Here is a 72,089-nt window from a genome sequence, read left to right as displayed (position 1 = left end):
TGCTGACCACTTTCCTTTGTAAGTAACCATAAAGTAACTGTTTAATATCTTATGCTGGCATTTTCCCAAAAGCCTCTGTGTTCATGGATATGAATTTTCTGGGAGCTGCTTTTCCCTCTTTTTGTTTGGAACCTCAAGGACCACAACTTGTTCATCTCTAGTTTCCTGTCATGTCTCCTACCCGCCACAATTTTTTAGAAATTATTGACAATAATTCCTAGAGCGCTGCTGGGAGTGATTTCAGTTCCATGGGTTACAATCTTTCTGTGCCTGAGAATGCAAGTGTCCTTAAAGCAACAAGGAAATGTCTTACTATATCCTCACTTAGTGTATAAGTCAGGGCCCTGGCGGGACACAGAATTCCCTCCTCAGCCCCAGAGGGATAACATGAGGAAGCATTAATAAACTGACTACTTACAAGAATATGGGCAGAGTTAAAGAAACAAACAAGGGTGATGAAACACCAGAGATGATGGGAGACTGCTAGGACCCTGAATCAACTAGGGCACCAGCAAAACAGAGATGGCAGACTGAAACTGGGTGATGGAGGGAAGGGACCTCTTACAAAGCTGTGGGCAGTGCTTAGGATAAGCAAGGAGTGATAGTAGCCTGGAACTAGTAAGAGCAGGGGAGGCAAATATCGCCTAAGCCTGAATGAGTAGGCGGAGGGAGCTGTTGCTAGGGTCCACAGAGGTGATAGTGTATAGGATAGCCCTAACAGAAGCTGTGTGTGGCCTTTGATAGAGGCCTACTGCCCACAGCCCACAGCCAACCCAACAAGGGTTGCTTATTATTATTACTATTATTATTTTAATTTTCAGCTTCAAACTGGTTAAGACAGGTGTTAGCAACCTTCTGTAGAGGCCAAGGGTAGAACCAAGAAGCATCCTAGACCAACATCACAAAATGTGGTACAGAACACTAGTTCCATGTGTTATTAATAGATACTGTGTACTTTTAAAAAATTGAAAGATAAAAATTACTTGAGAAACATTTGTTTAAAAGGTAAATTATTTTTTATCACAGGACTTCTCACAACCATTAATAAGCTAATATACTCTGTGACTCTATGGAAGGGATATCATCCGTGGTATCCCCCAATTTTTTGACCCCCATTTGTCTTCTTTTTACAAAATACAACTTTATCTTTTGCCCACTCCCTTTTATTTCTGCACTCCTATTTTTTGTTACCTAATTTTTATAGCACCCTCTCTAATTTTTGTTATATTGGATCTCTGTTAACAGGTAGAGAATAACACATTTTCCAAAACAATATTTTACTAGAGAAAAACAACACATGGCTAAGTCCACTCTATATAACAAAATATAGTATATAGGAACTCAAGGGAACAAAATATTAACAGGAATCCAAAACCACAAATTCTACTGCAGCAAAACTTATCCTTTCCTGACCTACAAGGTAGATTTTCATAAAGGTAGTTAATTATTCATCAGAATTTATATTTAATTATTCTTTATTATGAAATAATACTGTGATATGAAGTCTTAATCACAGATACCTTAACTATAGATTTCCAAGACCCAACACCTCAGTTTTCTGACTTACATGGAAGTTTCAAATCACATGGTAGTTTTGGATGCCTGTACTCTGACATGGGTTCAACAGGCATAGGTATGCATGCTATGATAGAACAGAATGCAAAGGAAGCTTTTCACTTAGCACATTTTAGGCCTTAGCATCACCTGGTGGCACTCATTTCCTCATTGGGACTATGAAAAAGTTCCAGCACACTCTCAAAATCACAAATTTGATGTCTTATTTATGTGCACTCATATCTGCCTAAAGTAACACCTTTTCCCCCTTCTCTCAAATGTTTTCATGACTCTATGAGTCAGATCATAAGATCTAAGACCAAACCCAACTCCCCCTGCCCCTCTTTTTTTCCTTTTGTATTATATTTAGTACTTATAATTCTTCCCAAACACTCAGGCCACACAGGTATAAGATATGGCTGGCTGTGGTAGTTGTCTCTCTAAACCTCCCCTACACCTTCCCCAGCAGGGCCCCCACACTCCCACAGACCTCCACAGCTCATTCTCTCCACTCTAGTTGGCACAGCCAGGCACAAGCTTCACCTAATTTATAAATGACTAGATTCTGCAAAGGCCCATCTGGAGTCAGAAAACAACCTCAGGTTTGATTTGAGTGTGAAAACCACTGTACTCACTTGTTTTCTCGAAGTGTTACGAAGATGTGTTAATCATTTCAATTTCTTCCTGCTTCTAAAAAATGAGGAAGAAAAAACAAGTGAGAAGGAAACTACATACAGTATGATTTCATCTCCTTTTGCTACTAAACCTTGAAACAAAAGTTCATAAGCTTGTAGAATCTCTCACTTAGAAGGGATCTTAAGGTCAAGATGGTTTAAGCACCTAGACCAGAATGAAATTGGCATGCAAATGAGTGAACAGAGAGTGGGGCTTTGAAGTTAGACAAAATGTTTGGCTTTACTACTTCCAAGTCACATGGCCTTAAACAATTTACTTAACCTGAGTCTCAATTCCCTGAACTGAAAAAATGAAGAAAAATGGACAATGTGCAGGGTTATTAAAAAAATATGAGGTTATGTATTTGAGATGCTTAAGATTGTGCCTAGTGCCAAAAGATGGTAGCTGTGATCTTAATTATTTACTTACTCAATTCCTACATACTTAACAGGTGATCATCAAGCTAACTCCTCTTCAGAGATGAGAAACTCATTGTTTCTCTTGTCAGGCTATTTTGTCTTTGAAAAGTCCTCTGAGAGTTACCAAGTGTGTCCTTATTGTTGGAATTGCCAACTGCCCACGGAGGAAGAAGCCAGAAGTAGATGGTAGCAAGGGCTATATTAATGATTAACAGAGGAGGCTGTGGAATCAGATAGAAAGGAAGAGAAAAATAAAAGTTCAGGCTCAACCGAGTCACCATGTGCTCACTAGCCCTCGTACACACACACACACACACCCTACCCTCAAGCCCCCTAAGCTTATTTAAAGAAAGTTGAAAGAATTTGACCATCTAGTTGCTAGCAAAAGTGTGACAAGGTTAAGTGTGGTGAGCACTTTGGAACTTCAAATCCCTCATAGTTCATTCCTATCCATCAGTGCATAGTGCAGTAAAAAGTTCAGGAGTAGATGATCAAAATAGCCTTTCCCCACACCCTACAAATAAGAGGTGCTCAGTTCACTCTGCACACATGTGTATGTGTGAGAAGGAGTCCAGCATCCCTCTCCAAACCAAGATTCCCTGCTCCCCCCAACCCTGGATCCCCCTCCTCAACCCTCCATTCTCTCACCTTCCCCAACCCTACCACTCCATCTCATTGCTCAAGGATCTTTCACTGTCAGTTATTTCCTCTTATTCCTTCAGCTTTCACTTCTCCCTTCCTGCTAGATGTCCTCTTTCCTTAAACAGCTTAAATCTTTGTCTTCTAAGAACAACAAAACTTTCCTCTGCCTGACTGTCTTCCTCTTGCTCTCTAGTCAACAGACATTTGAGAGGCTACCATGGCTCAGTTGCTTCATAGTTTGCTAGACTTTGGAGATGCTATCAAGGAACTCCGGTCCAAAAGAGGAACATCTGCCAAGAAGCTCCTCTTCACAAGGAAACTTCTTGCCCCAAAGTTCTACTTTCTTGACCTCCTGTTCTTCACTCTGATCACCATTTTCCCTGCTATGACCTCACTTCCAGCCCCACCATTCCACTGCAACTAGTCTTGCCAAGGCCCTAGTTGCTAAATCCAAGAGCTGATCTCATCCCTCATCTTACATACCTAATGAAACACTGTTGACCACACTCGCAGACTCAGACTTTTCTTCTCCTTTAAAGTAAATGTAATCCTTTCTCTTCTTTGCATTGAACCACATGAATGAAGTAGCAGTTTTTATAAATTATATAATAAAATAGCCGGAATTTGGATGAGGAAGGATGAGTAGGTAGAACATAAGGAATTCTTAGGGCACTAAAACTTCTGTATGATATTATAATGATGCACACATGTCACTATGCATTTGTCAAAACCCATGGAATGTACACCAACAGTGAACCACAGTGTGAACTGTGGATTTGGCTTACAATGATGGTCAATGGAGGATCATTGATTGTATAAATATACTACTCTGGTAGGATGTCTTGATATAATGGGGAGGCTATTTGAGGCAGGGGGAAGTGGGAGAGTATATGGGAATCCTCTGTACTTTCCACTCAGTTTTGCAATGAACCTAAAACTGCCATCTAAAAATTATCCATTAATCTTTGTTTTTTAAAGGTCAAATCTCAGCAATTGCACATAGTTCAACATAACGGTTCTCCTACTCTCTTCCTCCCTGGCAGCTCCTTCTAGGCCTCCCCACATTTACCGCCCTCAGTTCCTTTCTTAACTGTGGTGTGCTCCAGGGTCCTGTGCTTTCTTATGACTCTTAAACCCCAGAGGGAAAAGGCTGCTGTCCTGAGGATCCTGCATATCAGGCTTCAGGAAATACTCTTCCACGTCTCTTGTCCTATGACCTCGAAACCCTGGGCAACTGTCTCCACATGCCGTAGAGGTTGTAGGTTGCACCACCTCCAATCTCAGCTGCAGAGCTGCTTCCAAGTTTGGGGAGGACTGAGTGCCAGGAACTTTTCATCAAATGAAAGAAAAAATTAACCTTTTAAATCCTTCCTTTCAGATAGCATGAATGCTTTAGATTCTTATGCAACAAGATATCATTTCCCACAACTGCTAAACATCCTGTTCCTTGCTTCTATTTGAGTTCCAATTTGTGTTTCCAGAAGTGCTCACAAATTAGCACAGTATTTACAAGAGTTCCACATATTTTGGAACATTTTACAATATTAAACAATTTAAACGACTCCAACATGTATCTATAAGCCTAGACAACAAGCATGAGGATTGATGCTGGTTCTTTACTATCATAGGTTAGGTTTCATAAGACCAACCTCTGAGACTCTAAATTTATTTGAGTTTTTACAAGAAAAAAAAAATCATTCAGTGGGGAGGGGCAGTGAGAGAAGCAGAACTGGGCACAGGAAGAAATTGAATCGTGATGCAGCTACTGTTAAAATAGAAACTTCAGACAATACCACTAGACGCTCTAGAGCAGAGATTTGACCCTTCAGAATTGTCCCAATGGTGGTACCTCTAGATTGATCCACCCACCATTGAACAAAGGCTCTTCGGAGAAGGCTTAACTATGGGTCAGCAGACAGCAATTCCTGGAGAGGGGGCCCTCAGAAGCAAACACTCCAGCAGCTGTGGAAATGAGGACTTGGACCTGCCGGGGATCAGGATAGCACACCTTAGTGTTCATCACATTTACATGGGCAAATAAGTGACAGTGCATGGTAGAATGCAATCAGGAAGGCAGGCAGGCGAGCAGTTGGGAGCCAGCAGTCCTGGATTGTGAGAGGAATGTCCAACTGCCCGTTTAGGCCCAATCCCAGGATCGGGCCTAAACAGGCCGTCGGACATCCCTCGAGGGGTCCCAGATTGGAGAGGGTGCAGGCTGGGCTGAGGGACACCCCACCTCCATGCACGAATTTCGTGCACCGGGCCTCTAGTTAATAAATATTTAAGTCTTCAAAAAGTAAAGGAAACCATTTTAGTTTTATTTTAATGTGGCTTTTTTTTTCAATTGTCAAAGGGAAGTCTATGAGAATGACACTAACATGACTGGAAAGACAAATGCAGACAAGCCAGAAGTTGGTCAAAAATACAGAAGTCACATATGACTCAGTATTTGTATTTGGCACCAGGAGACTATGACTTCACGTAGTGCTGTGAGTGATGACATTCTTTGGAAAATTCAAAGATTATACACAATATTTTACAGACTTGCCAAGAGATAAAAATCTTAATGAAACACATACATAGCAAATTTGACCTTATAACAGCTTTTGGATACATTATAGGGAAGCCAACTAAATATTATTGAAGCAATTGGACTTGACATAGACAAGATTGAGAACACATTAGAAGAATTAAGTGAAACAACAGAAGATTCTGGGGGAAAAAAGAGCAAATTATAGTCTTCGTTAGAAAATTAAATTTCTTCTGTATTTGTTCTGGCTACAATTATTTGGTGTGAGCTATTACTTGTTATCTATTACAAAAAAAAAAGATCTAAATGTAGATGTTTAGTTTTTAAAAGAAATTTAAAGTATTTTTTATTTTATTTATTTATTTATTTTTAATCCTTACCGGAAGATATTTTTCCATTGATTTTTAGAGAGAGGGGGAAAGACAGAGAAAAATATCAATGTGAGAGAAACACATCTATGGGTTGCCTCCTGCACGTGCCCCCGGCCAGGGCCTGGGCAGGCGGGGAGGAGCCTGCAACTGAGGCACATGTCCTTGACTGGAATCGAACCCAGGACCCTTCCATCTGCAGACCAATGCTCTATCCACTGAGCCAAACCGGCTAGGGCAAAGTACCTTTTATTTTAGAGTAAATTACTTTTCCAAATGAAACTACAAGCAAAAATGCAACAAAAGTAAAATTTTAATAAACTACAAAGCAATTAGAACAAAAAAAATTTGTTGGCATGGATGTGAAGAACATTTTTCTATAAGTAATATTAAAACCAATTTCTCTAAAGACTATTTTCTGGCCATTTGAGATGAAGGAACAATCTCAATCTCTAATATTACAGTCAACAATACACAAATTATGTAAAAAATCTTGATAATAACAGAATTTGTGCTGAAATAAAAGGAAGAAAAACATTTTTATGGCATAAGTATATGGTAAATTTTTTTATCTCTTTGCTAAAGTATAACAATACAGGAAAGGGCACAAATCATACTTGTCCAGCTCAGTGAATTTTCAGAGTGATTAATAACCAGCACCCAGTTCAAGAAACATAACATTATATCCGTCTTAATTTTATTGTTCATCCAATCATCTCAGCTCATTAACAGAGGACCTTTGAGCTCCAACAAGCCCCTAGGCATAGCTCTATAATAGACCCCCCCCCCCAAAAAAAAAAAAGAAACCATGGGAAAAGTACCATATCTCCCATAGCCTGGGAGGGTCCTGAGGACAGGGGTTATATCTAACACTGATGCCAAGTTCAGTGTCTGGTACGGAATGGGTACTTACTAAATGCTGATGCATAAACAATGAAGCAATAAGCTTACATCTACTCATCTCTAAAATGAAATTGTTGAAATCAAAAGGCTAGTTTCCTTAAAGAGGTCCTACGATAAAAAGCCAACAGTACAACTGAAAAAAGAAATGGTCAAAAAATATGAATAGACAGTTCACAATAAAAGAGATACAAATGGCTAGTCACCATATAAAAAGATAGTGAGTATCATTCATTAAAAATGAAATGCAAATTAACTCAAGGATGAGGTACCATCTTAAATGATCAAATTGTCAAAGATCAAGTGTTGATAACACTGTGTTATTGAGACTAAATAGGGTAACAGGCTGTCTTGTACATGACTGATGGGAGTATACATCAGCATAACCTCTCTGAAAAGCAAATTTACAATATTGGTTAAAATTTAAAATGCAAATACTGCTCCCTAGGGCAGTTCTACTTTATACAGTTTTTAAGAGGTATATATGCAATATCTTTCAGAACTGGAATTCCAGTCCACAATAATCTTTCACCGCTGAACTTGAATTGTATACCACTTAAATTGGAACTCAGTATGTACTGCCTTTCTACCAGTTTTTTTCCCAACCAGATTGTAAATTTTTGAGGTCAGGACTATATTTTAAATCTTTTTCTGTCTTTCTAAGCATCCATAGCTATATTGAATTAACCCCAAATCCAGTATTCTCCAGGTCACAAAAACTTACTTGTTTTTCCTCTGAGATCCAAACCAGGATGTTTCTTCTCACATTACTCCTAAAAGACAAACCCTCCAGATGTATGCCAGGAAAAGCTGACAAACTGAATTAAAGTTTAAAGAACTGTGGGGGGAGAGAAGAAGAATTGAGGGAAAGAAATGGCTAAAGAAGGAACCCAGGAAAGACATTTTATGATAATAAGAACCATTCCATTTTTTTAAACTTTTGTTCTTCCTAGATAATTCCTGTTTTGAGAATTGTGACCCAATCCTATATAATAAAAGGCTACTATGCAAATTGTTTCATCGGGAGTTCAACCAAACTGGGAGCGATTAGAAGTTCAACCACTCGCTATGATGTGTGCTGACCACCAGGGGGCAGCGCGGAATGAAGGAAGACCCCGGCTGGCAGCTGGCAGCCAGAGAAGGAAGGCCCCGATAGGCCCTGATCGCTGGTCAGGCCTAGGGACCCTACCCATGCACGAATTTTGTGTACTGGGCCTCTAGTTTATTCTATAAAGAGTTCAGTAACCAAGTGGCAAAAAGGCAAGCATTCTGCCAGGGCCTCACTAGCCGACATATGGGCCATTAAGGAAAGGTGCCCTCTTCAGGTGGGCATCATTCTTGCAGGTGCATAGCTTAGTAAGGGGATCCTGACTGGATTTCGGCCCCTTCTATCTCTTTGCCTAGGAGTCCGTGTGCAGGGCATAGCATGCATTACTGTACATAGTGAGCGTGCACGCTGAGAAAGGAAAATCTCAGAATTTCTGAGGCTGTTCGCCCAGACCCAGAATTTGAATGCCATATACAAAATCAGGATAAATCCACCCTGCCAGAATCTTTTTTTCATCGCTGACACCCGAGACGCTGGCACAATAATATTAATCATCTGACCTTTCAGAGGCAATTTCCTGATCTTAGCTGAGCAGCTCAGGCTAAATGCTACACCCAGCCCTATTTTTATATTGCCCAGATGGTGTGAATGGGTGTGTAGCTCAGGGTGCCCAACACACTGGGCTGCTTCCAGGAACTATTTGTACCTTGGGTGTGACCAGCAGCTGTGGACAGGAGTGGAGAGTGGAGGTGAAAGAATGGCAAGTGCCGAGTCAGTGCCTTTCTTAACTGAATAAAACCGATTTCACCAGTCACCGGTGAAATGCTGAGCCTTAGTTTAAATTGGGGGTTAGAGGAGTTCACGCTGGGTCACCCATAAAACAGCAGTCAAGTGCAGACTGAAAGGGTGTGACAGACAGAAAAAGGGAGGCCAGTTCTGAGAGCACTCCTGGTCCTGCTGCACCAGCCCCAAGGTGGATTTGAGCGTGCCGTGTGGGGGAGTCTTTACAGGGAAAGACAGGCCATTTTTAGTCCTCTGCCTGCTATGACTTGAAGTTTATTTTGTTTCCTTAGAGATGAAAAGCATTTGCCCTGGCTGGTGTGGCTTAGTTGGTTGGGTGTCGTCCCGTGCACCAAATGATTGCCAGCTTGATTCCCAGTCAGGGCACATGCTCCAGCTGAGGATTCTTTCCCCAGTGGGGGATGTGCAGGATCGATTGATGTTTTGCTGTCACATTGATGTTTCTTTCTCTCTCTCTCCTTCTCCCTTCCTCTCTAAAAAAAAAAAAAATCATTAAAAACACACACACACATTTGATGCCTAGAAAAGAGGAGAAAGGACAAATGTGACTTAAGAGAAGAGTAACCATAATTCCCAAGATTTGTAGGCTTTCCGCACAATGTACACTGGACTCTATCACCTTGAATCAGCTTCTCCTCTTATGATTTCCTGTTTCTCCTGCCTAAAATGACTTTCCCTCAGATGAAGTTTCTTCTTCCTTCCTCTTCATTGGTCCATGTCTTTCTTTCAAACAGTTAGTTAACATTTACCACCACCCCCTACCCCCAAAAGCCTCTACACACATCTGAACTGATTCCTTCTAGCTTACAAATGTAGATGGTGGCTAGAACTCAAAGACAAGCTTGTAGCTACAACTGTGGCCTTGGGTCGAAGTTAGGAGTCAGCACTCTGCAGCCTGCAGGCCAAACCCAGCCCATCACCTGCCTCTGAACAGCTCCCGAGCTAAGAATGTTGTGTGATGTGAAAATTGTATGAAATTAAAATATCAATGCCCACTGGTTGAGGTTTATTGTAACACACACAAGCTCATTTGTTTGATTATCATCTCTGGCTCCTTTTACAGTACAATGGCAGAGTTGCGTAGCTGCGAGAGTGTATGGTCAGAAAGCCTAAAATATTTCTATCTGGCCCTTTCCAGAAAAACAAACAAACAAACAAACAAACAACTTGTCAGTTCCTAACCTAAGGTATTAAGCAAGTTAGAGATGTTAAATAAGAACATATCAATGAAATACATTTCCGGCAAACCAAGGCAAAGGCTATCAAATAGCCACATGAAGGTCTAAGCCCATAATTCAGACTAAGTGGTTACCCTGAGAAACAGGATATTACATAAAAGGGGGGATATACCAAGTCTACACTCTACACTTGGTAAGTGTGGAGATAATAGTGTCTCCAGGACCTAACCCACTTCTTAGAGCTGGACAGATGCTCATTAATTATTAAATAAATGACCAGGAAGGGAGGAGGAAGAAACATAAAACAACTGAAATAAAGGATGCACAGGGTTGGGAGTGAAAGAGGGTCCCCAGGTACTGCCTCAAGTTTGTCTACTCTTGTGTTAATGTCATGAATTCCCAAGTTAACAAAAATTCACACTTTGGAAGCTAACATGGTATATGCTAAGCGTGCACCCAAGAGACTAAAGAAATGACTAAATAACTATAGTAACTGCCATAATGCCCATTCAAGACCTTCCTTTCCACCCCCTTTCTCAGCCACCAAACACTGATATATTTAGTCCAGAGAGTAAATTCAGACTTGGAGATTAGCGAGAGGAAGGAAATCAAATATAGAGCTCATGAAATAAACAGCACCACTTGTCACTGTTGATCTTTGATTAACTGGCTCTTCTTTCTGAAACAGGGCCTCTTCTCTCTCTCTCTCTCTCTCTCTCTCTCTCTCTCTCTCTCTCTCTCTCTCTCTCTCTCTGCTTGCAGGTGACACCCACACATATCCTTCAGTGTTGGCGGAGATGCTCACGCAGATAACAATTGGAGTTCATGCTGCACATTTTCATCATCAACATGTAAAACCACAACTATAGGAAAACAGAGCTGTTTGCTGCTCTTCTGTCTCAACTGACATTTCCACCCCGCTCTCGCAATCTGTTCTTTGGAGCCAGAGGCGTGTTTAAGTCTGCCGTTGAGATAGCTCTGCCAGATGAAATATATATAGACTCCAATCCACCCCTATTCTAAAGTAAATTCACCTTGCTGTGACTTTTTGTCCCCTCAAATTCCCAGCACCCCAAAACCTTTCACAGAGTTGAAACAGGTGACTCTGGCAGGGAACCGGGCTCGAGAAGCACACATTCTAGCCTTAGAGTGGCCTCAATAATGAGATCAGTTTGGAAAAGGTGAAATATTCTTGGATCACTCATATTTCACCCCAAGAGTTTTTCAAGTGTAGAGCCCAGTGTCCACACCCTCAAATGAACAGAAGGCACACTGAGAAAGCGGGCCACATTCTGCTCTGGACCGTGGTAAGTGCTGAGAGCCCATGAATGTTTGAAGGGAAAACACCAACCAATTCCTTGGGGGTTACCAAATCAGAGAAAGTTGAGAGGTCCACCCCCACAGATTCACTCCTGAAGCACCAAACTTCCTCTGAGCACCACTCTTGAAAAGTCAGGAGTTACGCAGTGCCTCTCCGTTTTGGAGACACAAATAAGTTACCAAACAAGGTTTGGTATGGTTCCAAGATCATCTCATTTGCTGTTGCTTAATGTGGTGGTCAGGCCACCATAATGATGGATCCAGAAGTTCTTTGATTTTTCTCACTCATCCATCGTCTCTGTTCCACACTGGATGAGAGAGGAGAGAAGGTACTGCTTTAAAAGCAATCAGTCTGTTTTCTCAGACTGGAGGGAGAAACAAGTGGATTCAGGGCTGCAGGCAATTACATATTTAGTCATGGAGCTAGAACATAGTAGGAGGTCTGTTGGGTAAACTTATGAAGTTTGCATTTTATTTCATTTTGAACTTGAGTTTCAAAGTACTGGAAACTTTTTACCGAAGCAGTTTGTATTGTTTTTATTATTCCAATAAAGGGATGCTTATTGAATAGATTCGTTTAATAGCTGATTTTTACCAAGGTTGTCCCTTTTCAATTGATTAGATCTGCCCTATTGGACTCATGAGTGAGTAGCGGAGTTCAGTCTTTCTTGGATTAGGAAACATATAGGCTCACCTTTTTTTCAAGTTTTATTTATCTTTAAGTTTAATGAGCTCCATTTCAACAAATAAAAGAGCAAGTATGGAGATGAGCTCATCGTACATGTATTTGACTTCAGGCCGTCCTCAAAACACAATTTGTATGAAATAAATAGGAGCTGCTACATGAATTATCAGACCAACCCTTGTGTCTCTTGAGGGCCTTCCCCTACCCATAAGATTATAACTGTGTGTGTGTGTGTGTGTGTGTGTGTGTGTGTGTGTGTGTGTGTGATGATGATGATGATGATGATTAACATGTCTGATTTGAATGTTCAACTTGTTCCAAGTGCCACAATTTTGTTTGTTGTTTTTCTTTTATTTTTAAACTATTGCAAGCCATTAGAGTGTTCCGTTATGACATGAGCATGACAGATGAAGCAGCTGAAATTGTCTGTCCCCAGCTTTCCCATCTTTGAGCTCTTTTTGAATCACAGCCAGGCAATGCATTTATAGAATTTGTTGAGAGAAAAATCACTCCCTAGAAAAGAGCAGCAGTTCAGTAGTAGTACAGGATTTTAACTACAAAGGCAACGTTCTTAGAAGTCCTAGGCTAAAGGCATGTTTAAAATGTTGTCAATACTCCATGAAGAGGAAATTTGGGGACTTCAATGGGAAATCAACTTAACTCTTGACTGTGGCTTAGTTAGCGTGGCTTTTTAAGATTACTCTAACAGTCTTGTTTTTACTCACTGCACAAAAATTTCTGAAATATAAATTAACCTTGTATCCATCAAGTTTTCTTTTGCCAGGTTTAATTGTATATATTTTACCTCCTGTTCCACTAAAACAAATGCATTTTTGAACTTATTAATAGGGAAGTGGAAAACAGAACTGCTTCTCTCCATCTCAGAGTGTGATTGGTACATTCAGATTAACCACTAATTCATTAGGGTATGTGAGAGTCATTCAGCCAGTCAATACATGCTTATTACATGCCAGGCACTGTTCCAGGCACTGGGGACATGGCAACAAACAAAGCAAAGTTCTATCCCTCATGGAACTTGCATTCTAGTTTGGAGAAACAAACAATAAATAAATAGGTTAAAAATCTAGTGTAAGAGATGGTGGGGGTGAAAAAACAGGCAAGGAAAGCAGATAGAGTCTGGGGGAAATTAACTAGGAGTGACCTGAAGGAAATGGGGGAACAAGCCAGGTAGATAACTAGAGAAGGACATTCTAGAAGGAAAAAAATATAGGGGTAAAGGCTCTGAAGAGGGAACATGTCTGCTGTTGAGGAGCAATCTGTCAGAAAGTATTCATTTACCTGTAGGAGAGAGAGTCACATCACACAGAATGCGCAGGTAAGCCCAGCCTGACATCGCAGAGATATAAACTAATGTTTTGATGAGAAATTGTAACTGAAGCCAAGGTAGAAGTATACCTTGCTTGAAGTGAGAATATTTGAAAGTCTAGATTTTTTTAAAAGGCTAAAAACTAAAGATTTATTAAAAGGATTTATCCCACATTTAAAAAACATAGAAAGTTTCCTCTAGTTTTGTTGCCAAAGGTGAAGCATATCTGCTCTGAACGTCAACATTAAAGCACAAATTAAAAAGCAGGCACATGATAGTTCAGTAATTTTATTACTGAATACACAGAACATGATGTACACTTGGCCTCTTTAAATTGTCATGCTCAGCCCAAAATAAAGAAGCTCACAATAAAAAAACTTATAGAAATACCAAGTATAAAACTCTTAGAATAAAAGCAGCAAAGGACATTGTTTTCTTCATAAGTACCATATCTGAAACTGTAAATGCATGGCTCCAACCACTGTTTTTAAACCATTTCTTGGTTCACACTAATAGTGAAAAAGGACTTCCCTGTTAACACTTGTACTTTGGTTCTGTTCAAAGTGAGTAAGAAAAATCTAAAGTGTGATTCATCGTTAGTAAACCTGTTTTTCCCATCAGAAAATAAAACTGGGTATTGCCAAAGATCAAATCTTTCCATTTTTTTAAATTTATTTATGTTTTGCTATTGCCCTTTCTACAAATTCTACAGCTCTATCATTTTCAAATCCAGTCTGATAACTTAGATTACAGATCTCTATGTGCCAAGAGACTGGCAATGGGTTACAGTTGCCAACTTAAATTCAACTGTTCTTTGTCACTCAAATACTGCTGGGCTTGGCCTTCTTTACATCAATTAAATTAATGGAAAAGGAGCCCACTTAAAAATCAACCAAAGTACAATATTTTCTGTCTGGAATCATAATATTCTTATCTTTCCCCACAACACACAAAAAAAATTAAAGAAACCTCTTTATATACATAAAAGTGTGAGGTGGAAGTCTGTACATTTTTTATTACAAGCCAAAATAATCTGAAACATGATAATGGTGGGAGTTAAGAGGCTCTCAAATTTTATAGCACCTCATTCCTGGATAATGGGTTTAAATTTGTGTTATAATATTCTCTCCCTTCTTAGGTCATTGCCCAGTTTAATTGTTACACATAAGTTATATCTATGGCAATAATAATAATAATAATAATAGCTAAAATTATGTGCCAGACATAGTACTAAGTCCAGGAACAAGTAGAGAAAAAGACAAACTAGGGCCATGTCCTCAAGGAAATTACAGTGTAGGGACAGACATTTGTGATCATTATTTTCATTTTATAATTGAAGAACCAGAGTCTTAGAAAGACGGCAACATGCCTGAGGCCAACTAGCAATGGGACCTGAACCAGGTCTCTCTGCCTCTAAAACCTAGACTCCTCTAACATCTGAATAAATTGAAGCACTGAACAACCATAAAGGCAGCAGTAGAGCCATTCTCTAATGTCCCCAGGCATACCCCAGTTGACCCAAACTGGAGGTAGAAAAATGTCCATGGTCATTCCAGGGTCAGACCTTACAGGGTATCTTGAGAACTTTGATGCTGTCTCAAAAGACATATTCCAGAATACGTTTCCACGTCGATGGACCTCCAGGCACCTGAACTCACGCTGTTATGGAGCTCTGAGCCCTAAAGCACTGAAGATCCTGTAAAGAAGCTTTCATGAGGTCTCCTGCTGCCTGCCATCTTCTGGAAAATTGCCACCAGCCAGTCCCTCAGCACATGACAAGAATCAAGTCATTTCTTTCTATTCTCCTTCCTTCAGAAGAAGTTTCCTGGGGCTCATTCCCCACACCCCAATGAAGGCTAACATCCCCTTTTCACAGTATCATCACTTCCCTATGGATGTGCATCCAACATTCTACTTCAGATCTCCATGCAGACAATAAAGAGACCAGCTAGGCAAACCTGGAATATATGGAACAGAAAAGCCCCTATAGAAGTTGACTGGAATGTTCATAATATTTAAATAATTTTGACATCAAGTGGCCTTATTTCCAAACATATTCTTCCTTGGTGTGGGAAGACTACTTTATTTTTTTAATCATACTGTGAAAATTACATTGAATTTCCATCATAGGGAATAAGGAAAGCAAGTCAATTTAACTTGCATTGCTTTGAAGGTATTCCATTGGTCAAAATGACTAAATATGACCAGAAATCATCAAAGATAATGTCTACATATTTCTAAACTAAAAGGAAAACAACATTAAATAGGAGCTCAGTGGTTCATTTCATGAGTGAAAGACAGTGTTTTCATGTTTCAAAAAGGTTTAAGTCTCTCTACCCTCCCCTCCCACTCTAACCTATCCCTACCCTAAACCCCCATTTAACGAAAAAGGAATGATTTTCTAACCTTTCTTCTCCATCTAAAAAGTTTTAAGCCCAGCCAGTGTGGCTCAGTGATTGATCCTCGACCTATGAACCAGAGGTCACAGTTCAATTGCCAGTCAGGGCACATGCTCAGGTTGCAGGCTCCATCCCCAGTAGGGGGCATGCAGGAGGCAGCCAATCAATGATTCTCTCTCATCATTGATATTTCTATCTTTCTCTCCTTCTTCCTTCCTCTCTCTAAAATCAATAAAAACATATTGAAAAATAAAGTAAGAAGTCCTTCACTATCACACTTTACTTGACCACCACGTGCAGAGGGGTAAGAAAGGAGTAAAACTGTAAGCAGATTTTAAGGCTAACAGAATTCACTCACTTTTTATTTTCTACCCTAGCCTCTCAATCAAGTCAATAAATATATAGCAAGTTTGAAAGTTGGTCGTGGCACTACAAGACTTAGTCTGCCATAGTAATATTCTTTAACTTCATTTCAGCTTCTCAAAAATGATGTTATTTGGTCAAGTCAGTCAAGAAAAATTGTCATTTGTGGCCCAACAGGGGCCTGAGGTGGCCGGCTGAAGACGAGGCGGTCCTTTCCTATCCAGAGCAGTGGTGTTGAGCAGGTGAAGAGGTGTCAGCCGGCTGGCTTCTGGATAGGGGTCCATGTCAGGAGCGGTAGGCTGCAAAGTCTCTCGATGGAGCATAGGGATGGTAGTGCCTGCGGGTAGGCCCCAGCCTCCGGGGGGTCATGTTCAAGTAGTCACTCTGAAGGACCCTGTTCCTCTTACTCTTCATCTGCAGAAAAGAGAAGTGTCATTGTGAAGGGCCAGAGACGTGGAGAGAGATGTCAATTCTAAGACTTTGGAGGCAACTATTCAGACCATGGACTGTCACATGAAGCTGAACACCAGAATTCATTAAGCACTTGGGACTTGAATCTTGACTAATCAAACCTAACTACTTTGGACTCTTCTAAATTAACTTGAAAAATCTGAATCAGAGAAGGTATTTTAGAGAAATGCATCCCTGTTACTCTCAAAGAAGTCATTTAACCTGAATTTCAAAAGTATATCTCATTTACATATCTGCTGTTGATATATAAGTATTCTTGAAGGTCCTTCCTCTTTTGCAAAGGTTAAGCATCCCCCACTGCAATCTTCTTATATTAGTCATTTTCTTAACAATCTGTTTTTTTCATAATTAACCAGAGAGGACCTTCAGCCTTTCAGAGGTTGGAGTAATCATAAATTCATAGAATCATAAATTCATAGCAGTGGATTCCAAATGGGAAGATAGTTCTAGGCAACTAGTTATATTCCTATTTCTTTATATGTATTTACATTTCCTGGTCCTCAGGCTCAGCTCCCTCTGGAAGAATTTCTACAAGGGGTGAGAAAAGTAAGACAATACTTAATTAACCTGGAGCAAGAGATATTCTTCCATGAATTTTAGCAAAGTTTGGGTTAAGGAGCATCTTCTCTGGATCAATAGTATGGTAAAATTTATATAGTTGGAAAAAAAAGACCCTTAAAATTCTAAAACTAGAAAGTCATCTAGATTTCTGGATTTAGAATTCACTATTATGGAAAAAAAATGCCTATTTCCTGGCACATAGGCCTGATGCATGAGTAGAAATGTTGGACATGAATGATATGAACTCCTGCTTAAATAAGTAAGCAAACGACTTCAGCTCTGGCCTTATTTCCTTGCACTTCTACCTGGGCGTTTCACACCTTCCTTGGCAAAGAGGCATGAGTAAGTGTTAACGAAAGGCTGAAAAAAAAAACACTGACCTTCACATTACTAAATATGAGTAACATGTTTTCAGACCTCATTTTCTTGAACTCTCAGCAGCATTCTTTATTATTGATTATTCTCTCCTCTTTGAACCACTCTTCCACTTTGCCGTCTATGAGATGCTACCGTCCATGTTTTCATCCTGCCTCCCTGACCATGCTTTCTGGCCTCCTCTGCAAGCTCACCCTTTCTATCTAGCCATTCAGTATTAGAGTTTCACACAGCTTTGTTCTAGGGCCTAGGCCCTAGGCCTTCTCTTCTACTAACTCCATCCTCACCCTAGGCAATCTCATCAACATTCACAACTTCAATTATCATCTATTCACGCAAATGTAGACTAGACTAGACTTCAAAATCATTTTAAACTCAACACATCTAAAACAAAACTAAAGAGCCCTCGCCAGTTTGGCTCAGTGGATAAAGCATTGGCCTGCAGACTGAAGGGTCCCAGGTTTGATTCCAGTCAAGGGCATGTACTTCAGTTGCAGGTTCCCCAGCCCTGGTCAGGGTGCTTGCAGGAGGCAACCAATCAATGTGTTTCTCTCATGTCGATTGTTCTCTCTGTCTCTCTGTCTCCCTTACACTCTCTCTAAAAGTCAGTGGGAAAATAGCCTCAGCTGAGGATTAAACAAATAACAACAACAAAAAACCCTCAATATCTTCCCCTAAACTCAGGTGCTCTCCCAGGATATCTCATCTTAGTGAGTGACACTACATATATAGAGTTGCCCAAACCAATCCTTCTTGCCTTGCCACCTCCAGCTCCTTATCCCCTGTCCGAGAGGACATTTGACAATGTCTGAAGACATTTTGGGTTGTCACACCCAGGAGGAATGCTACTGGCATCTAGTGGGTAAAGGCCAAAGATGCTGCTAAATATTCTACATTGCACAGGGCAGCCCCCAGTAACAAAGAATCATTCAGCCCAAAATGTCAATAGCGCCAAGACTGAGACATTCTAATCTAGAATCTGGTCATGACATGAAAATGGAATGAAAAGGAAGCAATAGATATGACACATATCATCAAATTAGCATGAGTATTGTGAGACTGCTTGACTCCTTCTTGTTCATACCCAAGATGACAGATGACTTGAGCCTGGGTGACTAGAAGGATGGTGTTCCATCCATAGACATTAGGCAAGGCAGTAGGAAAAGTGTATCTGAAAGAGGTTATACATTCTGCTTTAGTCATTTGGGACTTGAGATGATGGATGAGTTATCTAGCTGGAACTAAGAAGAGGATAGTGTTAAACACACATAATTGGAGGATTCGTTCAGAGAGAGGTAGTCATGGAAACCAAGTGCATCAGGGAAGCTGCTCTTCAAACATCTTGATTCTATATCCTTTCTATAAAAGAAAGGCAGGAGTTTTCTTGAGCACGGGGTTACAGCAGGACAGGAATCAGGACCTGAAAATGTCTGCTCCCAAATCAATGTGGAAGGCTGCTGATAATACCCTGGGAAGCACTTTAGTGCTTATTCCAACCTTGAAAACTCCCTTTGCCTGATTCCCAAATGACAGTCTTTGTCTCCAGACACCCCCAAAAAAACTATAGCTGGTAGAGAAGGCCCAACAATGAAGATGTCTTGGTTCTGGGTTCTCCAGGTTGCACACAAAGTCTATGAAAGATCTGCTGCAATAACTCCCATGCATACTCTCACACTGTTATCAGATGGTGGGTTTAGTCATTATCACCCTAATTTTAAAAAACAGTAGGATGGAAATGACACATGCATGACTGGAAACACTATCCACTATCCAGAACCCACAGTGTCCGTGTGCATCTAGCATTTGCATATATGTTTGCAGAGTACTCACCTGATGTATCTGTGTGACTAGGTCACCTCTCTGACCCTCCACCATTAAATGTCTGCTAAAGATACCGTATATGATTTCAGGACCCACCTCCCTTGCCCTGCCCTTCCCTGCAGCCCTTACCCACTTGTTTCCTAGGAGCAGCAGCATGACACAAGGTAATTCAGTAAATGGAGAACTGAGTGAGAGTAACAGGTGCTGGTCTATGGCAGCCTGGCCAAGGGGAACTCTTTATTTATTCAAATGTCAGCAATAGGTCAAGAACTGAGATAGAATCTGCAGCTGCTCCCAAAAACCCACTCAGCCTAGAACTGCCTACAGTAGCACGTCACAAGCCCTCAGGAAGTTCCGGAAAACAGCAATTTATACCAAGGTACAGTGCAAACCAGCCAGAAATGGGATCCCAAAAAAGTACCCAGGAAATGGCTAAACTCTAAGGATCCCTAATGGCCTTGCTGCCTAGCTCAGCAAGGTGCTAGTTGCTTAAACAGTAACAGTTGCAAGAAAAGATGAGCCCAGGGTGAAAATGCTGTATTCTTCTATGAAATATAGATATATGTTATGGGGTAACCAAATTGACTATAAGAGGCCACAGATGGTAAGATATACAAAGCACTTTAATTTCCCACTTCATAGGGATCCTGTGAGACAGAATAAGTCAAAAATAAATTTTTTAAGACAAAGCAAGATGAATCCCACTGGGAATTAGTAGTTCTGCCAAAGAAAAACCATAGTGTCTATGTTGTTTCCAAGTTGAAAGTAAACTGTTAAAACTCCTTGAAAATGAGAAGCTAATTTGTCCCTTTGGTTGTTTTGAGTCACTTAGCAAGTTAGTGCCTGATTATAGTAACTGATATTCTAATGCATATTAACAATAAATTTTAAATGATAATCAGTACCCTTCTGGCCACGAAAAGTTAAAGCAGTTCCCAAAACTACTTCCTGCCAAGTTAGTGGATTACATTGCCCAAGGTCAGCACATTATAGGGGAGCACCTGTTCTGGAAAGGTACCCCAAAAGCCACTAAACCTGGCTTTTAAATTAAGACATTGAGATTCCCGATGGGATCAGGAAAAAAAAAAAAACACCACACACCAAGAATTAAGAGTCTAAATTCTAAAATCATTAGCAAAACCACAATGGTTCAAAGCTGGAAGGGACCAGGATCCAGACAGATAAGGGACTCAGCTAACATCAGAGGAAGAACTTAGGCGATATTTCACTGCATAAAAAGCCCCCATCAGGCTCAGGCAACTTGAAGAAGGCAAGACTGGCAGGCAAATTCTCAAGATATCTAGTATAAAGGATTTCCAGGAACAAGCAGCCATTTTATTCCCTCCCCTGAAGAAGGTAGAGATTGGGCAATAGGCAGCATGACCAATGTTCAGAATACCCCAAGGATCTTCTAAAATGGGAGAAGTATGTGGGGAACAATCGAGAGGTAAACTTTGGGAACAGGCCAACAAGAGAGTGTCAGCAGCCCAAGTTGTATCTATCATTGGTATGATTGTGAACCCATGGCTGCCCAACCCCACCCAGCACCAAGACTGTATGTAGCAAGTACGATGGCTACACATGGCATAGCTCCCTGAAATCTCTTACCTATGTCTGGTTTAGTTAAATGAATGGAGTATGCCTTGAAGATGGGTGTTATACTTCAGACCTGTTTATTTAAGTCTTTAGCTTGGCTTCCATGGAGGTTATGAGGTTAAGCATCACTAAGTATTAAATGTACTTAATCCTAGATAGATGGCAAATATAAAGAGAAATAGTCCCTTATCCTTGAGGTGCATACATTTCTTGTTGAAGGAGCGAACGACTCATACATGCATATAACTTTTAGAAAACATTTCAAAGACAAAATGAAATCAATACATGATTATTCTATGTAAGAATAATGTGTATATAAGAACAGAAAGTCCCCAAGTAAGGGAAAGATCCTTGATAAGGAGGTTCCCTTCTTAACAGTAGATATGATCATCATGATACTTAGTGATGCTTGATATCATGATATCCTCAAACCTCAGCAAAAAATTCAATGCTGAAGTAGGTTAAAAAAAATACACCAAATTTAGGCATGAAATTTGCAAATTTGTTAAACTCCAATTCAGTGATGAGAGCTCAGAAAAGTCTAATTCTCATTATAGTTTCATAATGACAGTACCATAGTTGGTCTCACAAAATTCAACTGCTTCTGAGGAGATAAAAATATGAGTCAGAAAAACAGACCTAGTTTCTTTGCTAGGTTTGAATGCATAATTTCAATAGCCAAATTTCTCATGATTTTTCACCCTGAGCCAAAGTACTTCATTGACTTCAATTGTCTAGATTCCAAAGTTGCTTAGATTTTTATACATATGTACACATTAAAACTATTTTATATGTCATAATGATACTGCAAATGGGGAGAGAAAAAAGTAACTGCCCTTAGTACCCCACCCTTATTTAACCATTTAGCTTTTTATTCTGTTTGGCCACCTAACCAGTGCCTTCTGGAAAATAGAATGCTTGTCAGATTTTTATCTCAGAATAAGTTGGACAGGCTAAAAGAGAACCTACTTCAATCTAGCAAGGGAAAGAAACTAATAAATATCACATGTTAAACAGAAAATACACTACATAGGCAAAATTCTTGAATCTGATCGGATCACATGTGGCAGAAAAGTTTGCATGAAAGCAGTGCTGCTTCTCTTACCCAGTAAGTAAAAAGAGCCACTGTTACTAGCAAGCTATACAAAGCCAAGACTCCAACAGCAACCACCAGTGCCCAAAATGGCTTAGAAGACTCAGGAGTTCGGTGAGCTGGACAATGATGATTCTCTGAAAAATAGAATAGAGTGCATTAAATGACATGGGAGCGGCACTTGAATACATTTTCTTCCTTCTGAACATTATGGAAGAACTAGAGGCCTGGTGTACGAAATTCATGCACCAGCGGTGGGGGGGGGGGGGGGGGGGTTCTCAGCCCAGCTTGCACCCTCTCCAATCTGGGACCCCTCGAGGGATGTCCAACTGCCTCTTTAGGCCCGATCCCAGTAGGCCCTGTACTTACTACATACAGTCTTGGTGCTGGGTGGGGTTGGGCAGCCATGGGTTCACAATCATACCTACTGGGATCGGGTCTAAACGGGCAGTCAGACATCCCTCTCACAATCCAGGACTGCTGGCTCCCAACCACTCACCTGCCTGCCTGCCTGCCTGCCTGCCTGCCTGATTGCCCCTAACTGCTTTTTCCTGCCTAACCACTCCCCTGCCAGCCTGATCGATGCCTAACTGCTCCCCTGCCGGCCTGATTGCCCCTAACTGTCCTCCCCTGCAGGCCTGGTTGCCCCTAACTACCCTCCCCTGCCAGCCTGATTGCCCCTAATTGCCCTCTCCTGCTGCCCATCTTGTGTCCACATGGGGGCAGCCATCTTTGACCACATGGGGGTGGCCATCTTATGTGTGTTGGAGTGATGGTCAATTTTCATATTACCTCTTTATTATATAGGATTATTACCATATTTTCTGGCGTATAAGACAACTGGGCGTATAAGATGACCCCCAACTTTTCCAGTTAAAATATAGAGTTTGGGATATACCCACCCTATAAGATGACACCCGGCATATAAGACGACCCCAACTTTTGAGAAGATTTTCCTAGGTTAAAAAGTCGTTTTATAAGCCAGAAAATACGGTATATAGGATGTGAGAGGGACCAAAATATGCAAAATATCACAAGCTTAGAATGTGTAGACTTCCTCTTTGGTCTATCCTCTTTGGGATTTATCTAATCCCACTACTCATCAGGACCTAGTTTTCAAGGCTACAGTTGAAAACCATTTCTTTAAAGTGGTACATTCGTAGAGTTGCATGTTACCTTTCACATGGATAATAGTTCCATTGCTCTTCTCATTGTCTATGTAAGGAGGAGGATACATGACTTCTATTTTGCAAAAGTAAATGTCTGTTTGGTTAACAAACAAGTTCCAGAGGTAGAATGTCACTGTTTCATTGCCCAATTTCCCATCACAGTGGAATCCTGTTTTTGAGCGAAACTGAAGCTGATGGGAGTAGTTGCCATTCACAACACAGACTTCCACAGCACTATCTGCTCCCTTGTAAAGAGATGCCCGGAATTCCTTTGAAAAGAGGTTGTAGGTATACTTGCAGCTAAGGTTGACAGCATTGTTGTACACCACAAGCATGGGTGATTGCTTCACCAAAATCTTGTTTTCTGGAGGAGAAAAAATCATTTGTTTAGAAAAGGGTATAAAGACTTTTTTTCTGAAATCAAAGTAAAGCAATTAACAAAATAAACAGTTCTCCTACATGCATCTTGGGAAGGTGTCACTCTCTGAGCTAGACAAAACATATTAAGCAAACTACTGGAGTATATACAGTAAATGCTATGGAGTACAGTAACATTGTTTTTCTTCCCTCCTTTCAATTCCTCCTTCTCTCTGTGGGTGCCAGGAGAAGAAATCAAAATGGGTAACCATCTAGGGTTTCTTTCCAGCCTTACTCAGTTTCCCCGACCAAGTCCTCCTTTTTAAAAATTTCTGCAAAGGAATCCTAGTCTCATCTTTTTTCTTATATCAGCTCTCAAAGTTAAATCAGGAAGAATTTGAATGCCCATTACAACAGAATCCAAATAATTAGTAACAGAAACACAATTCCTGGAGGGCTCAGTAAACAGAAATACAAATGCCTAACCCAAACTTCCCGTAAAAGAGGGAGATGCTGGCATTTCTTGCTGGCGTTGATTCTTCCCATCGGAACCTGCCCAATGATTTCTTCTAAGTACACAAAGAAAAAGGCCAAGCAAAACAAAGCCACAGAAAAAAACAAGTTGGGTTTTCCTATCGAGACAGCTTGAACTTTTTGTTTCTTTTTTTTTAATTTAATAAATCTTTATTGTTCAGATTATTACAATTGTTCCTCTTTTTTCCCCCATAGCTCCCCTCCACCCGGTTCCCACCCCTGCCTCTGCCCTTACCCGCCCCGCCACTGTCCTCATCCATAGGTGTATGATTTTTGTCCAGTCTCTTCCCGCACCCCCACACCCTTTCCCCCCGAGAATTGTCAGTCCATCCCTTTCTATGCCCCTGATTCTATTATATTCACCAGTTTATTCTGTTCATCAGATTTTTTTATTCACTTGATTTTTAGATTCACTTGTTGATAGAGATGTATTTGTTGTTCATAATTTTTATCTTTACCTTTTTCTTCTTCCTCTTCTTAAAGAACACCCTTCAGCATTTCATATAATACTGGTTTGGTGGTGGTGAACTCCTTTAGCTTTTTCTTTTTCTTTTTTTTTAAATATATTTTTATTGATTTTTTACAGAGAGGAAGGGAGAAAGATAAAGAGTTAGAAACATCGATGAGAGAGAAACATCGATCAGCTGCCTCCTGCACGCCCCCCACTGGGGATGTGTCTGCAACCAACGTACGTGCTCTTAACCGGAATCGAACCCAGGACCCTTCAGTCTGCAGGCTGACGCTCTATCCACTGAGCCAAACCGGTTTTGGCTCCTTTAGCTTTTTCTTATCTGTGAAGCTCTTTATCTGCCCTTCAATTCTGAATGATATTTTTGCTGGGTAGAGTAATCTTGGTTGTAGGTTCTTGCTATTCATCACTTTGAATATTTCTTGCCACTCCCATCTGACCTGCATAGTTTCTGTTGAGAAATCAGCTGACAGTCGTATGGGTGCTCCTTGTAGGTAACTAACTGTTTTTCTCTTGCTGCTTTTAATATTCTCCCTTTGTCTTTTGCTCTTGGCATTTTAATTATGATGTGTCTTGGTGTGGTCCTCTTTGGATTCCTTTTGTTTGGGGTTCTCTGCGTTTCCTGGACCTGTAAGTCTCTTTCTTTCACCAGGCGGGGGAAGTTTTCGGTCATTATTTCTTCAAATAGGTTTTCAGTATCTTGCTCTCTCTCTTCTTCTGGCACCCCCATAATTCGGATGTTGGTATGCTTGAGGTTTTCCCAGAGGCTCCTTACACTATCTTCAAATTTTTGGAATCTTTTTTCTTTTTGCGTTTCCAGTTGAGTGTGTTTTGCTTCTTTGTATTTCAAATCTTTGACTTGATTCTTGCAGTCCTCTAGTCTGCTGTTAGGTCTCTGTATAATATTTTTTACAGTCAATGTATGCTTAATTTCTAGTTGGTCCTTTTTTATATCCTCTAGGGTCTCGCTAAATTTATTGGCCTTTTCTAGGAAATTCTTGAAAAACCTTATAACCGTGGTTTTGAACTCTATATCTAGTCGTTTGCTTTCCTCCATTTCTTTCATTTGTGATCTGTTTCTTTGTCTCTGCATTTTGGCTGCTTCCCTGAGTTGATAGAGTGGCTTTATGTGCTAGGTGTCCTATAGGGCCCAGTGGCTCAGCCTCCCCAGTTACCTGAGGTGGACACTCTTGGTGCACCCCTTTGTGGGCTGTGTGCACAGTCTTGTTGTAGTTAAGCCTTGATTGTTGTTGGTATCACTGGGAGGAATTAACCTCCAGGCCAATTGGCTGTGTCTACGCTGGGAGAACTTCTGTGCTGGAGACACCTTTATGAGACAAGACTTGCAAAAGCCTCTGTGCTCAGCTTGAATGGGGCAGAGTCTCAGGGCGGAGCAGACAGCATTGGTTTCCTGTCAGCCCTGCCCTAATAGGCTCCTGTGTCTCAGTGTCCCATGGTAATCACTGCAAGCACCTCTGAGAGAAAGCCGCCCTCGAGTTCCGCCTGCTGCCAGACAGTCCAGTTTCTCCCAGAATGAGTCTGGGTCCTCAGAGTCTTGCCCGGAACTGGAGTTCAATGCAGTCAGGAGCTTTTGTCTCCCTCCCGCTTGAGAAAGCCAGCCGCGTACTCTGTTGCCCGCCCTCTCCACGTGCGCACCTCAGTACCTCTGCCTTCCGCAGCCCCTCTGAGTCTTAGTGTGCTTTTCTCTTTCCTGACAGTCCAGTTTCTCCCCGAATGAGTCTGGGTCCCCAGAGTCTCGCCCGGAACTGGAGTTCAGCGCAATTGGGAGCTTTTGTCTCCCTCCCACTTGAGAAAGCCAACCATGCACTCAGTTGCCAGTCCTCTCCGCGCATGCACATGCATCTCAGTACCTCTGCCTCCTACAGCTCCTGAGTCTCAGTGGCTTTTCTCTTTCCTTCTAGTTGTAGAATTTCCACTCAGCCAGCCTTCCTGTGGTTCTGGATGATGTCCGTTTTTTCTTTTAGTTGTAGTTTTGAAATTGTTGTGCGAGGCAGCAGTTTAGGTGTTTACCTATGCCGCCATCTTGGTTTCAGTCCTGATTCTTTACATGTTTACTTTTTAGTGCTCTTAGGGAGTATTTGTTGAATGAATAATAAATGAAGCTAAACTTATTGTTGAGACACACATTTTGAATAAGGATTTAATGAGATGGCTGTTAGGCTTAGCTACGGATAATGATACAGCCAGATCACCATCACTTATGGGTTATTTAATGAGATCCTATTATTTTCACAGAGTATACAAAGAAATGTAACATGTGATCCTTGCTCTCAAAAGGCTTGAAAACTAAGGGTCTCGAGGAAATACAAATCAAAAGCTGAATGAATTGAAGCATATAAAACGAGGTGTTCAAAATGTAGAACTGCTGTATTTTGAAAGTATAAAATAAACATAAATGAAAACTGATGGTTAATTGAGCACATTCATTTACCCTAAGAGATATCATTATCTTTAATTTAAAAACTAGCAAACACATAAGCTGGAATTAAATAATTTTGTGGCACTATCATGAATGAGTACTTAGAATTAAAGTGGTCTCATTGTCATTATATTAATGGTCATTATCTTAGCATAGCTTGTCGAAATATAGTTAATTTACAAAAAAAAAAATTTGAAAGCAATTAATTCCTGCAACTTTTCAGTTCAATTTTACAGACATGATACTTTCAACTAAGCAAGATTCTCAGAGAGTTGTAGTATAACTGATCTTGGTAATATATAAAGTGGAAAATAACATTCTAGTATTTTCAAAATGGTGTTTTAAAATATTCAGTTGACCCTGGAACAATATGGGTTTGAACTACGCAGGTCCACTTACATGCTGTTTATATGCTGAGTTTTTAGATAAATACTGTAAATGTATTTTCCCTTCCTTATGGAATCTTTAGGGTTCTCTATATACAATATCATGTCATCTGCAAATAATGATAGATTTACTTCTTCCTTTCCAATTTGGATACCTTTTATTCTTCTTGTCTGATTGTTGGCCTCATAACATAAGCTTGGGAGTTTTCCCTCCTCTTGAATTGTTTGGAATAGTCTGAGAAGATAGGTGTTAGTTCCTTGAATGTTTGGTAAAATTCATCTGTGAAACCATCCAGTCCAGGACTTATGTGTGTTGGGAGATTTTTGATGACTGCTTCAATTTCATTAGTTGTAATCTTTCTATTCAGATTTTCTGATTCCTTCTGATTCAGCTTTAGAAGATTGTTTTTTATGTGTGTGTGGTTTTTTGTGTGTGTTTGTGTGTGTGTGTGTGTGTGTGTGTGTGTGTGTGTGTGTGTGTGTTTGAGGAATTTACCCATTTCATCCAGATTGTCCAATTTGTTGACATATAGTTGTAATATTTTCTTAGAATTCTTTGTATTACTTTGATGTCAGTTGTTACTTCTTCTCTATCATTTCTTATTTTATTTATTTGGGTCCTCTGTCTTTTTTTCTTGATGAGTCATGTTAGAAGTTTGTCAATCTTTTTTAGCTTTTCAAAGAATCAGCTCTTGGTTCCATTGATCTTTTGTTTCTTTCTTTTCTTTCTTTTTTTCCCCTCTATTTCATTTATTTCTGCTCTGATCTTTATTATTCCCTTTCTTCTACTCACTTTGGGCTTTGTTTATTGCTCGTTTTTCTAGTTCTTTTAAATTAAAGTTAAATTGTTTATTTGAGATTTTTCTTGTTTCTTGAGGTAGGCCTGTAATGCTATGAATTTCCCTCTTAGGACTGCTTTTGCTGTGTCACAATGATTTTGGGATTCTTGTATTCTCATTTGTTTCAACGTATCTTTTGGTATCTTCTTTGATATCATTATTAATCCATTCATTGTTTAGTGACATGTTATTTAGCCTCCATTTTTTGCTCCTGTGATTGCGTATTTTCAGCTGGCTTGTTGTCCATATTACTGATTCGATCTCCTGCTTCATCCAACCTACTGTTTATTCTGTCTAGTGTGCTCTTCATTTCAGATCTTGCATTCTTCATTTCTGGCTGGTTCTCTTTTTATGGTTTCTCTGTCCTTTTTATGCTTTCTATCTCATTTTGAAAGTGCTCAGTAAGTTTCTTGAGCATCCTCATAGCCATTTTTTTGAACTCTATATCTGGTAAATTGCTTGTTCATTTCATTTAGCTCTTTTTCTGAACATTCCTACTATTCTTTCATTTGGGGCATGTTTCTTTGTCTCCCCATTTTGGTTTTCCCTCTTGTGAGTCTACTTAGGTCAGACCTACTAGGTTAAAAGAGAAACATTGTCAACCCATCTATTGTATTTGCTTATGGTATCAAAAAATTGCTTTGACTGACATTTCTGTAACTGAATTGACAAGTTGTTTTGATGACAAATTTAGTGCTTTGCTTTTCAAAGTCTTTCCTTCAGCTAAACCAGCTAAAGGTGTGGAGACAGGAAGCAATAACCTCAAACCTCTTTCCCTCACAACTCCTCCTTGACAACAGACAACATGAGAGTAGATTGGAGGTAAGAATGTACTTATCTGCTGCTTATGAGCAAGGCATTGAGAGCTAAAAGATTTCTCACAGATAATCTGTGAATCTTGTGCTATAATTGACTTCTGGAAAATTGAAAGTTGCTTGTGCTTCCATGAGAATGGAGTGGAAGAGAAAGCTTGATTACAACAAAAATCTTCCCCTTTATACCTATTGTAAATAGGTCAATTACTATGTTAATAACCAAATCAGCTCTCTGTATAGGTGGAGTGGATAACCATCTGTAAGGTGTTGCTCCAAGTACTAGAGAAAGAACCTTGACCCTGAAAGGATCTACATGTTGATTTAAGTTAGTAATTATAGCCCTAGGCAGTTTGGCTCAGTGGATAGAACATCGGCCCTCAGACTAAAGGGTCCTGGGATCAATTCCGGACAAGGGCATACACCTCGATTGCAGGTTCAATTTCTGGCCCTGGTCAGGGTGTGTGCAGGAGACAACCAATCGATGTGTCTCTCTCACATCAATGTTTCTCTCTCTCTCTCTCTGTTTCTCCCCTTCCCTTCCACTCTCTCTAAAAGTCAATGAGAAAATATCCTGGAGATTACAAAAAAAAAAATTAGTAATTAAATAGGGCTACAAAGCATTTTCTCCTATTTTGTCTCATATGAACTCCATATTAACATGTGAAGTAAATAGGCAAGGTATTCATCTTTATGACCATTTTATATGTGGAAAAACTGGGGTCAGTGAAGTCAATGACTTGCCCAATGTTATAGGACAAGTAAGTGACCCTTAAGACTTGGCTCATGCCTCATGCCTCCTAATCTATTGTTATTTTCTCTCTGCCAGGTTGCATCAAAACTTCAACACAATTTCAGTGATTGATTTTAGATCCTCTAAAAGTTGGGTTTGATATCATTGGATGGTACAGCATGTCTAAATTGAGAGCTAGGAAGAAGAATACCATTGAGTGGGGGAGTAAATGGAGTGGGGAAAAACACGACCAAGATAAATTCCACTTTCTCCACCATTTTGCTGGAGTCCCATCCTACAAAAAGTACTCAGCTGTAGGAAAGCTGGAGATAATCTATGCCAATCCCTTGTTTTCTAGGAAAGCCAACGGAAAACAAATTAAGTAAATAACTCTCTAAGCAAGGTCACACAAATGGTGGAAAGGCTAAGGTTTTATTTATTTGTTTGTTTATAAATGATTCTACAGGCAATGTTTTGAAACATGAGTGAATAGAAAGCAAACTTTGTGAATTCAGCAAAATTGACTTAATTTCATGATCATATTTAGAAAAAGTATGTCTCCAAACAGTCTGTGCCTCTAATGCACATACAGAAAACATTTTGCTTACCATTGCAAAGACTTCCTGAAGGGCATAGATGGATCCCAGATAAGGCCTACAGATAATATGGTCACATGAAATGCCTCATAAATTATTTCAGATCCACAAGCAATAATTATACCATGGCAGCTCTTCCATTTCAGCTTGCCCAAGTGTACAAAAGGGTTTGAACATGAACATTTGTCAATAATAAAGTCCCTTTTCAGTCTAAACCTCATTTAGGAAAATCCTTTTATTCAGTCTTTGTGAATTGCATTTATTTGTCATGTTTAATTTACCATATTTCATATTTCCTTTTCTTTATCATAGCACCATAGAGAAATAAAACACCACATGGAGGCTGATGAACCAGAGAGTAGGCAGCACTCAGTACCTAAATCTGTATTGGGAAGTTAAAGGCACAGTAGAAAATATATAGTAGATATTTAGTTAGCAATCTGACTTCCCTTCAGAACCTCTTAAGAACTTTTTTTGGGTTCCATTTCAGCACATCCCAATCAGAGTTTATTTTGCAGTTTAAAAATTAGGTTGGAAAATCCTAATCACTTTTATTCCATTTTTAAGTTCTGACTGTACAGAATTCAATATGTTAGGCAGGAACCAAAGAAAATGAAAGCTTTCTATTTTCAACCATTTTGCCCTATGATATTTGTGATTGTTTTGTAAAGGTGACACTGGTTTCCCTAGCACAGAAGGACACCTCCCTCCTGACCACAGAGCTGGTGAAGTTACCATAACTTCTCTCAGAGTATATTTCCTGCTCAGGCCCAGGATACCCTTCAACCTGTGACCATCTGACCCTTCTCCTTCTCAGTCCTATCTTAGCAATTAATTCTTAAGAGAGAAAAAATTATCAAAACGATCAATAAGTACTTTCTGAAAATAAATGTTGATGTGTCAGAAAATTGTTCTTTGGCATTCTAACTTCTACCGTGACAAAGTCATGCATTCATTCAGCAAATAAGTAATGGGGCCTAATGTACTAGGTTCTTGGGAGATGGGAAGATGTAAAACACACAGCCTTTTCCTTCTAGGAGAAATTCTAAGGCAGGTGCACGATTAGCTATACTCCAAAGCCATGTATGGTACATGAGCCCCATAGAGATTCACTGACAGTCACACGTCAGAGGCCTTGTTGCCAGATGACATGATTCTGGAGGCTTTTGAGTAGGCTGGGCTTTAGCTGGATATGAAATCTGGGGCAAATCTAGACAGGCTAAAGTGAAGGAGAGAACTTTTAGTGTAAGGGTTTACTGGAGACTTAGCAGAGCATCCCATTTACTTAACAAGGAAGTAAGTGAGGATGGACACGCCTTTAATGTCAATAAAAGGCATGTGTATTTTGCTAGAAAGGCAATAGGAGACTTTAAAGACATCTGAGTTCAGAACAGAGTGGTAAAAGCTCCTTTGGGATGTTAGCACATTAGTGCAGAATGTAATGATTTGGAGCAAGGCTCGAGTGGAGGCAGAGACTCATTGGAGGCGGTTGCAATAGTATTGATGTGAGCTCATGGGGTCTGAACTGGGGGTAGCAGCTGGGATAGAAAGGATGGACAAGTCATTGGTGCTCGGTTATGCTTGGTGATGGTGAACAGGAATAAAAAATGATTTTATAGCTTTCTACATAAATGTCATGATGGCAATTCAGCTAACAGATAAAAAGAAATCTCACAGGTATCAAAGGACTTCCTATATTAATATATTATTTTCTAAATGTATATTTTAAACCAGTAACCAAATTTGGGAAATATATTTTTCTCTTAAGTCACCATCATTCTGAGCCCTCACTTAAAATAACTCTAAAAAAGATGAGAATACATTGATCCTGCCTGTCTCATTCTCCTTAAATCTTCTATTTCCAAAAAAAACCCTGCTCCAGACCACCTTGGCACATACAGAATCTTCTAGAAGTTTGAAAATAATTGATGTGTTGAAACTCAACATTACATAACAAAATGGGGGGGGGGGGCGGGGAGAGAGCAAAGACAATATGTCCCTTAAACTCTTGCAGTCATTTCAAAGCATATTAGTATCTCAGATCCTGGTTTGCAATCTCTCCAGGAGATTTCAGAAATGGCTGGCTTGCAATTCTTCGTATTTCTCTATCAGATCGTAAGAGCATCTACAAAGTGGGAGGGTGGTTGAGTTGCCTTGATAGAGCTGATAAAAGCCAGAGTTTTTATTCCACTAAAGCAGCATTTTTAAGCCAGAAATATACCTGCGATGTCTTCAAGTCCAACCCCTTCATGTATCAGATGAGAAAACAAAGGCCTAGAAAAGCTGTGCCACAGTGTGACAGACTTAAAACTCCTAGTCACATCCTCCTACCTTGAAAGATCAGTAGCTTTGGCTTTTGAGCTTGAAAAAGAAAAGAAGAAGAAGAAGAAGGTGAAAAAAATAATAGACGTGGCCTTTCCAAAGCCAAGGGCAAGCAGCCACATCTTTGTTCCAATAAAACACATGGAGATGCTGAGAGTAACTTTCCTGACTAGAAAAGAGAGCCCTGCCCCTGATGGTGGGCAGGGTTGGACTGAACCTTGTGTGTTATCTCATTCATGAGCCAAGGCCACGCCAAGCTATAATGTGCATTTTTGAAGGCTCAAGCAAATTCAAGTACACATGGGCTTCAAAGTCAAGGTCTGTATTATCCCAGTGTCCTTTGTGGATATAAGTTTAACACAGAGACCTGTTCTGAGAGAATTATATATATCTAGTCTTTAACATTAGGTTTGCCAGTACAAATTGCTCATCTCCCCTAGCTTCATCCTCACACATCTCTGTCCTTATAAATCTCCTTTCTTCCTCCCCATTTTTCTTAGATATTGGTCCTCCTCTTGCTAATCTCCCATGCTCCAAATCATCCTCCTCTTCATCTTCTGGAGAAAACTGCCTCCATCCTTTTTTCCTTCTACCTCCTCCTCCTTTCTTCCCTAACAGCTCTCTTTCCCCTCTAACTTGCAACACACACATACACACACACTCACACTCAAGACCAGCATTTGGTTTCTTCCACATGTCAAACATAATAGTCACTTCGTTTGCAAACATTTATTACATACCCGCTATGTACAAAATACAGTGGTAAACATTATAGCTGATAAACGTTCCTAATTGTTTTCACTTTAGTAACTTCCTGCCCTTTTTCTTAACCCTTTAAAAGTCTTATCTCGCTTCCCCACCACTCTGCCTAAACTCAAAAGTCCCAACTCCCCTCCTTGGAGCCAAACCAGTGGCCTTCCCAAGTTATTATTCACTTCTCCTTCCTTTAACCTATTAATGCTACTTAACCACTGTGGATTTTTTTAAAACTCTTTCCTCCTTTGACTTTAATGATACTTCACTAGCCTTGTTCCCCTGGCCTCTTCAAACACATTCTTGGCCTCCTTCACTAGCCCACCATTCTCTTCAGCTGACTCGTAACCAGACTATTTTTTTTTTCTTACCCAGCTTCCATATCTTCAGCTTCGTACTGGACATTTTTCTGACACCTCAAGCCTTTACTTCAAACTGAACTTGTCTAAAGCTAAACACAATTTTTCTCCAAAACTCTGTTTCACAAACCCTTGGTTTCAGGTGGTGATACCACCATTCCTCTGTTAAGCCAAAAACCCTGGCATTATTCTTGACCCTTCCCTCTCTTTTGCCTTCATCCCAAACTAGGCTCTAAGTCCTGGAACTTCTACTTTCAGAACATCTCTCATTAATAATCACTTCTTTCTAGTCCCACCTTTGGCACCCAAATTCTAATCTACTACCCTCTTCTTGGTAAAATGACAGTGTTATGACATAATCTTCTAGACATTAGTCTCCACAACCATACCTATTCTAGACTGTCCTACTTCCAAAACCTTTCAGCTTCTTCACAATGCCTTGAAAATTAAGTGTGAACTTCTATTATCAATATTCAATTCTTTGTTTGACCTGATTCTACCCTACCTTTCCAAGTCTCCCAACATTCAGACTGGCCATTGGTTCCAAGAACATAAAACAATATTCCTTGTTTAATGTCTTTATTTGTATTGTGTCTCCTTCCTAAGGCAACAGAGCATTGGTGAGACATGAACCCTGAAGAAAGAGTGTCTAGATTTATTCACTAGCTGTGTGACCATAGGCAAGTTGCTGTAGCTGCTCTGTGCCTCAGTTTCCCCATCTATAAGAAAGAGATAATTATAGAAATTGCCTCATAGGATTTAGGGGAAAGTAAATGATTTTATACAGAAAAAGTCAGGTAGAACAGTACCTGGCACATTATGAGTGCAAAATATATGTTAACATCATCCATTTACATCCTATCTTTCTTTAAAATCCAGTTCAATTCCCAACCTTTCATAAAGGCTTACTATTCTATGTTAATCTTACTAAAGTTAATCTTACTAAAGTGTTTCGATTCCTGGTCAGGGCACATGCCCAGTTCGGGTGGCAGGCTCAATCCCCATTAGGGGGCTTACAGGAGGCAGCCGATCAATGATTCTCTCCCATTATTGATGTTTCTATTTCTCTCTCCCTCTCCCTTCCTCTCTCTGATATCAATTTTTTTTAAAAAATGAAAGAGAGAGAGAGAGAGAGAGAGAGAGAGAGAGAGAGAGAGAGAGAAGAAAGGAAGGAAGGAAGGAAGGAAGGAAGGAAGGAAGGAAGGAAGGAAGGAAGGAAGGAAGGAAGGAAGGAAGGAAGGAGATTGGATAAGTAAGATGGGTCCAGCATAAAATGCCAGGAAACACTGCAATGTCATCTTTCTATAAGCATCTTCTAGGAACTATCAGCACAACTTCCTTTTCTATACATTGAGAGATGTCAGAGTTCCCTCCCATCTCTAAATATCTGTGGTTAAATTCTAGCAATTCAATGGATTCTTCTGCTTATAACCATTTCCCACAAAATAAATAAATGTAAACAGAGTATCATGATGGTAGTCCTTAATGGGGAAAAATTTTTAGAAAGATTTCACAGTTCTCATTTTTACTTCCTTGAAGCTCAAAGTGGGTTTTTGTACCTGTCGCAGGACCTAGAATAGCCCATAGAAGATGTTAATAAATATCCGAATGAGCACATGACTAAAGGCCTGTGTTACCAAAGCATCAGAAGAAGCAAGCACTTTAGAAAACAGGAATCCAGTACTTTCAAGACATGCCATTTACTAACACCCTATTTAGTCCCCAAAGGAGCCTCGTAGTTGAAAGAAACGGTCTCCTCGTGTGCGCCCACTCTCAACCACACTTTATGGGATAGAGTCTGTGGCTCAGAAATGGAACCCTCCTGGATCCACATTCCTAAAGCTGATCTTAAACTATGTACCCTGGTTATTAGAAGTGCTCAAGGTCACATGGAAGTTGCAAACACAGCCACAGTGACATTCTGACACTTCACCGAGTGTCAAGTATCCCTCAGCAATGAAAAGCACAGCCTGTTATCTTCTCAGCAAGAAAAAAAAAGTCCAAGTCAAACACCCACCTAAGTTCTTAGCAAGGAAATCTATGTCATTGTTAAAGTGTAATACATTTCAATAATTCAGATTCTTATGTGAATGAGTGGGTGATGAATAGGAGTTACTGCAGTAATCAATACATTACACTGTGGATTGTGAGGCAACAAAGTGACCCTGACACTGTAGAAAGGGGCTCAGCATTAGATCAGAGGTCAGAGTGAACAGTGAGTGAGTAACTCTGATGACGCCATCAGGAACCATTAACCTGGTTGCCTTGGCAGCCAGAGTCCCCAAGATAACGAAGATGATGACGAATGAAAAGGATGAGAGTCATGATGATGCAGAGATAAAGTTGCAGCTTGGAGTTAAGTAAGAAATTCTCCACCATGGTACAGGCTCTCTTCTAGCAATGAAAACATAAACACAGCTAACCTACATGGTGACACACACAGACTAAATTAAAATGCCTATGAAATTAGGATTGAAATACTAAGGCCAAAGAAGTCTTGAGTCTCTTTTTCACATCCTGTAAAGGAGTGACTGAGTAGCAGTTGATCCCATACAGCACATCTCTCTTCTATAGTCATCAAAATGAGAGTAACAGGCAAGAATTTAGACACCTACTTTTCACTTCTCAGTTGGGCCTGGGCTACCTTCCCTCCAGCTTCAGAAACCAATGTTCATGCAATGATTCTCAGACTGAAACCTCTGGGTACCTTTTTTTATGACAATGCCATGTCATTGGCCAAAGGAATCAAAGAAATCAGAATAAAAGAGACATACACTCTCAGGTGGAAACTGGAATGCCATCTGGGTCAGGGCAGGCCAGGTGGTGGGGCCAACAGATGGCAATGATGGCCACAGCAGCAGGTGGCAGCAGGCCAGGGGACAGTGGTGGGCCTGGACATTTAACAATGGAAGCATGGGGACCCAGCTAGCAAGTTTTTGGGAGATCCTAGAGACAGTATGAATTGGTGTGCTGGGTGCAGGTCTGGCTGGGCAAGCACTACAAGAAAGTATGTTCATGCCAATGCACCTACCAATAAAATGCTGGCTAGGCTGTGGTGCAGCTTCTTCATTTCCAGAAAGATGCCTTTAGGAAGTATGTCACCAACCCGGCCTTCACCAAACTCCTGGCAAAATGTTTTATGGATTTCAAAGCTGAAGGCATCTTGTGTCACATTCTTGTGGCTGTTTACACATCTACACTAATAAAAGAGACATATGAAAATTGACCGTCACTTCGCAATGCCCACCAGCCAATCAGGAGTGAGTATGCAAATTAAACTGACAAAGATGGCGACGGCCCCGCCCCCCCAGTCGCTCCGGGCCTCTGGGCAGCACACAAGCAGGCGTAGAGCAGACAGGCGGGGCGGGACGCCTGCTATGAAGGGGAGGGCAGGGGGCGGAGGGAGCTACAGGAGCAGCGCTCCAGCTGGAGCAAAGACTGAAGGCGGTGGCCAGAGCAAAGGCCTGGGTCCTGGGTGCCGGAGGAAAACCGGTGCCAGCAGCCAGGGGAAGGAAGGCCTATTGCACAAATCTTCGTGCAATGGGCCTCTAGTATAAAAATGAACAGGGATAGTGTAGGTTTGATCTACAGAATCCATCCCAAATGGATCATAACCTTGAGATGTTTATGAACATTGAAAAGATATTGGTACAGCCCTTGGCTCAGTGGATATGCATCAGCCTGCAGACTAAAGGGTTCCAGGTTTGATTCCAGCCAAGGGCACATGCCTGGGTTGTGGGCTCGATTCCCCCCAGTAGGGGGCATGCAGGAGGCAGCCAATCAATGATTCTCTCTCATCATTGATGTTTCTATCTCTCTATCTCTCTCCCTTTCTCTCTGAAATCAATACAAATTATATTTTTTTAAAAAGACATTGGTGCAGAGCAATTGTCTGACTAGACCCAACATCTACATAATTCCAGACATTGATCTGAAGCTGGCTAACAAATTGAAAGATATCATCAAATGACATCAGGGGACATTTACTGATGAGAAGTCAAAAGCTTCCCACCACATTTATCCGTATCCTTCCTCACAAGAAGATGAAGAGTGATTGAGACCCATGAAGAGAAAAGACAGGCAGGTGTTAGTACATTAGGGGTTTTATCTGGACAGCTATGACACTTGGGTCCATAATAATGATGTTAATGTGGAAAGTCTACTAATTCCAGAAAATCCATGGGAGATTCATGCAAAATGGATTTGAGACACTAATGTTTTCAATGAATGGATGAATGAGGAGGATTATGAGGTGGACAGAACACAAAGCCCATGAGTTTTTGACAGCAAATTTCAATGAAGAGTGAAGATCCAGTCTGAAGTCCAGAGAGAAAAGATAGAAAGGCCTTAGATAGCCCTAGCTGATTTGGCTCGGTGGATAGAGCATCGGCCTGCGGATTGAAGGGTCCCAGGTTCGATTCTGGTCAAGGACACATGCCTGGGGTTGCAGGTTCAATCCCCAGTGGGGGGCGTGCAAGAGGCAGCCAATCAATGATTATCTCTCATCATTGATGTTTTTATCTCTCCCACTTCCTTCCTCTCTGAAATCAGTAAAATTAAAAAAATAAAAAGAAAGGCCTTAGCTAATGCTCTGAAGAGGCAACATTCACCTTCCTCTCCACCTCCCACACCCACAGACTCACAGAAGAAAAGTGGAAAGAAAGGCCAAGCTAATCTTTATGGGAAAATGCAGATGTCAAAAAGAGGAAGATAAGCAAGAAGATCTTACCAAGGATATGGAAGACCCAATACCTGTACCCAACAAAGAGGAAGTGGTAATTCCAAAAATAAATAAATAAAAAAATTTAAGTCCAAAGAAAGATAGTGAAAATACACCTGTGAACGGGGCACTTAGCTGATCTAGATGAACAGAATGAAGAAACAGTCACCACGGGAGGAAAGGAAGATGAAGATCCCTTCAAAGGTGATCAGAGCCATGCAGTTGACCTTGGTAAAGATAATGAGACATAGAAGACCAATCACATTACTATTCCTAGCTGTGGTCATGGTTTGGTTATAACTACATTCACATGATTGAACAACATGCTCTTCCTGAGTTTTTCATCGGAAAAAAAACAAATCCAAGACTCCAGAGAGATGTTTGGCATATCAAAATTTTATGATTGACACATATCGCCTAAACCCCCAAGAATATCTGGCCATGTTGGAGGAACTTGACTGGAGATGTGTGTGCTGTGATGAGGGTTCAGGCCTTTCTAGAGCAGTGGGGGGGGGGGGGTTGTTGACCACCCAGTGGATCCAGAAAGTCAACCCATGGCAATGAGCCATCCTTCCTACTCCTCATGTCAGCGTATTGACTGACACACCCTCTGGGCTTGTGCCTCTACATCTTCAATCACCTCAGGTCCGGAGAAGAACAAGGAAAAACCAGCTGATTTGCAGAACTGTGGTCTCCCTACTGACATTTACTCACGCCGGAAGAGAGTGGACTGAGCAGGAGACGGGCTACTCCTGGAGGCCCTGGACATGTACAAGGATGGTTGGAACAGTGTCAGAACATGTTGGAAGTCGTACTCAGGCTGAATGCATCCTCCACTTTTTGAGGCTTTCCACTGAGGACCCATCCCTTGAGGATTCAGATGCTTCCCCTGGGCCCCTGGCCTACCAGCCTGTCCCCCTTTGTCAGCCAGGAAACCCCGGCATGAGCACTGCTGGCCTTTTGGTATCTGGGGTGGACCCTCCGTGTGGTATCTGCTGCAGCAAAAACATCTTTACAGGAGTTTCCGTGGATCGGGGACGAGGTACCCCAGGAATTGGCTGAAGCTCGTATCGAGAAAGTACAAGAAGTAGCTGGATCCCACCTACAGCCTGGAGAGCAGCTGCATCTCAGGCATGGGCCTGATGAGCCAGAAGAACTTGAAGGAGCGGAAGAGGGGGAAATGGAAACAGATCCTGATGGTCAGCAGCTTGGACAGGCAGAAACAAAGGGGGAAATGAAACGGATGAAGCTGATAAAGCACAAGACTGAGACAACGAAAAATACCAAGAAGGAAGAGGATAGTGAAGTTAGCGAGGCAACCCAATCCCAGGAAAAGGAGGCCCGAGAACAAGGAACTCAGTGACACTTGTCAAGAAAGAGGAAGTGGCATTGGGAACAACAGAGCAGAGCGTCACATTTCTGAAGGAAACGTAGCCACAGCCACAGCAGCTGCTCTCTCCTCAGCTGCCACCAAAGCCAAGCACCTGGCTGCCCTGCGAGAGAAAGATCAAGGTGGCTCTCCTGGTTGAGACACGGATGACGAAACTGGAGATGACACTTGGGCATGCTGAGGGGCCGGAAAGGATGGTGGACAGAAAGAGGCTTAGAACAGCGGCAGCACCTGCTTGCTGAACGCCAGGACTTGCACGTGGAGCAGCTGAAAGCAGCGTGGGCAGAACCCTCCACGTGGACACTAGCACTCCAGGGGGGCTGGCCCGGCCCCGCAGGGAGCAGCAGGGCACCCCGGCATGATGCCTCGCCAGCAGTGCCCCTCCCCCACCCCCACCCCCACCCCCACCCCCTCTACCCTCTGATGCAGCAGCGGATGCCGCCGCCCCAGCCACGTCACACCAGGCCCAGGTTCCTTGATGCCTGGGCAGCCCGTGCCAAGCCGCACGATACCCATCATTGCAGCTAGCATGCACCCCCGCCCTCGGGGAGCGGCCCCATTCTCCTGGTATGCTGCCAACGTGGGGAAACAGCCTAGGGCCCCCGGTAACCCTCACGGCACCTCGGGGCTTGTATCTCCCTGCTCCAGGCCCACCCACCGCCCCCGCGCTAGCCTGGAAGATGCGGGGACATCCACGCCAGCGCCACCCGCTGGGGTGGGGAGGGCACGACTTAGGTCCCTCAGCTTCCTTGGGTCTCTTTCAGGATTTCCTTCTCACAGCCCCAAGCAGGAGTCCCATCTCCCATCTCTCCCCATTCCTCGTGCCCCCGTTCTCCATGCTCTGACACCCCTGGGTCAGGTCCTCAGCCAACACTCAGGGGAAGCCTGGGTGACAGTGTGCCCTGGTCATCCTAAAACTAACCTGTTTTCCCTGTCCGGGAGTGGGCATTCTGTCTTGTTTTCCCTGTCCGGGAGTGGGCATCCTGTCTACTATCTGTGCTCTCCGGCAGTGTTGTGCTCTGCTTATGCCTCTGTAGATAATGTTTTATACTCATTATCTTTTTTCTTTTTTTTTGTCATTGCTTTAAAGGAGAGCATCCGAAATTAATAGGAACCAAACCATGGTGATGGGCAGGGAGGGTAGCCAGCGGGGACAAACCTTAAGGCAGTATAAGCGACCTTATTTCTGCTTATCTGAGTTAAGAATGGTGCAGGTGGTGAAATTTCGGGAGGCTTTTGCCACACAGAGATGTGCCAAAATTCAAAACGATGGGGGAAGGGGACTCCATTGATTTTTCTTCCTCGTGAGGACTGTGAGGGCCCCTGCCCTGCCTGGCAGCTCACACGCCTTTAGTGCAGGGCGGGGGGGGGGGGGGGGGGGGCGAGGAAGCACAGGCTTAGCACAGATGGCTCCCTCCCAGGCCCACCGGTTCTGCTCTCTCTGCAGGTGGTTTGTTGGATCGGGGTGGGCATTTCTGTTTCTCTGAAGGCAGTGTGAGCTTTGCAGGCTGGCATTCCTTAGGCCATGGCCCCCCAATGAATCTACTCCAGTATTCACTGCTTGTACGCATTCTTTTTCTCCCTCTTAAAAAAAAAAAAAGTGAGTAGCTAGTGCTGACATTTTAGCTCATAGAACTTGGTTAGGAGGGCTGGGGTGCTCCCCACGCTACCTCCTGCAGTAGCCAGGTGAGTGGAACTTAGTGTGCACTGCACACAGGAAATACTGGGAGTGGGACAGTCACACATGATAAAAGCTGAATAATAGTCATACAGAACTTATACACTCGTGATCATAGGATAAAGACCTTAGGAAGGAGGACAGTCTATGTCTCCCACCTACCCAGAGTAGAGGTTTGAATGTGAGAGCTTCAAAGTTAGGATCACAGATTCATTTCTATTTCTAGCCTGTCTGTGAAAATGACTCATTCTATTTCCTGACATTGGCATATTGATATTAATTTTACAGTCCTTGCCGTAAAAGTCCTTTCTGGATAGTTGCCTTTGAAAAACATAAAAAGTAGTACCTTATTGGAGGGAGTGGTGTTAGAACAAAAGACAATTCTTTAGCAAGGTCTGTACTTTTGAAATGTCCATCACATTTACTTGAAATGACAAAAACACCCAGTCACTTTCTGAGCCATCAGGAAAACTGGCTACAGTGTATTGAATGTCAGGTAGATAGAACCATTTGCAGGTTACGTTGCATTTTTGATGTTCCTCTTTTTACCGTACTTTCCCACGTCCAGCCTCAGAGCAGCGCTTTTTTTTATGAGAGGTGGATTACTCCCTTTTGTGTATAGCTACCTCAGAGGGGTCATTTGCTGAACTAAAAATAAAGTTTTTAATTAGCTTGCTTTGCTGATCATTGAAATGATTAGATACCATCTTTCTGCCTTCCTGGCTCTCTCAGAAAAAGACATGCTGAGGGAAATGCAGCAGCGCTGGAGAAACCAATCCTGCTCAAACTGGCCATTCTGACGGCTTATTTGCTAAGATTAAATGAAAATAAATGCTCTCATGGAAAAACTAAGTGGTGTCGTCCTGATTTTGTCTCCAGAGTGGATAACTAGCTTGCTGAAAAAAGAGCCAATATCGGCTGCACACCTACGAACAATATGCACACTCCTTCCATCATCAATCCCAAGTGAGGCCTCTTTCCAGGCTGCCGTTCTGAGCTGGACTCACATTCCAAGGCGCAGCGAGATCTTCTGTTACGGATCTCAACGGCACAATTACCCAAATCTGGTAGAAAACACGTAACTTGAGCAAAGGAGTTGTCTAAGTTAAGGCTTCCTCACACTTTCTAGGTCATATTTCTTTAATTTAGCCATAAAGATCTTTCTAGAGTATCAGTAAAATCATGAAGAATCAGGGTAGGTTTAACCTTCCTAGGATAAGTATTTTAAACTACGCTGTGAGCCAATGCATTAGGATTATTAAATTCATGGGGGTGGGGAGAACTGTTCTTCTGTTTTTTAAACACATACACACATTCAACACTGACATACCAGTAGTCTCTCACAATCCTGAAGAATACAATTACACTTTGACCAGAGAATTATCTTGGTATTTCCTCTTATAGGGTAAATACAGAGAAGGAGAGCGCACACGGGAGGGTTTGCACCACTGATTAAAATGGATTATACTTTTGTGCATGTTGTCATTGTGTTTTCTCATCAGTTTTTTCCATTGGAAGAAGCATTTCAAAAGTGCCCTCTCTACCCCAAACCCTTTCCTACTTCATTGGCTGACCACTCAGCATCAAACCTGAAAAGTTATTAGGAGGGTGTTTTGGCGTTTGAAAAGCAGATGTATTTTAAAGTTGAAAAAACAAAGGTTTTGCGTGTGTGAACTCTGACGGCTTTTTTAGCTACCCCCTCTTAACAGATGTTCTAAAGAAAAAATATAAAGCTTTGAGTCGTGCAAAAAATACCTTCAAAGGACACTGAATGAACTGATGGCAGATGGCTGTCCACAAGGCACATCAGCAAAGTACTTTGTGTACAATCACCAATTTTAGTTTTCTGCCTGAGTGAGGTTTCTCCTTCTTTTCTGCCAATTCTTTGCTGTCTAATAAACTAAGGAATTTTAAATATTATTTTAAAATAAATTTTAAAGATCCCTTAAAAATAGAGTTTAAAGACCTTGTTAAAAATAAATGTAAAAAAATACTTTTTAAATGAATTTAGTAGCTCTAAATGCTTGGTCCTAGACACTGGGGCAAAACCTGTCACATCACCAGTTGTGTTTCATTATATGAAGACCTTTTATAAATACACACAATTTGTAAATGTTCTCACTGGCACATCAGACAATGAAACAGATGGGCATTTATGTAACTATTGTACTTACGCAGGTTGGGAAAGTATACCCTTTGGAGCACGTGCACATGATATTTAAGAACAACAAATAGTACGGTCTTCTCACACCAAAATAAATGAAATAGAAAATTGAAGGTACTGGTTTTTCAATGTATCTTCAAGGGAAAGAAATAACTATATTTAAACATCCCATCAACCCCTATCAGTCCAATTTTTGAGCCAAGCAGGACCCTTTTCCAACTCTAAGACCAAGCTGAACAAACACCTCTCACCCTAGCCCACCAAAGCAACAAGTTCCTTCTGTTTGGAATTGTGATTTTTCTAAAGATGATTGAACCTTGGCTGTGTCTGCAGCTATAAAATTATAAACCACATCATGTTAGGTGGGATAGCATAAAGGTCAAGAGCATAGATAGGCTCTAGCATCAAACCCTGGTTCCAACAACTAGTACCTGTATAATCTTGGGCAAATTATCATTCCTACCCCTCCATCTCTTCATCTGAAACGGGGTTTGTAATAGTGTTAGGTGTACTCATCCTCCTCGTCATCATCATCATTGGGACCCTAAGGGTTTTTAATCTAAGGAAATGGATTTCAGCCAATTGTAAAAACAAAACAAAACAAAAAAAACTAATTTATTAGCATCTGTATTGTGCCAGTTTATGTAATGACTCCAAATTCATTTTGGCACTCATGCAATCCTGGTAGACATAGTAATTACAAGTAACACTTAACTTGCCAGCCAAGCACTGAGCATTTTACATGGATTATTTCATTTTATCTTCACAATAACCTTGAGATGAGTTTATTATCATCACCATTCCACACATAAGGAAACTGAGGCTTAGAGAGTTTAAACACTAGCCTCAGCTTAGCTAGTGAGAAATGGGTCTGTGACATGAATGCAAGCAGTCTAATTCCAGAGCATTCAGAACCAAACTGTTATTAGTAGTTTTCTTAAATTGAAAACACACACACACACACACACACACACACATATATGACATATATATATGACATTTTCAACTAATAGCTAAATAAATTTTATTTCATTCCAAAAAGATGTTCATTAAAATATCATAATGTAGTCTGAGAATCAGTGAGCTTCTAAATAGCAGATAGCCATTTTATAGCAAAACTATACTTCAAATACCCAAATTTCACGGTTAAAACTCAGAGAAGGAAAGAAATCAAAATCATTTACCTGCTACTTGAATTGACGGGAAGAAGTTGAGAGCCAGGAGCAGCCTGAGGATCATTGTGCTAATGGTAGGTCAGAGCTGCAGCCCCTCCTCCCGGAGGAGCCCCAAGTGTGAGGTGGGCTGAGGGCACACTCGCCAAGGCCTGCGAGTCTCCGTCATCCGAGGCCACCTCCAACTTAACTTCTCTCCGGGCACATGATCAAACCACATGTCCTCAAACCTCAAGGCATTGTTTCACACAGGATATTGCATTGTTTTGATGACTTTAGACTTTTCTTTTAAAGGCATCCTTTTCTTGTCACTGAAAAAGATTGCCAGTCACTCTATGATGGGCTCATGAGAATTATTCTTGATGGTCCAGGGTCACAGCTGGGGGAAATTGGTGCGTGGAATCCAGCAGGAATGTAAGGGTAGACAAACAAGGTATTCTAAAGGGCAGATAAAGCCTCTCACAGAGGAGAGATTTTCATGAGATGGGGATAGACATATTGTTAGAGTTAAATAACAACAATAAGAATTATATTGAGGATTTGGGAAAATTCAGACCAGTGTTGAAAGGAGTCATAAATATTAGGACTTGAACTTGTGTGTTAGACATAGGTAGCCCTTCGGAGAATTTAACACATGCACCTTTGTTTATACCAAGCTCACTTCTAGGAACTCTGAGAAGCACACCCTCCTTGCAAGCTCACAGCCACTGAGAAGAGGAGGTCCCCTAAGCAAAGGGAGAGTCCAATAACAAAGGGGGACAGTAAGGTGACCAAAAGCCCTTTGGTATCGCATGCTCTCTACTAGTATGTCCCTCAAGGAGTCACTCAATGTTAAGTGAGAGGCAGGAACGGAGGCTCCAGAGCAGGCTCCCCAAGGCTGGCCCCACGCCCCGAGCCCTCTCCCTCCGGCCATGCCTTCTGCATTTGAATCTTTCCACTGGTGTGGCCGACTCTGCTTCCCTCGTCGGGCACCTGACTCAGGACCTTGTACTTGCTGGCTTTCTCAAAACCTTCCCAGTCATTTTTTCTGTTTTCCTGGACATCAAAGTTTGATATGATTACCCTAGGTTTTGGTTTGTATATGTGAGAGGTGTTTTGTTTTGTTTTGTTTAAGATCATTTGTATTGCTTTCTATTCTGACTATAAAAGTAAGACATATTTCATATAGAAAATTTAGAAAAAGATACATTTACCTTTTTTTAATATATTTTATTGATTTTTTTACAGAGAGGAAGGGAGAAGGATAGAGAGCTAGAAACATCGATGAGAGAGAAACATCGACCAGCTGCCTCCTGCACACTCCCTACTGGGGATGTGCCCGCAACCAATGTACATGCCCACAGAGATTAGCTAATTAATAGAAACTCACAAAATAACAAATAAGTATACTTGATTTTATAACTTGACTAACCTTTTTTTGGTTTTCAGTCTTCAGAGTAAAAGGAAATACAAATGTTGGCATTTGCCTTCTTTTTTTATAAACATATATCACACTAAAGAAGCAAATCATTTCATTAGGGTCCTTTCACATTTGCTCTTGAAATTCAATGGCATTCACATGTACGGAGAAGTGGAAATGATAGAGATGAAATAAAGGACATTAAAGCCATCAATGCAGAGATTACTGAGTCTCTACTGTGTTCCCCGTAATAAAAGTAGCTAGCATTTATGTAGCAAGCACTTCACATGCCTGATCTCATTTAATACTCACACAACCTGTAGGGAACACGCTACTATTATCCCCACTTTACAGATGAGAAAATGAGATTGAGAAGTCTCAGGAAGCAGTGGAGTCAGCATTAGAATCTAGATCTTTCTAACTTGAACTGCTATGCCCTAATCACAGCACTATACTGCCTCCTTACTGTCAAGCCTCTCCAGGATTATAAATTCCTTCGGGCAAAAGAATAAGAAATGTGCATTATCTTTCTCTTGCAAGGCATCTAACATCTAGCCTATGTGACTGGAGTGTGAGAGGAAAAGGGGTTGGCCCCAAGATGCTGTGAAGACATAATCAAATTATGTTTGATAAAAAAAATGCACTTGGATATTTACAGAGAAATTCCAGAATTTTTTAAATTCACACATGATTTTGAAATTCAAGGACATGTGCATTGTGATGATACTGAAGTTCCAATTACATAACTTGTCAGAGAAAAATATAGTACAAATGACCAAATTCTCTGGGCTGTTGGAACATAATAGAAATTACACTTGGGATTAAGAAACTTAAAAAGAAAGAATCTTGGGGCATGTAAAATTGCGATATAATATTGTAATATTGTGGTCTTTATCCTTGGCTCCTGGCAAGAGCTCCTAAAACCTCTGTAATTTCCTAATTAATAAAGGTTCTAGGAGCATTTTGTTTTCATATTTGGTTTTTGTATTCCGTTTCTGGCCCAGAGCTCCTAAATGCCTTGGAATTTCCTGGGTGATGGGAGCATCTTTTGTTCTAAGGAGGTGATTCTTGGTGAGCTCCTGGATAGCTTCAGGATGGGGCTGGTCACGAGAAATACCAAGCCATGACTAGAAGCTGGAAACTTTTAGCCCCTCTCCCTATCCTCTGAGCCTGAGAGGGGGTCATGGGAACACAGTTTATAGCCAGTCCATCAGAAGTACAAATGACAACCTGGGACTTGCAATTGGCATCTGTAAGAGGGACAATCTTGTGGGACTGAGCCCTTAACTTGTGGGATCTGACATTAACTTTAATTAAATCGTGTCAGAACTGAATTAAATTGTAGGACAACCAACTGGTTTCAGAGAATTAGTCAGTATGGGTAGGGGGAGATTTTTGAGACTTCCAGTAGCTAAAAGCAAGGACTTGAAGTTCCACAGGCTTAGGGGACAAATCCCCGTTGGACCACTTGGTAGCCATAAGAACTTAAACAGTCATAACCTCAATTCTGCATGTGTAAAGTAGGGATGAAAATAACTCACACAGTAAGTTGTTCATATCTCACACAATGTGTGAATTTCCACACCCTTAAGATAGAAATAAGATTTAATGAATCTCCATTTCACACTTATTATAAGGGGCTGAGTAAATGTTTGTTGGATCAACCAAAATGGATCATCTATAATAATAAAAGCATAATATGCTAATTAGACCAGACAGCTGAACGACCTTCTGGACATCATTCCGGACGTCCTTCCAGATGAAGCCACGGTGGTGGGGGTTGAGGCAGAGGCAGTTAGGGGCGATCAGGCAGGCGGGCAAACAGTTAGGGGTGATCAGGCAGGCGAGTGGTTAGGAGAGATCAGGCAGGCAGGCAGGCAAGCAGTTAGGGGTGATCAGATAGGCAGATGAGTGGTTAGGGGTGATGAGGCAGGCAGGCAGGCCAGCGGTTAGGAGCCAGTGGTCCCAGATTGCGAGAGGGATGTCTGACTGCTGGTTTAGGCCCTATCAGTAGTCGGACATCCCCTGAGGGGTCCCAGATTGCAAGAGGGTGCAGGCCGGGCTGAGGGAACTCTTCCCTCCCCCCCCCCCCCGCACCCCGCCCCAATGCACGAATTCCATGCACTGGGCCTCTAGTTGAATATATGTTTGATATGTTTACATAGATTGATTTTACTTTACAGCATGAGTGACACCAGAACTCTGTTTCAGAAATTAGCATAGTACCTCCTTGGTTCATAGTTCTTTTCACTGTAACTTACACTGTAGTATAAACTACAAAATATCTTTGAAGAGTCTTCAAGAATTACAGTTGTCAAGCCAGTCAATGATGGGAAATCCTCTGGCTATCTCTAATATTGAGCAAGCCTACCAGGATAATATTTTCTTTTATCTAAATTTCAGCTAGAAACTTGCCTTTGTTTTAGTTTCTAATTTTCCATAAAGGTCTGTCATACAGAAATGCTCACCTGGTGACTGTGGGAGAATAACGAAGCTTGAGATTCTCTCTTTGAGCTATGCAGTTGGTATGAAAAAGTTATTTAAAAAAGAAACAGACAAAGACTGTTAGAAAAAAAAAAGGTCATGCATATTATCACCAACCAGCAGGACCAAAGCCTGAAAAAAAATTATGTTATGCCCAAAAGAAATGAAAAGGCAAGAAATAACTGCCATATTGATCAACTAATCCCACTGAGTAAACAAATATTACAGAAAAATATATTTGCAGGAACAATCTAAGAGGTTTTATCAAGGTTTCCATGAAAAAATATGGTGAAAAAATAGCTTAAAACAATGACCTAAAAACCTTTTGACCACTTAAAAAGAGAGGCAGGCCTAAGGCTCCATGTGGGAAAAGCAGAGCTAACATTTCCTGGAGGCTTCCTGCTGGCAGGTATTGTGCTCAGCATTATTCCTGCATCATCTCATTTAATCTCCACAACAACCTTAGGAGGCTGGTGCTATTAATATCTCTATTTTGTAGATAAGAAAACAGGAGCTCAGCCAGGTTGAGTAATCTACCCGCAATCACACAGTAAGTAGTAAAGCAAGGATTTAAACTTGATTCTGTCGGACTCAAAAAGTGAACTCTAGGTTAGAGCATCATGGTGGAAGTTGATACAGTCCTGATCAACCAACAGCTGGAATATGTGGTTGATAGTGCAGTGCTTAGGAACAAGGTTTGTAAAGAGGGATGTATCTTCTTGATAGGCACAGCTGACCTTCAGCGCCATCTTCATACAAATTCAGCAAGAATTCTATGTGAATTGCAACGTCTTCCTTCACTCGGGAGAATGCAGTTCTACTTGCTTCCCTGCTGACCCTATACTCATGCAGACACCATCAAGAGGAAGGAGCAAAATTCATGTAGTTTTGATATCATCCTAGAGGAATTAATGCTGACGAGATCCTAAAGGAATGTGTGTATACCGTCAGCAAGATCCATCATGTGCCCAGGCAATGCTGATCGGAGCTTTAGGACAGTTCCTTGACAATGGGTTTATTCACTTGGTAATCTGACAGAAAGCAGAAGGAGAGTGGCAGATACAGAAAACATCAATCACCATCATTAAGGACTGAGAAAGACGATTGCCAAGAAGACTCTGGCTAAACCACTATGACAGTGTAAACTTAGAGGTCTTAGGACCCAAAGATATTGTTATCAGGAAAGTCTACTGTGCTGTTCTCAAATCCTATTATTCTGAAAAACGAATGGTCTCATGGAGCCATGTTCTTTTGGCTCACGGAAGACCAGCTGCCTGCTTTATTGCTGGCATTATACAAATATACCAAGAGCCCTGTGCCAGGCTGAATTTTTACTTTTTTGAAGCCACTGACACAGTTGGATATTTTCTAGAAATAGGAATGTTAATTAAATATGACTGGGGTTGGAAGGGCTAGGGAAGGAATGTATTTCACTCCACATCTTGTATTGAACCTGATTTGACTCTCTTCTATTCCCTACTGTGCATTCAGTGGAATGGTAAACAGGTGACCCCTGACCTCTTCAGGAAGTGCAAACTTGTCCCAGCCTTGGGAAAACTGTCATGCCTGGTTTTCATCCTTTCAGAAAAATTTTAAGGGCCCTCATTCCCTAACGTGTGTTTAGTACGGAAACTCCAGGAAATAAAACTGTTAGCTCCAATGTTGCTTTCAATGGTCGCTCATGTTACTGAGCCCCCATGGGAGCCTTCTCACCCTTCCCACTGCTGTATCTCCCTCCCACCCCCCCACCCTCTTCCACCAGTTCCCACACTCACTGAATAAGGAAGGTCATCTGAATACATCTGTCCACATCTCAGGAATGCCACAGAGGAGTAACAGCTGTTGACCTCTGTTCCAAACACATGATCCTGTTTGTCCCAAAAGTAGTTTGGGTGAACTCCAGATAATATATACAATCTCTATTTCCTATGGAGAATGTAGAGCCAGGAGAGTATATTCCCACACACTTGCTTTGGTACAAAACAACCTGCTTTCAAGTACTGGATCCTATTACTGCTAATAATAATATTAGTAATTTTAATAGTAATTGTAGATAAAAGTCCTTAAGCATTTGCTATTTGCCAGATTTAGTACAAACCTAAAATATGCCAAGTTTTTAAGCCTTAACTTTTTCTTTAAGTTCTGGAAAATGCAGTACTTTTCTTTCTCTCCAAGTCACTATACTTCCACATCGTAATACACACACACACACACACACACACACACACACACACACGTGAAATATTGGAGAGAGAGAAAAAGCTGTACCAGATGTTACAAGAAGCCCAATAGTAACAATACGGAGCAAGATTAAAGAGGCTATGTCCTGAGGCAAGGTTCAGACAAATCTAGTGTTCGTCTAAGAATCCATCCAGAAATAGTCATTTACACCACAGTGCGTGTGATGTCTTTTATGCATGGTCTTGAGGAAAATTCCAGACTAAACTTGTCCTCACGCATTTAGCTCCCTTTATATTACAGGCTGCTCTGTTTTGGAATGACTGCAACCTAAGTCATAATTTTCCTCATTGCGGGGCCAAAATTGACTTTGAAACACAAGGAAATCTCATCCACATCAGGAATCTAATCTACACTGATCTCTCATGCTGTTGGTCACTGTATGTAATTTGCCCAGCTTTGCTGTGCCAAATTGCCGTAGGACTCTTCTAGAAAATTTGGAAGCATTTAGCAGGCGTCAAAGTGTAACAAGTGTAGGAGAGTCATATAGGGTGACCTCGAAAATGCACTCATTCACTCAACAAACATGCATTCAGTGCCCACGATAGAGAAGGCCTATTCTACACCCCGAGGATCTAGGAAAATTAAGTCAGTCCCCTTGGCCCCCAAGAATTTAAGTCTGGAAGAAACACTGAAAAAGAAACCCCTAACTTGCCTGGAGAGGCTCTCGGGGCAGGGAGGCTGGGATGTGAAGAAAAAACAAAACTGACCAGACTAGAAGCAGGGAAGAATGGGACTTTCCTTCCAGGCAAAGTGTGTACTATTTGCAAAAATCTAAAAGTCCTGAGAGAACCACAAGGAGCTCAGAGTGGCTGAAGCAGAAGGAACTGAGCAAAGGCAAGGGAGGTGACAGGCAGTCGGGGACAATCAGGCCAGGGTAAGAAGTCTCCTTTTTGTACTGAGGACAATGAGAAACCCTCATATGATGGGTCAGCACCTAGATCTGGGCTGCTGTGACAGATTCAGGAGGCACCAGCATGTTAGACCCAGGCTTTCAAAAAGGTTTCATCTCTGACATCAACTCCAGTTGATTGGTATCAGCTGCCTGAATCACAATGTTGAATGGGATTTCTGAGGCCTCATACTGGTTCAACAGGAGCATGGGAAGGGCAAGGGGGAGGCTGGTCATGGCTCTCTGTGGCTCCCGGGTCAGGATTATAAAAAAGCCGTGAACACAGATCAGATGGCAGCCTGCTTTCCCCCCACCTGTCCCTTAAATCGTGGCATTTTTCCACAGTTGGGATTTGAGGAGGCCAACAGATTACTTCCTTCTCCTTGCTAATTCAGTTCTAAATCTAAAAAGGGAGACTAAGAAAGAAAACGGAGTCATGCTGATGGAGATGCAAATGTTACAGATAGAGAGCTACAGGAGAACATGGCTAAGATTTGTGGCCACATTGCCCTAGCCAGTTTTGCTCAATGGATAGAGCATCTCCCTATGGACTGAAGGGTCCCAGGTTCAATTCAGGTCAAGGGCACGTGCCTGGGTTGCGGGCTCAGTCCCCAGTAGGGGGTGTGCAGGAGTCAGCCCATCAATGATTCTCTCTCATCATAGATGTTTCTATCTCTCTCTCTCCCTCTCCTTTTCTCTCTGAAATCAATAAAAATATATTTAAAAACAAAGATTTGTGGCCATAGCAAGCACCCCAGAGTTAAGCAGATTTACCCATCAGTCACAAACATTGTGAGAAAAATGTGGGCCCCACCTACAAGGGCAGTCTTCACCACTAAGCCACCACTGGGCCCAGAGCAGGACACTGGCTCGCTGCAGGAGGACAGGTCCCAGGGCAGCAGGAACCAGAGGGATGTGTAAGGTCAAGGGTGGGTTTGTTTCAAGTGGGAGAGACAGGTGAGCATGTTTTCATGCTCCAGCCAGGAAGACATCACAGAGAGAAAGACTAAAGAGATAAGAGAGAGAATAATGTCTCGGGGAAAGAAAGGAGATGACAGGAAATAGGCCTGGACATCAACTAATACCTCAGTATTAATTAAAAAGGAGGAACAGCCCTGGCTGGGTGGCTCAGTTGGTTGGAGCATCATCTTGTGCACCAAAAGGTTGGAGTTTCGATTCCCAGTCAGGGCACATACCAAGGTTACAGGTTCAATACCCAGTCAGGGCAAGTACAGAAGCAACTGATTGAAGTTTCTATCTCATATCGATGTTTCTCTCTCCCTCTTCCTCTCTCTCTATCCTCCACCCCCTTCCTCTCTCTCTAAAATCAATAAAAACATATCTTTGGGTGAGGATTTAGAGGAGGAGGAGGAGGAGGAGAAGGAGGTGGTGGAGGAAGAGGAGGAGGGGAAGGAGGGAACCTCTTTGAGACTATCACTTGTCTAGAAAAACAGAAGTTACAACAGTTAGAGATTAGCAAGCATTGAAGGGGCACTTTTCCATTCACACACATAGGCTCCTAAAAACCCTGTGTATGAGTTCTTCTCATTGGTCGGTTTCATAGATGAGAAGACCTACGAAGCAGCAGGCAAGGACTGAAACACAGTTCCTCCAGCTCTGAGACTGTGATCCTGGGAAAGTTGATTTCTCTGACTCCTTGCTCTTTGCCATTAAAGTATCATTTCATTAAACCTTTGCTTCCGAAGGAGCTTCCATTAGACCGAGTGATGCGATGATGGGAGAGACATCTTCAGCAACTCTTATTCATTCAGTCTGTGTGGTGGAGAGTGGAGGATGGTGGGGAGTGGACGGCCTCTTGAGCTTTAAATTCTATTTCTAAAATCTCTGAAAAAGTGAGCAAACACCTCTTTCAGCATTTCTTATCCAGGGGTGCCACCTCAGACCTTTGGGAAACCAGGCTGACTTCTCGGGGCTTGCTGTGGCTGCTATGTCTGTGCCAGGAATTAGACTTTCTAAAAATAGCATCCATCAGGTGGCTCAGCCATGGGAGGTGGCAGACTGGCTAATGATTTGCCTTGTGCTTACAGATGTGCTCTCTGAGGACCCCCAAGGTGACAGCCCTAGGGAATGGGGAAGGCTCAGGCTGGCTGAATGGACTTCCTGTAGGCCCTGGAGGTTAGAGCTTGGAGAAAATTATGTTTGTTCTTTCCCCAGATCTCTACTTAGCAAAGGTTTGTGGTAATGCATTCTTTGTATCCAAGATTGTGGGCACGTTCTCTCAGACCCCTCTCTCTTGGCTCTCTTGATTTATGACTCTCTTTTTGTTTCTCAGAAATTCAGGCTCTGAATTGGTTTGCAAACTGGATCAAAGTATGTATGCTTCTGCACAAACATGGGGTTGACAAGTACTATTGCCTCTTCCCTTTCTCTACTCAGTCAGAATGCAAAATGCCTCCCAGGAAAGTGGACGTGTGGAAGTCTGTCCCCAATATCCCTATCACATGGAACTGGCAAGATGACCCATGAAGTCTGGCGGTTCTTAACTTTTTTTATGTCAAGGACCTGTTTGGTTGTCTGGGAACCTACAAACCCCTTCTCACAACCACGTTTTGAAATGCAAAGGATAACATGCATAGGATTGCAAACAAACCAGAGTATTAAAATGCAGTTTTCAAATCTCTTTTGAAACATGATGTAGTAATATATGTGCTTTATTAGCACATTAAATAACATGATCTAGCTATGGGGTGATAACTACTATAATTCTGAAGTAGTGACAAGCATAAGTGATATTTTGAGATACCTGCAACAGCTATAATGTGATATGAAAATACCTGTGATTTCTACTGATGCTAAAATTACTATGGTTCATTGCCTAAATATATTGTTGAAATGCTAAATGTCAGTTAGAGAAGTTAGTGAAAATAAAGATATAATTTTTTTCCTGCCCAAGATTATGTCAGACCCCTGGTTAAAAACACCCGAATAAGCACTAGCCAGCTGGGCTCAGTAGATAAGACTGTTGGCCTGTGGACTGAAGGGTTCCAGTTTGATTCCGGTCAAGGGCACATGCCCGGGTTTTGGGCTCGGTCCCTAGTAGGGGACGTGCAGAAGGCAGCCGATCAATGATTCTCTCTCATCATTGATGTTTCTATCTCTCTCCCTTTCTCTTCCTCTCCAAAATCAATAAAATATATATTTTTAAAAACCTGAATAAGCCAATACATCCGGCAGTTATCAGCATCCATCTACCTACATGTGGATTGCGCGTGCACGCACACGCGCGCGCACACACACACACACATGTAGCTTCTTAATGACATTCTGAAAGGACACGTCCCAGATGTCTTCTACCCTGAAAGATCAGGAGCAGAAAGTGCAGAAAGCATTGCACACTTCAGTAGCAGCATTCTCTTTAGCCTCCACTTCCATTTCCAAGTACCGACTGGGTGTGGATGGCCACTCCCAACCATGGTTTTCTCATTTGGGCCTGAAACTTGGGCCAAAATCGTAAGCTGTGTGGGACATATGGTGCTGAGATGAGACACAACATACAGTGGAAGGCCCACTCTCACGCTCAGGCCCCTTACTCTGGGTAATAATGCCAAGCCCCCTGGTGACTCTGCAACTGCCCCACATTCTTCACTCGATATTCTGTCCTTGATTGCAGATCTGAAAAACCTGGAGGACTTCTGCCACTTAGGGCACACTCTCTCCTTCACTCACGCTACTGCAGACACATGAGCTCTGTTTTTTTTTTATGCTCGAAAACACCACTTTCTTTTAGGTGTCTGGTCCTTCACATGAGCTCTTTCTTCTGTCTGGAACGCTCCTCCTCTTCACTCTTCCCAAAGCTTTCTCCTCCACCTGACAATCATTTCTGGCCACCTTGTATAATATAGGTACTTCCTTTATTCCCTACCTAGATATTCAGGTAATTTTTCTTAAATGATCACAATTTGTAATATTTATATGCTTTTATCCATCTCTTCCACTAGCAGCTGAAATTCTTAAGGGAAGGGACCCCTATATCTGGTTTGTTCACCTCTATGTCTCAGCACCAATGCAATGCCTGGTATATAGAGGGCACTCAATAAAAACTTAGTGAGTGGGTTTATCAGTAATGAACATTGTTTTTTATAAACAAAGCTCTATATCTGTAATGTACACACGAAGCTCCTATAACCAGAGTAGTAAGTAGGCAGAGTAAAGTATGCGATGATGTATATTCAAAAGCATTCCTCTGCTTTGTAGACCAGAAGTGGTATTCTCTTTGGCCTAGTTTTTCACCTGTTGACCCCGCTGCCACAGCTCACTGTACTCGCTGTGCCAATCTCTAGCAACTGCTGTGGATAACTCTGTGCCTAACTTCTCTGCCTCCAGGGAGGATGGCAGTAGGAAGTACAGAGTTGTTTAATCTCTAGAACCATGGGGTTCAGCACCTCAGGGATGCTCTCATCCTGGCTGGCCAGGCCCTCTTTCTGGAAATCTCTCATCTTGGTGTCATTGTACCAGGGAAGGCAATTTGGGGCTACTAGTTCCCTCCCTGGACTTCATTTGCTTTGCAAGCCATGCATTCATCCTCAGAGGGCTAATGAGCATTGCGTTCAGTGATAAGCCTATCACTGTGGGCTAGGAAGTCAGACAAAGGCAAATGAAGCATGCCCTCAAGTGGCTCAAGACAGACAAGCAAATTAACAACTTGTACAGGGTAAGTTTCTGCTTTTACATCGATAGGAACCGTCCTGTGAAACTATTTAAATGAACCAACGCAATAAGGGCACACAAAGATGTGTGTGTGTGTACCTTCATATTTGCCATCTCTCACAAGATCCTGAAAGTATCAATTAGAAAATGAACCTCCCTCCCAAAGGCACATGAACCAGACGCTCCCATTCAGCACAATTACTGTTGCTTTAATGGAAAGTCTGGAGCTGCTGCTCTGCCCAGCCCAGTAAGCACAATGGAGCATTTTCTTTAGGATTACCTCACTCCCAGTGACCCACACAGGAAATAATTATTTTGGTAGAGTCGCCAGTAAACAGTGAAACGCACTTACTTGAAAAATAAGCTCTTTTTGACCCTGCAAGACAGTGGCTTCACAAACATAGCTGAACCTAGTTTCTACCCAAATTCAACAATTTTGTACATAAATGGTGCCTTATTCTTGGATTGTGGGTTCCCAGACCCAGGCCACACTTCAGAGTTCTGCCAAAAACCCCACTGCAAACAGTGGTTTCCTTGTATTTCTGGCTAAAGAAGAATGTGGCATCAAAGAAAAATTATATTTCTTTCCTGGGATAGAATATGGAAATTCCATAGATGTCCTAGCAACAAGTTCAAACACTGTCCTCATGTCTGAGAAAGCACGCCTGCTCCACAGTCGTCAATCACAAGGAGAGCCAGAGGAGCATGGCCATGTTGGGAGTAAGTGAGAGTTTTGGGAAGAATTTTTGAGTCCAAGCGAAAAGTTTGGGTCTCCACCCCCTATTCTAGTTGGGCCTAATTTCAGAGCCCTTTGTTTTCCTGGGTAGCCCCCAAAGGCAGCACCCTAAATGGAAGAAGCTACAGAGCTCTGGGAGGAGTAATGTTACCCGTTGAAAGAGAGGAGTTGATGTAGTAAGGCCATGTTCTCAACTAAAATTGACTTTATTCTACTGAAATCCAAAGTCACTAAAGAGTAACCTAGGACCAGAGGGCTACATGTTAACTTGGAACTTCTCTGTGAGTTCCTGCACTCACTCCAAGAAATACATTGTGAATAGAGGGAGCTTGGGAGGAGCTGATCCAGCCCCCTTCATGGGTCATTTTGGAGTGAGACTCACTGACTTCAAAGGGAATAGAGAATTCCTGAGGAGGGACTTCCCAGAGATTTTCATTTATTCAGGAGGAAAGACAGAGGGGTTCTGTGCTGAATGGATTAGAATCCCACCTGGTGTTTACACCAAACCACAGGATGTGCTTAACATCCTGGCATGAATGGGCCATCACTTGGCGGCAGCAGACAGCTGTTTACAGTACCCAATCTGGTCATAGAAGCTTAATGATGCCTACTGTAGTTCCAAGTGATATAAAAACCAAATGTATGGGTATTCAGTACCTCAAAGATAAGAAAGGGGGTCAAATCTAAACAATTCCTACCTAGAGGAATGAAATAGAAATGTAATTGGTCATGTGTGATTAGCAGAAATTGTGATATATTACCACTAAATTATGGTAAAGTCATAACCAAAAAAGTCTTTGAGGTGAGAAAATCATCTTCATTTGGTATAAGACCTGCAAACTATAGAAGCATAGAAATTTAACCAATGTCACAGCTGTTTTTGGTGATTCTATATAGCATATGTATCGTGGCTGATTCAATTGGCATACATATGCATATACAGTATATAGGACAATAGAATCTTAACAGTGATTTTCATCACAAAACGATTCCAAATTCCAATTTAAGTCTCTCATCAGGGAACATTAGGATGTCCTCTTCCTGTTGCTGCCTTGTCCAAAAGCTAGAGCAGAACTCTTGGAGGGGGGCCAAGATGTCAGGAAGAAATTATTCTAAGTGCTGTTATGCTTGGGCGGGGCAGCAGGGCAACATGAATTGAGCTCTCTATCTGAATCCATGCATAGTAATAATAAATCAAGCCCCCAGAAGACTTCAATTTGTTAATTTCTGGCAATAGACAGAGGAAATTACGCAAATGTAACACACATCGGCCTGTTTAGTCACTCCTTCCTCTGTACTCTGTACATCCCTCTATTAGCACTTACCTCATTCATTACACTGTAATTATTTGCTCACAGGGCTGTCTCCACCACTGGACTATGACATGGGAAGGAATTAAGAACACTAGCTCTGGAGCCACACTGCCTCGATTTGAATCCTAGCTCTGCCACTGATTCCTGTGACTCTGAGCAAGTCCTTTAAACCTTGCCAAACCTCCGTTTCTTCTGCTGTAAAATAAAGTTAGTAATCGTATCTGTCTCTATGGTAGCTGGGAATGTTTCGTGAGAAATGAATAAAAACATGTCCTGCCTTGAGGAACATCCTCAGTAACCGTTCGCTGTTCTTGTTATTACCATCTGGGGGAAATCGCAGCCTATTCATCTTTGCATTCCCAGCATCTATAGGGTGTCTACTGCTGAAAGCATGTAAGTTGAGTGAACCAATGAATGAGAAAGTGAGATGGAGAAAAGACAGTCCCCTCCAATGCTCCTCCTTCACTCTGCCCCAGGCAGTGGAGAGACTGACTCGCCTGATACATGTTTGGGAAGAATAAGGAGACATGTGTGGCCCAGCCTCTTCTTTCCTTTGGGCTTGAGTTGCTCTCCAAGGGCATATGCTGGACTTTACACTCCCGGCTTTGCCCTGGTGGGTAGGCCTACGCTTTTCTCACCATCTTCCTATGAAGATGGGGAGGCCAAACTGTCCAGAGGAAGCACACATTCTCTACTTTCCTGCAGAAACAGGTTCTCCCATACGTAGTTTGGTGCCATCTAAGACCAGGTGGAGAAGACTGATGACTTGTGCTACTAACAAAACAAATTCCAATTTTTGGGCTTAGTTGGTAGATTCATAGGTGCTCCCATGAAGCTGTTCCTTCCAACCTAACTTGACCAATCATAAACATGGGAGTTTAGCTTCTCCCTGCCATTACTTGGATTATTCCCCAGTATGTTCTATTTCTTGAGCCCTCTCCAAAACCCTCACTGTGGCTCAATTTAAAACAATAATAACTTCTCCAGATTATTTTTTAATTTTTCAAATTTTAGTAAAATGATCCTCTTGGAAGAAACTGAAAGTACATGAATTTCTAAAGAATTGAAGAGTCAACTAGGATGCTGGCTACTCTCCTTTGTCCTCTCCAGTCCTATTCTTGGCCTTTCTCTTCTTTGCTGTACCTCGAGAGGTTGACCTCTTTGGCTGTATCCTGGGGGCTCACTTGCCATCTGGCTTCCAGGTGGGTTCCACAAGTTAGAGAATACTGCAGGGTGAGAAGAGAGACCTGAGTATTTACTCCGCTCTCTCCCTGACTGTGGTTTCATTCCTCTGCTGATAGCCACAGCTCTTGTTAGATGCTTCCCACTCATGGCAATAGCTGGTGCTAGGTTCTCGAACATCACTCACTCTCCTTATCCCTTCAGACTGGGAGCAGTAACATTGCTAATCCCTTCAGTGCTTCATCATCTTTGTTAGTTCCCTTAACCCTGCACACACCCCTGTTAAGAGTCCTTTAGTTAAAGTCTCTTCAAGTAAACCTTTGAGTGTGCCATCTCTTTCCCATTAGGACCCTGATGGGAATGAGGGATGAAAACTAAAGAAAGACCCTTTTGGAGATGGACATTGTACGCATGCATAGCTTGATATCACTAACCATTTGTCTCATCCAAAAATAATTACCCTTATTCTGATGACTCTTCATGTAGAATCTGGTAACTTGGCTTTCCCTGCTCTAGCTAAGGAAATAGAAGACCCTGGCCAGACTAGTTCTCATGACCACTCAATATCTCATCTCAAATCAGTCAATTGTTATTGTGCTTCATGAAACTAGTGAATGGAAAGTCAAAAGGAAGTGGAAGCGGCAGAATTAACTGGGTTTGCTTTTAGTTCTATGGAAAAAAATCACAAGTTTGAAGGGTTGACATTCTAAGATAAAGAGCTCTAAGATCAGGGTTCAAAGATAAGGACTCTGAGGTTTACCAGACGCAAGCTTCTGAAAACATAGTTTACTTGGAGGCAAACTCAAGTTTTGTTTTCTAATTTTCTAATTGATTTTCATCTGCTCTTTTATATTTTAATATAGGCAATTTTTCACAGCCTCAAAACTTCAACGTAAGAGTGAATTCTGGCTCACAGAATAACATCAGTAGAGATTAGTGCTTTGAGAGAATTCTAAAAGGCAGTAGCCAAACTATAATTACTTTACTATAGAAAAAGTGAAAAGCACAAAAACAAAAATCCTCAGTCCAGCCTGGCTGATGTGGCTCCGTGGTTGAGCGCCGACCTATGAACCAGGAGGTCATAGTTCTATTCCTAGTCAGGGCACATCCCAGGGTTACAGGCTCAATCTCCAGTAGGTGGCGTGAAGGAGGCAGCTGATCAATGATTCTCTCTCATCACTGATGTTTCTATCTCTCTCCCTTTCCCTTCCTCTCTGAAATCAATTATATATATATATAAAATCCTTAGTCCAGTATTCCAAACCTTTCACAATCTAAAAACCGCCACACAATGTAAACTCAAAACACCAAAAACACCACGCTCCTTCCTGCCATTTGGCTTCTGCTTATTCTATGACCCACAACCTGAAACACCGTCCCTGTCCTCTCTGTCTGTCCCAATGTCACTCTTCAGCCTTCAACACCCTGACACAACCCCATTCTTCCACAACACTTTTCCCAGATGTGCTAGCTCACAACGTTCTCTGTCCTCTGAGCACCGTTAGTACTTGTCACTTACTGAATCTCATTTCATTCTTTATTCCCTGAACCATTGACTGTCTCCCTCCAACTTTATTCTTGGGGTAAATTCTTGGTGATTTCAATATCTTTTCCAACTGGAGGCTTTATTTGGGAGGGAGGAGGATACTTAATATTTTAATTGGCTGGGTTTTTATTAAAATTATTGGGTTGTCACTGGTTAATAAAATTATACAGGTTTCAGGTGTACAATTCTATAATACATCATCTGTATATTGTATAGCGTGTTCACCACCCCAACTCAAGTAGCCTTTCATCACAATTTATGTCCCTTTTAGCCCCTTCTACCTCCTGCCACCCCCCTTTTCTTCTGATAATCACCTTACTATTGTCTGAGGCTATGAATTTGTTGTTTTTCTTAATCCCTTCACCTTTTTCACCTAGCCCCCCAAACTCTCTCCCCTCAGACAGCTGTCACTCTGTTCTCTGTATATATGAGTTTGTTTCTATTTTGTTCGTTAGTTTATTTTGTTCATTGGATTCCACATATAAGTGAAATCATATGGTACTTGTCTTTCTCTGGCTGGCTTACTTCCCTTCACATGATACTCTCCAGGTCCATTCATGCTCTAGTAAAAGGTAAGGTTTCCTTCTTTTTTTGGCTGAGTAGTATTCCATGGTGTCCATATAAATTTTTAGAATATTTGTTCTAGTTCTGTGAGATATACAATTAAGGATGTTTTCAACCATTATTTCTTCAAATATGTTCTCAGTCCCTTGCTCTCTCTCTTCTCCTGGTAGCCCAATGATGCAGATTTTATGTTTCATGTTGTCCCAAAGTTCCCTTAAACTATCCTTGGGTTTTTTGGTTTGTTTGTTTGTCTGTTTGTTTGTTTGTTTTGTTTTGTTTTGTTAATTCTCACCCAAGGATTTTTTTCCCATTGAGTTTTTAGAGAGAGTGGAAGGTAGGGAGAGGGAGAAAGAGAAAGAGAGTGAGAAACATCAAGTGAGAGAGAAACATAGATTGGTTGCCTCCCGCAAGAGCCCTGACCAGGGCTGGGGATCAAATCTGCAACCTTTCAATGCACAGGCCGACACCTTAACCACTAAGCAACACCAGCCAGGGCCTATCCTCGTTTTTAAAAATTCTTTCTCCTTTTTGCTGCTCTGATTGGATTTTTCTGCTACCTTGTCTTCCAAATCACTGATTTGATCCTCTGCTTCATCCAACTTACTGTTTTTTATTCATTCTACACCTTTAACTCCCTGGACGTTCTCCATCATGCTCCTCTTGCAAATCCCAAGCCTGGCTAAATCCAAATCTCTACAGTCTTTGTACCTGTACTTGAACATGGCTAGGGTCAATCATACCCCCACTTGGACTGTTCTCAATTTAAAGTTGTGACTCTCCTTATTGACTCTTTTTGAAGCATTTAACTTTGGTTTTGTAGAAACAATAATCCTCTTCCTTTTTGCACTCAGCCTACCTGTAATTTCACTAAATAGTAACAAAGTGTAGTAACAAATGCAAGTGGAGTTAACAGGTTGGGAATAAACCAAGACGACTCTTTGTAAGCATATAAATCAACTGGGAAGAAGAGACGCATGTGTAGCCTACTAGCCTGGGATGTTCAAAATGCCATGGACCTCAGCCAGGATGTATTACAGAGGGCACGGAGAACCTCTGTTAATCTGCCAAGTTTGTTAACTGGGGGTCAGGTAAGAGAGTGCGTATAGTACATGTACACATGAAAACTATGGGTTCTGGAAATAAATATCTGTAAGTAACATTCTGAAAATAAGCAAAACAGGATTTACCTCCTACTACTTCTTTATTGACAATATGAAGGGTCAGTTTTGACCCAGGTTTATTGATTTAGAGTAAAGCTACTGAGAAAGAAGCCTGTCAATTTGCCTCAGACTCTTTCATCATTTATTAGCCATTTTGGCTTTATCCCATGATGGTCATTTCTTAATTGATGCTATAACATAAATATCAAATTCTTTAAGATTAAGAAGCTTCACCCAGAAGTAAATTATCTCCTCTGTGCCGAACAAAGATACCATTACGAGCAATGTTTCTCAATCATTTGTTTTCATTATTGCCTTTTCCCTAAGGAGCCTTTTTTTCTAATCTCTCCCTGACCATGAAATGTTAATATAATAGGTATATTGTATATCTGTTTATATACTGTACATCTATACTTTATACATTAAGAAAGTAGTATCACACACACACACACACACACACACACACACACATACCAATAGTCTCCTCCTTGGAGACAATTATCACCCTGTTGAAACTGCATGATTTAGGGCATCCTACATAGAATTCATTTTTTAATAAAAATTATGTATTTAAGGTATACAATATGATGCTTTGATATACATAGAATAATGAAGTGATTACTACAGTCAAGCTAACTAATGTTTCAGTTACCTTTTGTGCATGTGTGGTAAGAACGCCTGAAATCTACTCTCTGAGCAAATTTTCAATACTCAATATAATATTATCAACTATAGTCATCATGCTGTGAATTAGGTCTCCAGACTTATTGACCCTGTCACTGCAACTTATACACTTTGACCAACATCTCTCCACTTCCACCACCTCCTTGCCTCTGGTAATCACCATTCTACTCTCTGCTTCTCCTACACCATTCTTATTTGGCTGTTACCTGACAAGGGGAACACAGGGAAAATTGATTTTGGGAAGTGGCCTGCCTTAGTGGTGAGCCTGTCAGTAGTGGTTCATACTTTCTTTTTTTTTCATTCTTTTATTCTATCGTTCTTAACTTGCTATCTTTATTCTTACCAACTCAGCTCTCATATTTTTATTAAAATGGTAAGCAATTGAACACCAGACTAGGACTAAAGATTTTCATCAAGAATAGCACAATATTCACCAACAATTGCAAATAAGCTTTTCCTTTTCAGTTTATTAGCAGTGTCCTTGACCTAAGAAACGAAATATCTGTGAAAAGTATTCTTCAGTATTATCATACCATTCATGTGCCCACTCAGCTCCATAATTTTTTATCATCAATAGCATATGTCATTAATATTAGCAACACAGTCCAGAGGTTCACATGGTATCATTCAGGGAAAAAAAGATATGCATAAAGGAAAGGAAAAAAGGTAAACAAGAGAAGACTAGAAAGAAAAAAATGCTGAGGGGGTTTTTCTAATGCAAGCATGTCAAACTCTCGACCTGGGGGGCCGCATGCCTCTAATGTATACCTACAAATTGCAAAGGGAACTATGAAACATCAACTTAGTAAAGTGTGTTGTCTTACTATACAAAAGAGGTCAGCTTGCTCCTCCAGTGTTCACCTTCTAATACTGAAAAATGAATCTAAGTTATTTTCTTAGATCTGGAGCCAGAAAAAAAAACACGTTTTTCTGGGTATAATTATTTCACGAGTAGTCTTTCTGACATTTGGAGAGCAGTCCAAATGACTGTTGCTCTTATTTTCTCCCTCCTGTATCTATTTGTCTTTTCGTATTCTTAATGTGCAAGAATATACACCACTGATCATAGATATCAGCAATTTTTTAGAATTCAAAAACTTTCATGCAAACTAAGGTTCTGACTCAACAAATATCAAGACCATTGGGAAATAACTTTGGGGGAATCAAACTGGTGTTTACAAAAATAAGTGTTTTTCCATAAGCAATTGAGCCAAGCCAAGCAGCTAAAATATCTATAATAAATATTAATGCATGTGCTTTTGCCTATAGAAATTATTAATCTTGAGTTTAAAAACTTAATTATTGCAAGAGGATAGGAGGGAAGAGAGAGAGAAAATATGAGTTACAATTCTTATAGGCATCCAAAAATTTGATAAAATTTCAAAATTTCCTGCCATGTTCAGCTAAAATCTTTTATTTCAATATTTTTACCTACATTGTCTCTTTTGATAGAGTTAGGAATTAGATACTTGAGTGCTCATTTATATAAAGACTGTCTTCCTCCATCAGACTGCACACTCCACAAGAACCAGTGTCATGTGCATTTTGGTCACTATTACATCCCCGTGACAAACACAGGGCCTGCATAAAATAGATGCTCAATAAATGTATTAACATTTGAATAAATTGGATATAAGGAGATATATTTTTATATAAGACTTTTCTCAATGCAATATGATGTTTAAAAAAAACATCTGTTGCCCTAACGGGTTTGGCTCAGTGGATAGAGCGTCGGCCTGCGGACTCAAGGGTCCCAGGTTCGATTCCAGTCAAGGGCATTTACCTTGGTTTCAGGCACATCCCCAGTGGGGGTGTGCAGGAGGCAGCTGATTGATGTTTCTCTCTCATCGATGTTTCTAACTCTCTCTCCCTCTCCCTTCCTCTCTGTAAAAAATCAATAAAATGTTAAAAAAAAACAAAAACATCTGTTTCTTTTATTCATCTATCTTGATTTTACTGTTTACTCATCAGAGAGCTATAATGTGCCAGAACAGAAACCACCAAGATATCATCCCTAACCTGAAGAGATTCACAATCTAGAGGGAATGACAGACATGTAAACCAACTAATCATAATATAGTGAGATATGAGAAATAAATATCTATGTAAGAGGTAGAGAAAGAGGTAGCAATCCAATTGTTTTCTGTTGAAATCAGAATTTTCTCTCTGTCGGGTAACCATAGAAGCATAGAAAAAAAGAAAATATTTAAACTGAACTTTTGTTTTGTTTTGCTTTTATAACAGGAACATTGAAAATGAAGCCAAACTAAGTTGGGGACTTTGTCCATCTAACCATTTTCTGTTCTTGGCTTGAACATCACTCCTTCAGAGAAATCTCTGGTCCCTCTTGACATACACACACACTGGGGTAGGACTACTGCCATGTACCTTCCACTAGAGTGGGAAGTCCATGAGGCCAAAGAACATGTCTATTTAGTATACTATTACATATCTAGAGCCTAGGGCTGTCTCTGGCACATACTAGCTAGGTGTTCAATAAATGTTTGATGAAAAAAATAATCTCCCTGCAATACATTTATTTTTTTTCTTTCCAAACCAATTTATCTCGTTTTTCCATTCTATAAAGAGAAAAAATAATTTCCTTTTCTAAACCCTGTTCTTTGCCCTTTCCTTCAAAATGACTGTTTCTCTAGTTTTTCAAGACATCGTCATTGAATATCTAGAAGTAACTTGCATTTTATGCATCTACATAAGTGGAGAATTGAACCTGAAGAGGATATCTGAGGCTGTTGGCCTATTTGTAGACTTCCAGAATAGGTCCCCCACAGCTCTTATTCACCAATTTCCAAGGGATTTGGGCTGAAGAAGGGAGACTTTCTGCTGGAAAGTAGTTAACGATTAGTTGTTCTCAGGGGAACCATGAAACATCAGCATTCACTTTCTTTGCCCAGAATTAATTCTTAACCCCTACTTTCACTAAAGGGAAGAGGAAAAGAGGAGCAAGATCCTAGTTGAAGGCTTAAGTGTTCCAGATATTTAGAAACAGAAGCTGAGACACCATGAAAGAGCCTCCAGTCCTAAAGCATCCAGTCCTGAGGTCAGTGAATCCTGTGTTTGGTGCTTCCCCAGGCCATCTGGCTGCCAGAGAGAGATATTTTAAGTCATGGCAAGGCCATGTGGCAACCTCAAAAACCACACCCTTTGAATATCAGCTTCCTCCATCAACAAGTCTGAGATGGTGCAGGAAATAAAGGCTATGGAGATATACTAGTAAGTCCCACTGAAATGCTGTTGCCTTTAAAAAAAAAAAAAAGATTAGTAAGTCCCTTGTATTTTTATTGACAAAATGTTCTTCTAAAAACTGGAAAAGTCCAATTTGGATGTTTTCAAATGTCCAGATGTGTCCTAGATACAGCTTAGATGTCAGGAAGAGATTTGAATTGATTTAAATGTGAGGGATTTTTTTCACTGTAAAAATATCTCTTCTGAATTATATAGTCTTTCACGTGATGCTTGGAAGAAATAGGAGAGAAAAGTACATTTAAATAAAAATATACATTTTTTGCTGTTTCAGTTAACAACATCTGAGAGGATGTTATACTATTACTAGAGGTCCTGTGCACAAATTCGTGCACCAGTGGGGTCCCTTGGCCTGGCCTGCGGGATTGGGCCAAAACCGGCTCTCTGACATCCCCCAAGGAGTCCTGGATTGTGAGAGGGTGCAGGCCAGGCCAAGGGACCCCACTGTCTTACTCAGTCCCCATCTGCCCGACCCCAGCAGCAAGCTAACCTACTGGTCTGAGAGTCTGCCCCCTGGTGGTCAGTGCACATCATAGCGAGCGGTTGAGCAGCCTTAGCATATCATTAGCATATTACACTTTGATTGGTTGAATGGACGACCGGACACTTAGCATATTAGGCTTTTATTATATAGGATATGCCCATTGTAACAACTAATACACCAATAGCCTGCGAGTTCGATTCCCAGTCAGAGTACATACCTAGGTTGCAGGTTTGATCCCAAGTCAGGGCGTGTACAGGACAACCAATCCATGTTTCTCACTCACATCGATGTTTCTCTTTCTCTCACTCCCCTTCTCTCTCTAAAAAAATCAATGAAAACATATCCTCAAGTCTTAGATTATAAACATCTTGTGGACAAGAACCACTCTTGAACTCACTCCCAGAATATAGCACACTCTTCTATATAGAAGAAGGAATAGTTACTGTAAAATGTACACAGTTGGTCCATTTTTAGGATAAGGAAGCATGATTTTGTTTCATGGGCATTTTATTTTTCTTCTTTAAACTAAAGGGGTTGCTTGTCCTAATAGTATCAGACTCACATATAGAAAGACAATTTATCTAAAATGTGCAAGCAAAATCTCTCCTCTCCAAGGAGCTAAAGGACCAGCAAACATAGGATGATTCAATTTAATAGACTTTGATATTGCATATTTCTAATTTTGCTTTAATTAGAGGCAGATTTGACCACCCCCTTCTTTTTTAATGATTTTCTGTGAATATAACCCATGCCCATCCTCAAAATATACCAACTCTTCCATTAAGTCCAGGAAGACAATCCATTATCCTAGTGTACTTATCTATTATGGTAAAGGTTATCAAAACATGAGCCAGTGTTCACAATGCCTAATAAGAACCTTACTAAAATAGTTTTCTCTCTTTTGCTACTTCATGTGAGAGAGAGAACATCTGATCATGAGCCAAAATCCCATTGACTCGAAGAGCAATCCTTGTCAGGGGTCCCAGGTCAGGTATAGATTATTACTGCTACATCTGTGACAGGCCTTCGAAAATACAAAGCCATAAAGGACAGATTAGTGCTAATTATTTTTTTAAATAATGCTAAATGTGTTTAGGCGCCAGAACTAAAATCTAAGAGTCAGAACCTAAGTCTTCAGGATCCAATTCTTGTTTTCTGTAACAGAAAAGTAAATTATTCTCCAAGTAAAACAATCTCCTGTTTTCTGAATCAGTGGTTCTCAAAGTATGGAGTCCCCAAATTAGCAGCGTTAGCATCACCTACGAACTGGTTAGAAACGCAAATTATCAGGCCCCATCCAAGACCTACTAATGCAGAAACCGGGGGTGGGGCCCAACAATCACGTTTCACAGGCCCTCCAGGAGATTCTGGTGCACAGTAAAGTTTGAGAACCACTGCTCTAGACTAGACCAAAGTGTGGTATGTGGACCAGGGCATCAGCATCCCCTGAGAGCTTGTTAGAAATGCAGACTCTCGGGCCCGACAGACCTATTGAATCAGAAACCACATTTAACAGGATGACCAAGTGATATGTATATACATTAAAGCTTGAGCAGCACCATCAAGGATGAAACTGAGAAAATCAATAATTGGAATAAATTAAATAAATAACAAGTACTTCCTCCTCATTTAATTGTACTTTCCTCACTTACCACTCTCAGTACCTGGTGGACCAGGTATTACAACTTCCATCTCGCATGTGAGACACAAGAGACTGGACAATTGCCCTGATGTCACAAAGCCAGCAAGCAGAAGTGTCAGGATTTAAATACAGGTAGTTTGACTCTGAAATCTAGGCTCTTAGTCACCACCACCAATAACTATTCTGCTTATAACTCCAGTAGGGTATTTTTTTTACCACATCACATTGCCTCTCTATTGGCAATTTCATTCATGAGTAACCAATTCAAGCCTTTTCCTAAAACTAAAAATAATATATATCCATTTTAGTTGAACAAATGTTTATTAAAGTCTGTTTTATAACAAACAACCTTGACCTTGTGGTGCTTATAGTGCTAGGCCAATAAGAGTAAGTGCTCAATAAATATTTGCTGAACCAATCCATCAGTGAGTTACTTTTTTATAATATGCTAAGTGATAAGGAGTAAAGATGAGACCCCTGTACACTTTCTGGATATTGAGACATTTCCTGTAAATGATGTATGCTGAGCTGAACCCATACAGAGAAGAAGGGTCAACCAGACAAAGAATGAGGGTAGGAGATCCTGGGCATGCTAAGAGCTTGGGCTTTATCTCAGGATTATAAGATTCACTAAAGTACTTAAGGGGAGATATGGACTTAAATCGATATGTATGAATGCATATATACATAAATAGTTATATATTTGTATACATAAATAGTTATACATAATAAATTCAAAATATCAAGAATGAAGCCCCCAAAGCGATCAGATCTTAAAGTCTAAAACTAAACCATAGGATTTATCTTACTATTGATCATATTCTGCCAGAGGGTAGAAATGTGTGGTTTGTAATTGTTGTCTTACCTCTCTACACCTGGGAATGAAGAGAAAGGGATCCATACCTTAGGTTGTCTGCAGGAGGGACAAGGTCCAAAAGGAACTGGAGGAAATGGAGATTTGACCTGGGAACCATCAGAAAAAGAAAATGGGGAGCCCTCCCTTAGTTTCAGTATCAGCTCTTAGAAAGAATTATAGAAAATAGGAGCAGGACAGCTCAATTTGAGTGAAACATCAATTTTCTCTTTGACACCTAAGTGATACCCCATTAAGATGTCTGCCCCTGAGAATTCCCTGAAAAGTGGAATTCTTCTCTTCTTTAGCTTTGTGTGCAATTTTTAAAGTAGGTTTTTTGAAACTTTTATTAATAATTATAGATATCCCAAGAATAATTTCCATATCTTAGTATCTCTATACAGTAATGGAAGAAAAAACCTATTGTTTTCCCCTCTCTCCTTTTTTTGTTTATATCTTGTTTTATCTCGATGTATTAAATAAAGTAACATCGTTTAAGAAGACAGGGTTACTTGTATTATCTGTTGTATACATCAAGGTTTTTCTTCATCAAAGAAACCAAACTTTCCTACGTTCTTTATTAGGGCTTCAGTGTTACAGACCTTCCCCTTGAGGTATTTTGTAAAGCACAAAGGGTTCAAAAGAAAAATGCTTTCATTCTCAGTTGCCCAAACCAACATTCAGACTTGTAATGCTCCCTCTTCAATAGGGTGTGTTAGAATCTAAACTCATATTTGAAGCCAAGCACCCCACAGTCATGAGTGCAGGGATGGTGTTTTTTTTTCTTTGTCCAGACACCATTAGGAACAAGAGACATGATCTTCCCCCAAAAAAGACAGACATGACCCAAGAGATCAGGGGCACTTCTAGGTCCAGCAGAGATCAAAGCAGCCCTTCTTCAGAGGAACCCCTCAACTCCCTAGCATGTCCTCGGAGAACATCAACAACAGTCTGTGTGAGGGCAAAGGGAAAGGAGGCGAGGGGTGGGGCGGGGGATGGCCAGTTCACTTCCTGCCAAATGACATGAAAGCAACTAGAGAGAATGTCCACCCACCTGCAATAGCCTTGTTTGCCCTTAGTCTCTTTTCATCCCTATCTTGGCATCCCTGGTGAAAAAATAATAGGTTGCCCAAATATTTTAATAAAATATTTTGCAAAAGCAGATTCAGAATATTGAAACCACCTTAAACCAAACCAACACAGCAATGAGAAACCCCACATCAATTGTTCCTTATAGTAAACCTTGGTTCAAACATCAACTCTTGATATTCTTGTTATATCATAAAAGCATTAACCACATTGAAGAGAATTTTGATGAATAAATGTTTAAATTATCTATACATTTCTACTATTTTAGTACAAATATTTTCATGTGTATGTATTTTCTTCAGGCTTAATTATATGAGCAAGTACCTATTTATATACACAGTTATGGGTCTATTTTTGAAACTACCTGTGAAAATATTTTGCAAAGAACTAAAGCCAAATAAAGGGATAATCAGTTTAAACAGCATATGAAGTTGTACCTACATTATACCAAAATTACTATCTATTCCAATTACCCCAAAATTTTGGAGACATAGCAAAACTGGTTATTAATGGATTAATAAGCATTTGATAAATGTCATCTGCTTCATTTCGCACGCTTTAGAAAACCACGTGCTTTGAGGGTGTGTGTGTTTTTTAACCTCTTAGCAGTTAGACATTTCTTGGTCATATAAACAAGTGGGTTGTTGATGAGACTAATATACTAACATTTAGTTTTTTAAATGCAGGGATGGCATTTATCTCTAAGATAAGAAGTTTAAGAAATGACAATGCCATACCATGTCTAGTGGCTGATCACGTACTGTGATATTTTATCTCTATGAGCATGGCCCAAAAACGGACTGTGTGGAACCATGAATCCTCCCCTACAATAATACTGGACATTTCAACCACCAAATTACCACTTTGCCATTGTT

The 72,089-nt window shown here is 41.1% G+C and overlaps 1 protein-coding gene and 1 pseudogene across 4 annotated transcripts; one reads left to right on the top strand and one right to left on the bottom strand.

Moving 5' to 3' along the window:
• Positions 1 to 13,721: 13,721 nt before the first annotated feature.
• Positions 13,722 to 45,166, bottom strand: CD28 (CD28 molecule). 3 transcript variants are annotated; one of them, XM_079782236.1, is made up of 6 exons: positions 45,032 to 45,157; positions 38,732 to 38,842; positions 36,927 to 37,089; positions 23,303 to 23,659; positions 22,139 to 22,263; positions 13,722 to 16,623 (listed from the first exon to the last, which is right to left on the bottom strand). In XM_079782236.1, exons 4-6 carry the CDS (start codon positions 23,628 to 23,630, stop codon positions 16,495 to 16,497), a joined length of 582 nt encoding a protein of 193 aa, XP_079638362.1. In that variant the 5' UTR covers positions 23,631 to 23,659; positions 36,927 to 37,089; positions 38,732 to 38,842; positions 45,032 to 45,157; the 3' UTR covers positions 13,722 to 16,494. The 3 variants fall into 3 exon arrangements, with proteins under 3 accessions (XP_079638362.1, XP_079638363.1, XP_079638361.1); XM_079782237.1 differs by lacking the exon at positions 38,732 to 38,842 and having other exon boundaries at positions 36,927 to 37,094; positions 45,032 to 45,142; XM_079782235.1 differs by lacking the exons at positions 36,927 to 37,089; positions 38,732 to 38,842 and having other exon boundaries at positions 45,032 to 45,166.
• On the top strand, positions 36,191 to 40,850 carry LOC307106492 (SWI/SNF complex subunit SMARCC1-like; annotated as a pseudogene). Its single transcript has 6 exons — positions 36,191 to 36,255; positions 36,525 to 36,598; positions 36,821 to 37,079; positions 37,448 to 37,537; positions 37,767 to 38,246; positions 38,479 to 40,850. The product of its transcript is annotated as an SWI/SNF complex subunit SMARCC1-like (transcript).
• Positions 45,167 to 72,089: the final 26,923 nt, after the last annotated feature.

The sequence above is a fragment of the Cnephaeus nilssonii genome, assembly GCF_951640355.1.
Source record: "Cnephaeus nilssonii genome assembly, chromosome: 10".
Lineage (NCBI taxonomy): Eukaryota > Metazoa > Chordata > Mammalia > Chiroptera > Vespertilionidae > Cnephaeus > Cnephaeus nilssonii.
The sequence above is the reverse complement of the archived record's forward strand: the minus strand, read 5'-3'. Positions and strand labels throughout refer to the sequence as shown.

Coding starts and splice junctions, on each gene's coding strand:
- CD28 (XM_079782235.1), bottom strand. CDS start 45,086: ATGATCCTCAGGCTGCTCCTGGCTCTCAACTTCTTCCCGTCAATTCAA. Junction 23,660..45,031: donor CCCGTCAATTCAAGTAGCAG/GTAAATGATTTT, acceptor TTTCTCCTCCAG/AAAACAAGATTTTGGTGAAG. Junction 22,264..23,302: donor AACTATTATCCATGTGAAAG/GTAACATGCAAC, acceptor TCTATTTTTCAG/AGAATCATCATTGTCCAGCT.